A 71,208-nucleotide genomic window follows, 5' to 3' on the forward strand; every position below is an offset into this window, starting at 1 on the left:
ATATGCTTTCTTGCCACTTATGAAGCTCAAAGAGACATCCTAATGGGCTGCAGAGATAGCTGAGTGATTAGCTATTCTCGTTGCTCTTGCCAAAGACGCAAGTTCAGTTCCCAGCAATCACATGGTGGTTCACAAGCATTAGCAATTCTAGACCCAAGGGTTTTGATGTCTTCTTCTGACCTCCATGGGCACCGAACATGCATGTGATACATGTGCATATATGTAAACAAATGAAAAGTGAATTAAATATACATTTATATCTTTATGTACACACGAAAAGTAAAATAAATATATCTTTTAAAAGAGATACCCTGAAGCTGATGAAAGATATGCCACAGGAAAATGAAATAATCAAGCAGTAAAGTGGCTATACCAATCTCACACGCCACTTACATTGTGTAAGGGTTCCAGCAATCCCAAACCTCTACCTTCTCTTGATATTTTTTATTTGCTTTGCTATTGTTAAAATTTTTTCATCATTTCCTTTCCTCTTTTTCATTCTAGTCTTTCTGGGGTGTGTGTGTGTGTGTGTGTGTGTGTGTGTGTGTGTGTGTGTGTAATGATCCTCTGTTGTAATTTTAATCTATGACTCCAAGCTAATATGAAGTTGAACTGGTGTGTGGCTACCCCCTCTTGTAAAGCGTTCATGTCTCTTACGTTGCATTGCATTAGTGACAGAATCTGCCTGCTTAATGACTGAGTCGAAATTCTGGTAATCTTTCAGGTAAAAGCTGCATCCAAAATGCATGCAATCACAGAGCACACATTTCAAAAAGAATGTTTGCCAGGTATAGTGGTGCACACCTTTAACCCCAGCGCTTGGTAGACAGAGGCAAGGCAGATCTCTAAATTCAAGGCCAGCACATTTGAGGATAGCCAGGGCTACACTGAGAAAAGAAACCCTGAGAAGGAGAAGGCAGAGGAGAAGAATCATTTTCCCTCCTTAATTCCAAGCCAACATGCCACTGAAAGGAAATAGAATTTAGACAATGGTATATAGTCATTGTACTATTTGTCTTCCAGAGATGCACTTGGAAAGGAATATGTAGCCCAATGGATCTGGGAAATTACAACACAGTGAAAGAATTTAACTTCCTGGAAATTACTCAATCCCTAGAGCTGAGCTAGATCTTATCCGTCTTGCTTCTGGTGTAAGAGACAACTATCACAGGAAACCTCAGCACCATCACCATGAAGCTCTCACATCCCCATAAATTTCCTGTTCCACAGTCTGTTTATGACATCTGCTTTCCGTTATCACACTTCCTCATCAGTGTGTCAGGGAGAAAACCATCTCCTAAAATGACTGTCGCCCAGATACTCTTCAGGTTTCTTCTGGCTTCCTCAAAAGAACCCTCAACTAGAGACGTACTTTAATGAACTGGTCTCCTAGCCCACCTCTATTCAGTTGTCCTTTGGCTTAATTAGTTATGTATTCTTTGATCTTCACTCCTGATACCAAAGAGCTCACAAGTTCTAAAAGAAAATGTGATAAATCCTTGCAAAATAAGAAAGCACTCTAAAAGCATTTTAATCAGGAATATTTACAAAGGAAAAGGAGTGGAGGTGATGGAGAGTGTCTGCATCACACAGGGAAGTGTTTAGTTCCTGGACTTGAAGATCGTGTCAGCCTCGGGAGTCTCAACTTGGACATGAGCAATCTATCAAGTGAGGGACACTGTCTCAAAAAGTAAGGTGGAGAGCAATCAAGGGAAGAGAAGGCACCCAGTTGCAACCTCCGGCCTCCATACCCATTAGCATGGGCACATGCACCAAAACACACATGCATATACGTTGGAACATAACACATGCCTCTCTCTCAGACACACACAGGAAAAATATAAATAAATAATAGTTAACATGGAAACTTTAAGAACAAAGGGAAATGTGTTTTCCAGTCTCTATGGGATCTCTGAATATGTAATAGATCAAGAAGAAAATATAGACATGATGAAATATCCAAATAAGAAATTGTGTTCATTTTTTCTAAGTTCGACTCCCTCTGAGCCTATTAAGCAAAGATAACCTGGGCTCTGGGTACAGGATCTATGAGGATTCGTGCCCTCCCCTGCCTACATGAGGCGAGTCTCCAAGCCAAACTGCTTGTTTGTACACATCTTCTAGTGTAGCTCTTTATAATAACTCCCAACAGAATTTTCTCCCAAAAGAAAAAGTCTGGCCGCTGAACTTCAATAATCGTGCCCAACAATACTGTCTTTGGTGATTCTTCTATCAGTCCTGGAGCAGAGGGAGTGGCATGCAGGGCAGGCATGCTACAGAGAAGCATGGTAAAGTCATGCAGAAGAGATTCTTGGAGCTTTAAAGAGAGAAGATACTAACCCTCAGGTGCATGTCTTCCTTAAGGAGAAGAAATCCAAGACAAATTACCAAGGTCTAAGGTCAGTTTATACAGCCACTTCTACTTCTCAGGTGGGGAATCAGAGTTTGAGGGTCTTTAATGGGGTGTCAGTATGAAGTTAAGACCTTAAAGAGTATGTTTGTGTGTCTGATCATGTATCTGGGGACATGCATCTGTACACAACCAACTTTAAAATATTGCTGTGGATTATCTAGAAAGGGTTTGCATGTCGGTGATGCATGTCAGAAGGTGTGGGGTGGTAGTTGTTAATTCTAAACACCAGGACAGTGCAGAGAGGAATAATCTATTGCTCGCTTCGACACAGGAAAGCTCAACGTGTTAGAAGATGTGGATGATGGAGTTGGGGGTTTTCCTCAAGTTGGGAACCGTAACACTCAAAAGCCTACTTCATTAGAGTGCATTTTCTCAGGTGTATTGATAACAAAGGACTTGGGATTTCAAGTTTATCTTGACAAAAAAGGAAAACTTCTTCTACCCAGTTTGTTTATTCTGCTCCAATGTGGTACATACATCTCCGGAAGTTCTGATTGACTCTACTGGTTTCCATTTCTTGTTCCTGTCATTGAACATGGAAGGCTATCAGCTTGGTACTTGTCAGTGGGCTGGTGATTTGATCACTTTCAAGGCTGGTTTCTTTACAGAACATCCAGCTGTTGGTCCTGTTACATTTTTGAAGACAGAAAACAAAGCAAAGAGAGCAGTTTGGTTGGGGAGGGGGGGTGCGGTTTCTAGACAGGGTTTCTCTGCATAGCCCTGGCTGTCCCGGAACTAGCTCCATAGACCAGGCAGGCCTCAAATTCAGAGATCCACCTGCCTCTGTCTCCCAAGTGCTGGGATTGAAGGCGTGTACCACCACTGCCCGGCAAGAGAGCGTTTTTTTTTTTTTTAATTTCTCCTCTAGTTCTCTTTCACGCGCACAGCTACACGAGCCCCACCGTCCACGTTTTATCTGCTTCCCAAACCACTGACCTTCCGCAGAGGGAGCCCAAGGCACAGCTAAGGTTTCTTATTTGCAATCCTTCCCTGTTCCAATTCAGCCACCTGAACTGCCCCCAAACACCCAGCACAGAGGTCACAGGGAGGGTTCCAGTCTGAAGACTTCCCATCAAACTTTAATGGAATTTCAAATAATGCAAATTCACAAGATGGTTAACTTTGTGGTGGGGAGGAGGAACCAAGCACATCCCCCCCCCCCTCCTAAGCACCAGTTCCTCATCTGCAAGGGGATTCGGGCTTGGTCTGTGCTCCCTCTCTTGCCTTTGGGTGGCTCTGGCTGTCAATGGGAACTCACAGGTCCCTCCACCCTGTAAGATGCTCTCACTGTGACTTTGATTCTAGTCTCAGAATTGCCTTTCATAAGACCTTATATTTCTGTCATACTATTTCTGTATTGATCTCTTCAGTACCAGCTTATAAGTCTGACCAAGTGAAGAATAAGAGATATAATAGAAATCATAAAAATAAGCTAGTTTTTTTAAATATTTAACTTCTTTATTGACTCTTTAAGAGTTTCTCAACATGCACCCCAATTCTACTCACCTTCTGGTCCCCCGATATCCTCACCTCATCCTGCCGCACCACACACACACAAAAGGAAATAAATCAAAGTAAGCAAGCAAGCAAACAAAAGCCAAAAAAAAAAAAAAAACAGAAAAATCTCTTTGCTTCTCCTTCTTTCCTGCCTCTCCACCATCTCTTCATTCATCCTGGTAGCATTGGGAGGCTTCACTTTGTCCCATCAGTTTTACTAGCGAACGTTCATTGCAATGAGTCACTGGTCTGGCTCAAGTCTCTGGTTTCTGGCACACCGCCATCACTGGGTCCTCACCGGAACTCCTCTGGGATATCCTGGGACTGCCATGCGTCTTGGAATCTTTCAGGTATCAGTCTACAGGACCAGTCTCTTCAACAGCTCCAGTAGGTCCAAGATGGGGTAGATGCTAGGATGGGTCAACCCAAGGCCCAGCTGTGGGCCTGGATGGCAGCCAAGCTGGTCAGTCCAGAGCCCTGGGGCCACCCACCTCAGGAGAAGGGGTGGAGTCAGGTCCCTAGGGTCGGTTCCCCCTGGCCTGTGGTGAGGTGAGTGTCAGCAAGAGGCAAGGTCAGCTTTCCCAGGACCAGTGAAGGGTGGGGCCGGCTCAGCATGGCCCTCCGATTTCATCTCGCATGGTTCCGAAGGCCTCCTGAGGTGACACAGGCCACAGACATCCACACAGACCCTAGGTGTAGCTGGACCACAGACTCAGACATGGCCTTCGGCAGCACCATGAGCCCAGACAACATCCTGACTCCGGACAGAACGAATGGCTACTCAGGAGGGAATGGTTCACTAGACACCACCAAGGGCCTCAGGTTGTAACCCTAACACTAGGCCTCTATGTGACCTTTAGTGGCAACTTAGGACCCAGCCATGGTAGGGGCACGGACCCTAACAACATAGTCCTCGGCAACATCTGGGTCTGGATGTCACCACTGCCCCAGAGGCAGTCATTATAGCCCTGAGACACCAACCTCGCCAGAGAACTCAGGTGTCTGTGCTGCCTTGAATGGTAACAGGTGCATCAGACATAGCTGGGGTTTTGTTTTGTTGGTTTTGTTTTGCTGTTATTATTTTTATGTATAACTCTGTGGTGCTTTAGATACTGCATAAGAATAAATATAGGGAGAGAGCTAGAGAGGCCCTGGGAGCTTAGCTCAGTGGTAGAGTTCTTGCCTAGCATGCTGAAGCCCTGAGATCAATCTGTAATACTGGAGCAGAGGTCTCTTGATAAACACACGTTTTAAAGATTTATTTATTATGTAGACAATGTCACTGTACGCCTGCTAGCCTGAAGAGGGCACCAGAGCTCACTACAGATGGTTGTGAGCCACCATGTGCGCTCTTCACCCCTGAGCCATCTCTCCGGCCACGAATAAACACACATGATTGTGTCAGACTTAATCCTTAACCAATAGCTTTTTCTTGAAAGGACAGTAGAAAATATTCTTTTAGTTTTTCTTTCACTTCTTTTTCTGGTAGTGTTTACGTATCTATGCGTATATATTCAAACAATACTGTTGCATAAGTAATTGTTAGATAATCGAGCAAAGGGGATATGTCCATGGATACACAATATGGAAACCGCCTTCAGTACTAATTTAGCAAAGATTCATTTGTCATCAATTTTGAGGATTTTTTTTCTTCAATTAAATTGCTTATTGCCTCAACACAGCATCTTGTATTTCAGGAATAGAGAAGTAAATCTGTTTCTACCTCAAACACAAGTCTAAGGATTCAACAAAGTTCCTACTCTCTTAGGGAGATAAGGATGGATTCCACCCAGAGAGTGGTTTGCCTACAGAATGTTTTGATCTATTGTGTAAATGCTACTTTTCTTGTTCTAACAACAAAATGTTTACCTAGAAATGTAGCCTTCAACCTTCAATTGGTATGTTCATTTCCTTGTATCATGTTAATGCACTTTTTTTATCTTACTCCTACCTTTTGGGGTCAGGAGTATTTTAAGCAAATAGAAATTAAACCAAACAATTTTAGAACTCACTGGAACTCCCTCCCAGTGCTATCCTGTTTTCTGTTTTATTATTTTCACTCACATCTTTGTGCCTTTACGACTCTTCAAACCCCCATCCTCCACCCTGGTAAGTGGTATTTATGTCAAAGCTGGTCTCTGACACCATCGAACATAATGGCGTGGTGTGGGCATCATTAAAATCCCATTCACTTACAACGAAAGACAGGGATGTAAGGGCTCCAGGGCCCACTCTGCCCTCTACATCTCAAGGAGGGCCTGTGGCTGGGAGAGTGCCCCAGAGGGATGGAGGAAGGCCCAGCCCCAGAGGCTTGGTTAGTAATGGAAAGCAGAAGGAAGGGAGTGAGGTCCAAGAGGACAGACTGGAGCCCACACAAGAGGGCCCCAGAGACCCCTCAGCCTTGAGGATTTTTATAAACAACTAATTCATGCTATAAATAAATTCTATTTTATATAGTTTTATGCAACCTGTTTCTTTCAACTAGTGTGTCATGAAGCCTTCCTCTACCCTCATTTGTAGAGCGACCTGGATCTTTTCGACAGCCTCGTGATACCTGGTTGAATAGACTTTTTCAAGGATGTTTAAGCGGTACCCCATAGCTAGATATTTTCTATCACAGTTATCATATCATAGACGAGAGTGAGAAAAACACCCTTGTGTTTTAAAATTTTTTACTTATTCTCAATGTCTGTCTCTGGGCACCAAGAATTGGAATACTTAAGGCCAGAAGCAGGAAGTTAATTCTTATGAGAAGAAATCAGTGGGCCAGAAACCTCTGGGCCTGAGGAATATTCCCAGGAGGGATTTCAGAGTCTCAGAAATTCTCCTCAGTGAATATGGTTGCTGCTGAGACCCAGTCAAGGCCAGTCAGAAAGAAGACTCTTATTTCAATGCTAACAGCCCCTGACCATGTACACAGACCTAAAGTTAAAGTGTGATTCCAGAACAAGGACCCCTTGACTAGAGACACATTTTCATGGGCTCTTCACCTGGCCCATCTGGATTAAACCATTCTCTTTGTTTATTTAGTCATGCATGTCGGTTGCCTCTCCTCATACCAACATTTCTGTGATATTTGCAATGTTTCATGATAATTGTCCTATTGATATGTCTAGACGGTACTGAAGAGATGGGCTCAGCGGTAGGATGTCTTTATGCCTGAATTCGGCCTACAGCAGCCACCGAAAAACATTCAATATAATGAATCATCACACTTGGCTGCACTTAACCTTTATTTTTATTTCCTCTGTTTTCAGATAGAGAAATCTAGAAACACTGCATGACTGAGAAATGATTAAACAGCTAGAAATCAGCACACTGTTTCATACGTTTCATTCATGAACTGTAATGAAATTTTTGATCTCAGCGGGTTTGGGTTTTTTTTAAACTAATACCAATCAGCCTCAAGTTCCCTGTCAGGAACAAACCCTGGTGGGTTGAGTTTATGACCAATTAAAGGCTAAGTGCTGGTAAATCTTGGACAGAATACTGCCTTGCCTTCTCCCTGGGAAACTGAGGACAACATATTGAAAACAATTCAATTGTAAAGCCCCAAGGCTAGAAGGGCTAGGGCAAGTTCTTTTAATGTTGCTTATGGGCTATAAACACTTTACCTCCCTGTGGTCACTAGTGCACAAATTCCACTGATGAGACACTAAGACTCCAGGGTCCATGCACCTTTAAACATTGGGCCATTGCTCCACATTACTCCTTCAGTCCTCGAGGTGCACATCAAAGCTCGTGTGTCCCAAGCTGTTTATTCTCTATCACAGTTTAAACTTACATGGGAAAAAAAAAAGACCTTTTTATGCACTATCTAAATGGTGCGTGTAGTCCAGTGTCAATAGGTCTTGTAAAGCGTTTATGCTGAAGAAAATACCTGACCATTTTATAAACTAAAAATGTCTGCAAGCAATGAAATTTTCTGAGTTGTTGATAGATTAGCAAATAATTAGGGGTGAAACTAGGGAGTGAGATTTGCATGGTCTCAGCCTTAAAGGAGACTAAAGCAGGAAAACTAGCAAAATAGTTCAGTGCTGATAGGAAGCAGTCCAGTAAAATACAGAGTGTTCAGTGGTTAGAGCGGGGTCAGAGAGCAGCCTCAGGAAGGATGAAGTAGAGGGAGTATAAAAGCACATGAACAATGAAGGGAACCAAACCCAGGGCCGGCGAGGTGGCTCAGTAAGTATAGCACTTACTACTAAATTTGATAATGTAATACCCAGGACCTACACAGTGGAAGAAGAGAATTGACTTACATAGGTGGTCCTCTGACCTCCAGGAGTGGTCTGTGGCGTGCCATGACACACATATACACACCCAGTAAATGTAATAAATGTTTATAACAAAATAACACTCAAAGCACAGTCCACATTTCTTTTGTTTTCTGATGATGTACTTTTCCGTAACAAAATTATTTCCTCCCCAGGTAACAGAAGTAGAGGAAACATGAGCCAATGGAACAGAGGAATTACAGCAGGGTGAAAGAATTTGTTTTTGAAGGACTGACCCAGTCCCAAGATCTGAGTTTGGTCTTGTTTCTTTTCTTGTTCTTGGTGTACACAGCAACTGTGCTGGGCAACCTCCTCATCATGGTCTCTGTGACCTGGGAGTCCCGCCTCCACACCCCTATGTACTTCCTGCTCCGCAACCTCTCCATCTTAGACATCTGCTTCTCCTCCATCACTGCTCCAAAGGTCCTAGTGGACCTTCTCTCAAGAAGGAAGACCATCTCCTTCAATGGCTGCTTCACTCAGATCTTTTTCTTCCACCTGCTTGGTGGGGCAGACATTTTCTCTCTCTCTGTGATGGCATTTGATCGTTACATGGCCATCTCCAAGCCCCTGCACTATGTGACCATCATGAGTAAGGGGCGGTGCACAGCCCTCATCGTGGCCTCTTGGGTGGGGGGCTTTGTCCACTCCATTGTGCAGATTTCTCTCTTGCTCCCACTCCCCTTCTGTGGACCCAATGTTGTTGATGGTTTCTACTGTGATGTCCCACAGGTTCTCAAGCTCGCCTGCACCAACACCTTCACCCTTGAGGTCTTAATGATTTCTAACAATGGTTTGATCTCTACCCTCTGGTTTGTCTTTCTGCTGGTGTCCTACACAGTCATCTTGACAATGCTGAGGTCACACACAGGAGAGGGCAGGAGGAAAGCCATCTCCACCTGCACCTCCCACATCACTGTGGTCACCCTGCACTTTGTGCCCTGCATCTATGTCTATGCCCGACCATTCACTGCCCTCCCCATGGACAGAGCTGTGTCCATCACTTTCACTGTCATCATCCCTGTCCTAAACCCAATGATCTACACCCTGAGGAACCAGGAAATGAAGTCAGCCATGAGAAGACTCAGGAAAAGGCTCCGACGTTCTGAAAAGGAATAGATGCTGTAAGTCTCCAATTAGAAAAATCAGAACTTAAAGACAGAAGACCCTAATCAATAGACCATGGTGAGACTAGTGTTTATCTTTATTGTACAGTGGAGTGGTGTTGGAAGTCCTCCTGTATATGTACTGCTTTTATTGGTTAATGAGGGGGAAAAAAAGCTGCTTTCAGCCAATGGCTTAACAGAATATAGCCAGGCTAGAAAAGATGTAGAGACAGAGAGTAGGTAGAGTCGGAGAAGTCATGGAGCCACCAGAGGAGAAAGAGGCTAGCAGCCAGCCAGAACCTTGCTGGTAGGCCACAAACCTCTGGTAAAATATAAAATAATAGAAATAGGTTAAGATATAAGAGTTAGCCAGAAATACGCTTAAGCTATTGGCCAAACAGTATTGCAAATAATATAGTTTCTGTGTGGTTATTTCAGGGCTGAGCAGCCAGGAACAAAAAAGTGGCCTCCAACTACAGTGGAATCCTCAAAAGCTAGATAGAGACAATTGTCTCTCTAGGTGAGGTTGATGACAACATAGAGCCTTAGACATAATTCTTGTCCATTCTTGAGCTGGAGAGCTGGCTCAGCAGTTGAAAGCCTTGCTGTTCCTGCAGAGGATCTGAGTTCAAGTCCTGGTTCTCATATCAGGTAGCTCACAACACCCACAATTCCAATTCTGACAGAACCAGACATACACATGCACATAGTAACAATAAAATTAGATGTCAACTCTTAGGAACTCAAATGCTTATAAGACTCAGACACCTCATTTTACTGTTAAGAAGGTGGGATCCAAGAGAAAGTTAGGTCTTATTGGGGGCTGGGGAGTTGTTTCGGGGTTACTGTTTTTTGATTGATTGATTTTTTTTTGTAATGCTAAGAATTGAACTTGTGAGATTTTTTTTTCCATATCAGAAGTGGCTAACCCACCAAGGGCCAATATTCTGTAAACCTCCCCATCTGAGAAACCCTTGTGTATCTGTGTGTTCTCATACCATCCCTGAGACTTTCCTATCATATCCTTCCCCTTAAGCTGATCATGAATTAGCCAATCACATCAGATTACGAAGTCACATTTCCACCAATGAGATGAGACACAGCCACCACCATTAGCATAAAAACCAACTGAATTCCCTACCCCAAAGGGACTGCTTGCTCTGTTTGCTTATGGCAAACTTAGGGCTGGAGAAGTGGCTCACTGCAGCTAAAGGTTATGATGCATGCATTTTACAAAAAAGAAATTGCCTTGCTGGGTTACTGTCACTTAGTGTGCGTGTGCGTGTGCGTGTGCGTGTGTGTGTGTGTGTGTGTGATCAAGAATACTCTTTTCCAGCAGACCCATGGCCTCACACATGCTAGACAAGTACTCTGCCACAGAGGTTATCTGCAGCCCATCTCTTGACTCTGAATTGTGGTTACACAATGTATTGTCCAGGCAACAATGAGTAAAAATGACCTCTCATGGTCCCGGAGTAAAGTTAATAAAATGCAGCCACTTCTCATGTGGAACTAGTTTTCCTTTGGAAGATTCCTCTCCATTTTCCTAAGAAAGCTTCCAGACTTCCTCTTCAAAAGACAAATAAGAATTCAGATTTCATCAGAGGCATAGCTAGAACTGAGATAACTGACTCAGAGATGGTACAGATTTTATTATCCCTGCTACCTCAGACACAGGTGTGGAATCTAAAATAAACTCATAAAAAGGGGGGAGGCCGGGTAAGAGAAGTGAAGAGAAAAAGAAAAGAGAAGGAAAGAAGAAAAAGAACTCTTCTCTGTTGCGGTGCCGTCCACGAAAGGCACTCAGTTGCCCTCACCTGACCAGAGAGCGCACACTGTGAGGTGTCTGGTGCCCATAAGTTTCATCACTTTACAGCCATTCGATTCTGACCAGTCTTCCAGGAAGAAAAGAATCCCACCCTGTCCACATCTCCTGAGTGTGCCTGAGGTACCTGTGCACACGACAGAAGACCAGCTTTAAAACCCTCCTCTCTGGAGGCCCTGCTGCTCTGCCGTAGGGCTTGGGTTCAATTCCCAACCCCTACATGGCAGCACAGAACCCTTGCTGACTCTTGATCCACAGTCCACATCGCCAACTCAGCCTATTGTCCATGTTGCTCGTTGTGTCTTTAGCTCCTTCTCCTTCATGTAAAGAGAGAGAGAACAAGATTTAATTCTAATGCCAGGCATGCTGGTTCTTGCCTTCAATCTCAGTACTCAAAGGGCAGAGGCAACTGGATCTCTAATGAATTCCAGGCCAGCCTAGTCTACATAGTGAATTTGAGGCTCGCCAAGACTACATAGTGAGACCTTGTTTCAAAACACACACACAAAAGTAATTCAAGCAACATTATCTGTCAGCTATGTAGCTAATTGGTTTTGTTTTTAGATGGATTAATTTTATTTATATGAGTATTCTGACCACATGTATATGTGTAGCATGTTGTTGTGTTTGGTGCCTTTGGAGGTCAGGACATCAGATCCCCTGGAACTGGAGATAGTTATGTGTAGCACAAATAATAAAACCCCAGAGACAGATACTGGGATTCAAGTTGAAGATCAGAGTGCAAAGCTAGCCACACTAATAAGCCATGCAGGACCGGCAGTGGTGGCACACACCTTTAAACCCAGCAGCCACACTAGTTAGCTATAGAGGCCAGGCAGTGGTGGTGCATACCTTTAATACCAGTAGAATTAATAGGAGAGAGGAATATAAGGTGGGATGAAACAGGAACTCTCTCTCTTTCAATCTGAAGATTCCATAGAGGTAAGAGCTCTTTAGTGACTTGTCTGCTTTGCTTTTCTGATCTTCAGCTTGAACCCCAATACCTGTCTCTGGGTTTTTATTATTCATTCTATAGCTATGAGTCACCCTGTGGGTACTAGGAGTTGAACTCAGACTCTACAAGAGCAATAAGTGCAGCAGGCATGGTAGCCTTTGCTCTCAGCAATCAAGAGACAGAGAGGGAGGCAGATCTCTGTGAGTTCAAGGTCTACAGAGCTAGTTCCAGGACAGCCAGGGCTATTCAGAGAGAGACCTGTCTCAGGAAAAAAAAAAGTGTACTTAACCATCTCCCCAACCCCTCCAAGTCCTTTTGAGAGACATTTAAGAATATGAGTTTTGGGTTATTTTTTAATTATTAAATTAGTTGCTTTTCAACCACTGTGACAAAAATACCACAGCCAAGACAATTTAAAGAAGAAAGAGTTTATTTTAGTCTTATGGTCCCTGAGGAATAAGAGTTGAGAAGCAAGGCAGCCACCAGGCATCTTGGCTGGAACAGCCAAGAGCTCACATCTCAGGCCACAACCAGGAATCAGGCAGAGCAAACTGGGGATGGTGAGACTCCGAAGTTTACTTCTACTGATGTATTTCTCCAGCAAGGCCATGCCTCCTAAACCTCCCCCAAACACTGTCACCCCTGGGGACCAGGCAGCTAAAGGCCCAAGAATTTGGGAAGACATCTCATTCAAACCACCACAATTACTATTCTTTGGCAATTTCATACATGAATATAACATATCTTTATCATAGATGCACCCATTATTATCTCTTACCCCGTCCCACTAACCACTTCTTCACAGAACATTCTCTTCTTACTTGGATATCTCCTCCCCTCCCTCTCTCTTCTTCTCTCTCCCCCTCAATTCAATTAGTGTTGTTTGCATGAACATGGGTAGGGGGTTATTTATATACTGGTGCATGGGTAACCATTGGCTACACCCCTGAAGAAAATTACACGCCCTCTCTAGGTAGCTATTAACTGCCAAAGGGTTCTCAGGGAGGGGTGGGGGTCTCTCAAGCCCCTCCCCTATTGCTATGGTTTAAATGAGAATGGTCCCTATTCATATGCTTGAATACTTGGTTCCCAGTTAGTGGAACTCTTTGGGAAGGATTAGGAGATGTGGCCTTGGAGGAGCTGTGGTACTGGGGGTGGAATTTGAGGTTTCAAAAGATGTGCTCCTTTTTCAGTGTTCTCTCTCTCTCTCTCTCTCTCTCTCTCTCTCCCTCTCTCCCTCCCTCCTTCCTGCTTGAGGATCAAGATGTGAGTTCTCAACTGTTCCTGCCATCATGCCCTTGCTCCACCACCATGGACTCAAATTTAAGCCTTTCTTTTATACATTGCTTTGGTCGTGGTGTCTTGTGGCAGAAAGCAGTTAATGCACCCACTCATAATGGGACGTGGAAGGGGTAGAGAGGAGAAAGAAAACGCCACATTTGAAGTGAGCCATCGACAATTATGACTTCATTCACTGGCACAGTTTTGATGCTTGTCCTGCTCACCAACCTACCTCTGAGCTTTTGGCTCAGGTATGACTTCTCTTGATAAATTGTATATCAAAAGGAATACAAAACTATGCTGGGCAGTGGTGCTTGCCTTTAAACCCAACACTGGGGAGGCAGAAGCAGGCAGATCTCTGTGAGTTTGAGCCAGCTTGGTCTAAAGAGTGAGTTCCAGGACAAGCTCCAAAGCTACACAGAGAAACCCTGTGTCAAAAAAAAAAAATGTAAAAATAGATAACTCTCAAGGTTACAGTTTCTTTAGCAGGGGTAAATGATGCCTTTGATGTTAGTATCTACAGAGGTACAATTTATATACAATAAAATTTACCCTTTGATATGTAAATTCTAAAAGGTATATCATCAAAACATAGACTGGTCCCATCACTTCAACAACTTTCCCCATGCCATCTTTGCAGTGAACACTTTCTCCCTCACCACCCTCCTCACACACAGACCAGATGCTGGAAAACTTTACTAACAACTATGAAGACTAATGTGATCATTGCCGCAGCGGAGCAGACAGGGAAACTCTGAACCAAGTAAACACAGATAGGAGACTGTGGCCAAGGAGCAGAATTGAGGGAGAATATTCATGGGCACAGTTACTGGGAGGGGACATTAAAGGTCAGGGCATTCTGACTGCGATGACTGAGAGGAGTAAAATTGTCAGCGTTGCATAGTCTGGAGTCACCTAGTGGGCAAACCTCCGGGATGTCTGTGAAGGAGTTTCTAGATGCATGGAGAGAATCACCCTAACTGTGGACGTCAGCATTCCGTGAACTGGGATCCCAGAATGAATAAATGGAGAAAGAGTGCTAAGCACCAACAGTCATTGGAAATGGAGCCAACAGCTTGACACTCCTGCCACCCTGATGCCCCTACCATGACAGACCCTTGAACTGTGAACCAAGACAAACTTTTCCTTCCATAAACTACTTTCGTCAGGTGTTTGCTACAGCAACAAAACAAGTAACGAATGAAGTGACTTTACAGGATTGTTGCCAGCGGCAGGTCAGGATGCTCAGATATAAAATGTGGGCAACAAATGTTATGGCTAGTTTTCCCATGACTTGACCATTATCTCAGTGTTCTCAGGTTCCATAAAGATGCTGTCACCCACAGGCAAAAGGAAAAAGTCTAGAGAACACAGTGCCCACATTTCCAAGAGGAGAGATGGGTGATTTTGGTCAATTGGTGGGTTATTAATGTTTGTCATCATTTAGGGGATTGGTTACAAATTGTTACTGATCATGGTCATGGAGAAAGCTAGACAAGGGAGATTAGATTCAAGGGTCTCTTTCTGAAGGGAAAGAGGGGATAATGCATAGAAATGATGGGGTAAAAGAGCAGATTGCTGAGTTTGTTTTTGAACAAGCACTAGTGTCAAAAATTTTACATTGGTATGGATTTTTGTATACTGATACAAATTTAAGGTTATTTTTTGTTATACTATATATGTTTCCATTCTTGTTTAAGGTACTGTGCCTATCACAGCTCATTTAAAATGTGATGTAAAGTTTTAATCCTTGAGAAGGAGAGCAAGGAAAGAGATATCTCGATTGAGGAAACCATTGTGGGGCTAATAAAAATATGGCACTAGAGAAATTTCCAGAAATCCACAAAGATGACCCCAGCTAAGGCTCTAAACAATAGTGGAGAAGGTGCCTGAACTTGCCTTCTGCTGTAATCAGATTGATGACTTTAATTGTCATCATAGAAATTTCATTCAGCAGATACAGAGATCCACAGTTAAGCACTGGGCCAAGCTCCAAGAGTCCAGTCAAACAGAGGGATGAGTGATAATATGAGCAAAGAGATCAAGACCATGATGGGGACACCCACAGAAACACCTGACCTGAGCTAGTGGGAGCTCACTGACTCCAGACTGATAGCAGGAGAACCTGCATAGGACCAAACCAGACTCTCTGAATGTAGGGGACAGTTGTATGTATGGCTGGTACAGTCTGTGCGACCACTGGCAGTGGGACCAGGATTTATCCCTAGTGCTTGAACTGGCTTTTTGGAGCCCATTCCTTTTGGAGGGACACCATGCTCAGCCTAGATATAGTGGGAAGGGCCTAGGTAGTGCCTCAAAGTGATGTGTCAGACTTTGCTGACTCCCTGTGGGAAGCCTTACCCTCTCTTAGAAGTGGATAGGGTTGGGTGAGGAAAAGATGGGGAGAGTCAGAGGAGGGGAGGGAGAGGGAACTGGGATTGATATGTAAAATAAGGAAAAAATGTTTTAAGAAACAAATAAATAAAAACAGAAGAAAGTTGCAAAAAAAAGTTTTAATCCTTCAAAGCCATTTAGGATAATAAAGAAATACAGGTTAATAATCATCTATAACAATCAAACTTACAGTCACATTAGGTATCTTTTCAAAGTCAAACAGAGATATATTTTAGATAGGTTGTCTTCAAACACTTCAGAAACCTACAGAATATGGTATTTAAAATGTTTTAATAACATAAGACTTTTTTATGACAATGAGATACATCTGCTCCTGGCAGCACCACTCTGCTTCATAAAAGGATGATGGGCATCAAAGAACTTCCATATGGAGTTTGATTTCATTTGTGACAAGGTTAGCCACTGGACATAGAAACTGCCCTTGTCTCAACTACTGACAGAATGCTGTCTGAACTGGACAAGCAGGACACAAGACTACTGCTGAACTTTGCCAAGACAACATAGGACAGTCCTTCAAAATCTAGGCTCAGGAAAGATGTCAGAGGACATAGAGAGGAAATAGGAGGTGCAAGATAGAAAAGAGGTAAAAAGCACAAAGCAAAATTAGATTAATATAAATTGGTTAATTTAAGTTATAGAGCTAGTGGGACAAGCTGAAGCTGCAGGACAAGTTTTTATAACTAATAATAAGTCTTCATGCCATTGTTTGTGAGATGGTAGCTCAAAGAAAACTCCACCAACAGCCCATTCTCATTCAAACTACCACTTTATGCTCACCTTGAAGGGTCTAAGGGACAAGAGGGTCTTTTCAGACTCTTCAGTCTCTGAGGGCCCTGGCTACCCCTTAGGTTGTTGTTGAATCTTTGTTTTCCTTCACTTTCTTCTCTTTTCATGGAGTCCTCAAAGGGACAAGAGACTTAACATTTTTTATGTACACAAAGTAAAGTTTTTTTTAATATATAGATCATATTTTTGTGTACTATTTAACAACTTTTTGCCAGACCAATATCCAAGATTTTCCTAATGCCTGGTAGCTTCCAGTTTTACTGAAGGGTTGAAGAATAAGAAAATAAAAATGTAGATTCCAGAAATAGGAATGTAGAAATAAAGAAATAAAGTTGTAAGCCTAGGAGAATGAGAACAGACTGTCAGCAGCTTTATTAACAGCTTGAAGATTAACTATTAACAGTGGGTTATTTCGCTTTACAACCCATAGCTCTATTTACAAGGCCAAAGCATTTCTCTGCAAACTGAGGCTAGCCTACGGATATGAGCTGAGTCAACTTTTAGGAAATAGATACATGACCTCTGGGTTATGCATTATCCCTGCTATGTGAAACTGGCAGCATCAAAGGGGACAACACAGGGCTTCAGTAAACACCACCTGGAAGTACCAAGGAAGACAATAGATTAAATACAAACACTAGTTTAACTGAAAAACTCTGTTAATGGAGATTGTAAAGTAAAGCAATCTGTGTCTGAGTTTTACCTCAAGATTATAAAAATTCCTTTGTTCAGACCTAATCCTTGGTGCCCCTACTATAAAAAGGTGGGTTCAGAAACCGGCCTTGGCCACAGCCTTACAAATCCATCTTTGGCTGTGGTCTCAGCTAGCTGATAAGCTTTTCACGCCTCATGGAGATTTTTTATTTATTTATTTTTTTCTGGATTCTGGTTTCTGAAATAAAGTTTGCTTCTGGTTTATTAGAATTTGGTGGTCTGTCCCCATCTTTGCACAAACCCCCTGGACCCAACATTTTCATCTTTCTCTCTTGCTTTCTTGAAGTTTAAACATAGAAGTCTCTGGTAAGGAATTCTCACATGAATAAATTTGTGCTTTGTTGGAAAACCTTCAAAGACGAGATTCAAAAAGATTCTTTCTTTGTTTGATGAATACAATTGAATTACAAAGGAACTTGAATTAAAGTTACTTCATAAGAATATCAAACTTTTAAAATAACACTACTTAAAAGTATTTGCCTAAGAACACATTTGATTGAAGTACGTGAGTGAGGCCCGGAAACTGCTAGGCTGTTTCTTTGTCTGAACTTCAGTCAGGGTTGTCTAAGCCACTGCTCCCATAGACCTCGAGCCTTGACAACACAAACCAGAATGAGAGCTGGAAGGAAGGTGTGACCCAGCTTAGTGACCCGGGGATGGAAGTCAGGAAAACATTCAGGAGAAGTCAAAGCCACCTTGTCCTGAGTGGGTGATAGGAGACCTTTAAGAATAACATTGGGGGCTGGAGAGAGAGCTCTACCAGTTAAAGACTCTCACTGGCTGCTCTCCCAGAGGAACTAGGTTCAATTAATTCTCAGTGCCCACATGGCTGCTCACACCTGTCTGTAACTCCAGTGCCAGGGCTTCTAACACCCTCACACAGATACACATGTAGGCCAAATACCAACAAACTGTGGAGGCCCAAAAATGTGAGCCTATTGCCACCTTGCCTAATGGTCAGAGAGTTTGGAGGTTGCTCAAAATAGTTGACAAGGGTTGTTGTACATCCATCCACTCAGGATGTGGTTGCTTGGTTCTTTTGACATTAAGATGGCACATAAGGGAAGATCCACTCCACTCTGACAGATGGTCAGGATGTGCAAGCATACTTCTGCTCCTTCTTTTGTAATATGAGGTTACCTGGGGAGGGGCTGCCTCCAGGATGCTTGGTCTAGGGTGGCTTCACTGCGTAAACAACAGAATTCTAATGACTTGATGTCTCAAAGTGTTAAAGCGATTAACTGAGTTGTCCTTTGTATCAAGTTAAAGAAATCTTTTGTTACCTTCTTCCCCCTTTTGAATTGGGTATAAAAGCGCATGGAAAAATAAACAAGGGCATTTTCAGTATTCGCTGGAACCCCCCACCCCCGGCACTCTTATATGGTTTCTGTTTGATTATTTTCATGCACATCTTCACATTCTTTAGTCATATGTCTAAATCCCCGTGCCCTTACCCTGGTAGAGAATGATCCCCAACATACGGCAGCTCAACATGGCACAGTTACCAACAACAAACATAAAATAAAAATAAATTATGCATTTTAAAAAAGAGTGACAATGGGGGTGGAGGAAGCACTAAAGAGATGGATTAGTGGTGAGCCACTGCCAAAGGCAGTTCCCAGAACCCACATGGTGGCCCACAACTATCCGTAATTCCAGTTTCAGATGATCCAGTGACCTCTGCTGACCTCCACAGGCACCAGAAATGCATGTGATACGCATACATATCATAGACAGATGCCATCAAACATTCATACACATGAAATAAGCATAAATTAATTTTTTTTTTTTTGGTTTTGGCTTTGGTTTCTCAAGACAGGGCTTCTCTGTGTAATGATCCTGGTTGTCCTGGAACTTGCTTTGGGTCCAGGCTGACCTTGAACTCAAAATGATCCTTCTATCTCTGGCACCTAAGTGCTGGGATTAAAGGTGTATGCCACCGTGCCTGGTGCAATAAATTTTTTTTTTTTAATAATGACAGTGGGGGTGTAGAGATGGCTCAGCAGTTAAAAAAAATACTTACGCTCTATTATAAGGACTGGAATTCAGATTATAGCAGCCATAACTCCAACTCTAGTAGATCATACACTCTCTTCTGACCTTGTGGGAACGTGCACACACAAGTGCATGCACAACACACACACACACACACACACACACACGAAAAACTTAAAATGAAAATAAATCTTTTTTTAAAATGAAGTTGGAAAAGATCTTTTTAAAAAAAAAAAGAAGAGGAGGAGGACCAACTAACTTACTGATAATTATAGCACCAGGGACCTTAGCCTAGGTATTCACTTTTTTTGCTGGGACAAAATACTTGACAAACACAACTTAAGGAAGGAACAGTTTATTTTGGCTCACAGTTCAAGAGGATAGTCCATGTGGCAGGAAGGTTTGGTGGCAGGAGTTTGGGGAAAGCGGCCACATGGCATCTTCAGTGAGGGTGCCGAGAATCATGGGTACTTAGCTCACTTTCTCCTTTCATTCAGTTCAAGACCCCAGCCATGGAATGATGCCTCCCACATTTTGGGTGTGTCCTTTCCCTGAATTATCCTCCTCTAGAAATTCCCTTGTACAATTGTTTCCATGGTGATTCTAAATCCCAACAAGCTGCATCAATCATCACAGTCCATTCTATGCTATTGTGATGGAATACCTCAGCCTTGGGTAATTTATAGTGAACAGAAATGCATTGGGCTTATGACTGTGCAGGCTGTGATGTCCAAGATCCAGGAGTCCCACCCATCTGGTTACAGGGCTGACAGCATGATATGCTCAGTCGGAGCAAGGCATTGAACTTCTGCTTCAAACCGCTTCCTAATCAACTACTCCATCCATACAGGTCAGTTGCTCATGGCTTAAATATCCTCAGTAAGCTCCATAGTCCCAGGGCTTTTACATTGGCAACCAATTTTTCAACACACAGACTTTAGGGCCATATTCAAACTCCATCCAGGAAAAAAGAGGAAACAAAGCAAGGAACCTGGTGGCCATAGGGACCAAGTGTCAGAGTGCTTTCCGGGGTTGGGAGATGAAGGGCTGTGTGATGTCTACATTTTGAGAAGTTGCTCTGGTTGTTCATCAAGTAGGGCAAGACCAGTGATGGGGGCCCTGCTGGAGTCCCAGGACAAGGCATCAGAAGTCTTCAAGGATAGAGACGTAAATGCAATGAATCTGCTGCTTACAGAAGAGTTTCCAGCTCTGGCCATGGTCTGGGTGATGGGAATGAAGAGAAAGGGATCAGTGTTTTTGTATCCAAGCTATAGAATTTTTCAAGAAGGTAAAAGCAACAGTGGCTCATTTTGGACAGTTTATGCTATGATTAGAATTATGTCCACCCCAAAATCTTACATTGAAATCTCAGCCCCTGATCCCCAAATTATGAATTTGTTAGAAAAGAGGGTCTTTAGAAAGGTGTCCAAGTTACAATGTGGCCACTAGAATGGACTTTGATTGATTATAATTGGGACCCTTATTTAAAAAAAGGTAACAGAGGTACCAAGACACACTTAAGATATAGTGTTGACTGATATTGCCGTTGTTGAGTTATTGGGTAGGCAGCCATATGTTGAGATATCACAACTTTCCTACCATTTCTAGGAAATGCAATCTCACAGCAGACTTACTGTCTCTATTGCTCTTACCAGTTTTCTGTCTTCTTTTTTTTTTTTTTTTTTTGAAGTTCTTTGACCTTCAGGTGCAGGAGCTGTGTTGTAGATAAAGTCACTGTGACTGGACTCCCTCCATTAATCACTGCATTTTGACAAGTTGTGGTTTTCTGTGAAGGTCTTGGTTTGCTTTAGAGCCAAGCATCTTGGATGAGGGTTAGGAACTGAGCGTATCTGTGGCTGTAAGGATGAGTGTGGTTTAGGAAATGTGCAGTTGGGTCTGGTAAAGTGATAGCAGTGGACTCTCCTCTGAGATTCATGAGCTAGCTAGCCCCAGGTAGCAGGAATCTCTTGGGGTCTGTTCTGAGTCAGGGTTTCTACTGCTGTGAAGAGATACCACAACCATGGCAACTCTTAAAAGAAAACCATTCAGTTGGGTGACTTACAGCTTCAGAGGCTTAGTTTGTTATCATCGTGGTGGAACACGGTGGCATACAGGTAGACGTGGTGCTAAAGAAGGAGCTGAGAGTGGAGAAGGAGATACATCTTAATACACAGATAACAGGAAGTAGTCTGAGACAGTGAACATATGCTTGAGCATATGTAACATCTCAAAACCTGTCCCCACAGTGACACACTTCCACCAACAAGGCCATATCTACTCCAACAAAGTCATTAATGTACCACTCTCTATGAGATTATGGGGGCCAATTACATTCAAACAACTACGAGGTCCCACCCATCCCTAGACAAAAAACTACAGGCAACTAAAAACAGGCGAGAAAGGGAGAAATAATCACCCCCATTTGTTTATTCAATACCAAGTGGTCACCCCTGAAATGATATACATTTAAGCAACACTAAACACACTCAGCAGGTTGTATCTATATATTTATGTGGTAAATTTATCTGTGTGTGTGTGTGTGTGTGTTAACAATAACAGTTGCAGAAAAAGAAGCCATCAATTCCAGAGAGAATAAGAGGGCAAAGACGACATGGGAGAGGGTGGAGGAAGAAAACAGAAGGGGAAGTGATGTTATATTTTAACTAAATTTCCACAAAAAGGAAAGAAAGACAGGGTAAGGACCCAGAGAAAAGAGAGGTCAAAGAAATCAGCCCACCAAGCCAAGATGTTCAGCAGTTAGCAGCTCCCAAAAATGTCTATGAGGGAAAGTCCCAGTGCTGTCCTCAAATTGTGCCAAGTGTGCCTGCCAAAATACAACAATTTAAACCCCGTGCTGACTATGTGGAGACTGTCGCTTAACCAAATCCTCTTGTTTTGTCGACAAACAGGCACACAACAGGTAGGCAGAGACACTGTTATGAGCTCTGCCCAAGGCCCTAGTCCAAGGGACGTTGACCAGCCAAGGACTGAGGTAAGTGACTCTGAGCCTTCTTTATGGATCACAAACCTCGCCCCGCAACCCCCAGGTTCAGGGAACAGCTCAGAAGAGGGAGCAGGAAGAACCCAAGAATTGGGCTGCCTTCAGCACGTGACAGCGTCAGAGGCTGGCGACACCCTGCCTGCGCTGCACCACGACGACCCTCCCCACGCCAACCCCAGTCCCAGGCTAGGACAAACTTTGGGAACACATTTCCCAGAATTACCATTTGCCTTTGCACTATACTTCTGATAGTCCCTGCCGATACAGAAATGAAAGGGTTTTACAACGTCAAAGTCGTCGTTTAAAGGCTTTTAATTTTTCCTACTTGGAAAATGTTGCTCTGTTTTAAGATTATGCACTAAAAACTATGCTGTTCGCTGCTGATCAGCATGTAACAAAACACTGTTTAAATGTCTGGTCCACGTGGAATGTCTGCTACCAGGTGCACCATGAGAAGACGCACTTGTGCAGAACTGCAATTGGATACTTCTAGGAGATAACAAAAGAAACTTCCAACAATTAAAAATGAGAGGGAGAATTTTGAATTGCTTCCCTTGTGCCTGATGTTGACTTCTCAATAAGAACTTTTCTATCAGGACGTTCAGTTTGAAGCCAGCGGACCTGCAGTTAGTCGGCACTGATGGTAGCAACTTTTTAACATCTTTAGAGCAAGGATTGTAGGCGTGCTCCACCACGCAATGAAAGCAACTTTTTTTAAACTTTCTTTTTATTTATTCTTGGTGTTTTTCACATTATGCCTCTCGAACCCATTCGTTTCCCCGTTTCCTTGTATCTGCCCTCTGCCTTGGCAACCACCAACACCACCCCCGAAAAAAAAAAAAAGTTTTAAGAGGAAAAAAAAAAAGAAAGAAAAATCTCGTCGTGGAAGCTGTAGTGTGACACAGTGGGTCGGCCCGCGAGAGGACTGCAGGAACATTGCCTCAACACGCCAAGCGGCTGGGCGTATAGCACTGCAAGCAACATTAAAAGTGGCCCAAGGAGAGTCAGACACGCAGAACCCACTATTGGAGGGGCGGTGGGGGGGGGGGCGCTCAGGCGCAGTGGCACTGGAGAAGCTATCCAGCACTTGCAGTTCCCAGAAGAGAACACGAGGGGACAGTGTCACAGGCTCCGGGTGGTGGAGGAAACCTACTGGGAGCAGTATTCACGGAAGAGAATGAGATTAAAACCCCAACATTAATAAGAAAGCATAAAAAAAAAAAACAACACTGGTTCCACTGGGGCTCGAACCCAGGACCTTCTGCGTGTAAAGCAGACGTGATAACCGCTACACTATGGAACCACGTGCTGGCAAAGCCGTTCAGAGATTGGATAATGAAAATATTATACTTTAAATCAGCGTGGTTAAAAACTAAAAAATTGAAGCAACTCTTGAAGAAAAAAGTTTCAAACGGAACCCAGAGTTTTCAGCACGGGTAGAAAAAGGGGAAGCGTTAAGCAGGAGCCTCACAAACACCGTTCAGATGCGTCACAAGCAAAATTCAACAAGCCAAGCTGACTGAAAAAAAAATCGTTCCTGCGAAAAAAAATATCTCACATGACAAACCACATGGTTCCACTGGGGCTCGAACCCAGGACCTTCTGCGTGTAAAGCAGACGTGATAACCACTACACTATGGAACCGTGTGAATGAGCGGAGAGCCAGATAGACTAACTAGACAAAGAGACACTGGAAACGGAACTATGAATCACAATGTTTGTGTATCCCCAGCCGAGAAGCTTCAGGGCGCCGGATTTTCTAGCGCCGATGCTCTGCTCTCTCCCCGCCGCGCACCCTACTGTTGGAGGAGAGAGTGCCGCTCCGAGCCGCCGAGCCGGCTCTGATGTAGGCAGTACCGAGGTGTAGACACACCTGGCTCTGTGGCGCAATGGATAGCGCATTGGACTTCTAGACTAAATGAAGACATTCAAAGGTTGTGGGTTCGAGTCCCACCAGAGTCGCTTTTATTTTTAGTAAGGAAGAATAAAGCAGAGTTAGGAAGAACAAAATGAAACAGTATCTTTGATCTTTAAAATGTCCTGCCTGGCGGCCGCACCCATTAAAACAAAAGAATTTAGCGCAGTCGTTTCCTGTGTCCACTCACTGGGGATCGTCAGGAATCTTGCTGCTACTACTACCAAAGCGTTCTCTCGTATTACACCGCGCTCATTTCTTTATCTCCTCAGACTTTCACCTTCCACGGTCAATCACACTCCCAAAGTCTGAGGAGATAAAGAAATGAGCGCGGTGTGATCACAGTCACCAATCTCCACCCCTGGGGACTTTGTTTTTCAATGTAAAAAAATAACTTTAGGGCTTTTTAGAAATGTTTAAGGCTCGCAATATTGTCCCAGTTGCTTCCAAAGGAAACTCCATGCGTTCAGATACCAGAATGGCCGAGTGGTTAAGGCGTTGGACTTAAGATCCAATGGATTTATATCCGCGTGGGTTCGAACCCCACTTCTGGTAGATGTGATTTTAACTTTTTCGCCAACAACTACGACGTTGGAACTGAGACGTAGAACGAAAGCACAAATTGTCCCAGAAAAACAGTCACTTTATTCAACAGCCAACTCTCCAGACCCAGCTACACACCGGATTCTTTTCTAATGGCTAGATGCAGGGATCGAGAGAGTTTAAAAATAAAACTTATAAGTAAAATATTTTAAAAGGAAAAAATAAAAAGCAAGGTCTGACAGAAAAGGGAAACAGCAGAAAAATAAACAGGAGGTTTTGGTGTGTGGTGAGCACTGTAAGAGAGAAATAGAATTTCTTGTACGTTGAGTTTCCGAGGCCAATTCCGCCGCTTCCCCACTGAAGTCTTCCCTCGCTCCATTCACTCAAGGACAGCTCGGCAGTTAGTCACTCGGGTAGTTTCCGTCCTCAGGTCCTCAGAACAGAACCTAGCTGGAACGGAAGCCAGACCCGGGAAGGCTGCGGTGGGCACAGCGACAGGGTCTCCCCTAGCCTTTCCGGAGCTAACCAACCAGCCCTGCGGGATGTCTGCTAGCTCAGCCAGACTTTCGCAAACCGCAGGAGATTCGAGAGTTGGTGGGGAGAGTTTGGTGGGTTGCAGTTCCGGTTACTGTGTAGCAAGTCTGTGCTACACAGTAACCCTTGATGTCACCAAGAGAGTCACGTGGCCTCGGTGTTCTGGTCTGCGCTGGAGAGAACCGGAACCGATCTGCCCGCTCTGGTTCACTCTGCTTTACTCCCGCCTTCTTGAAGCAAGCTCTCCCAGCCAGACATGGAGGTCGGTCCAGAGGTTAGACGGCCACACGTCCGAGCCTCGGAATTCCGGGGAGGCTGACCCCCAACCATGCAGCGCCCCCCCCCCCCACAGGGTGCAAGGTGTTAGCCTTCTCAACTGATCTTAGGATCCCATACGTTTGTATGAGAGAACTACCAAATTCTATTGTGATTTATCCAATACGAGCAAAAGTCCCTCAAAGCGGGTCTGGGGGCTTCGAGTTGCGGTCAGTCCAACCCCACAATGCACCGACCGAGCCTGGGTCTTAGCAGACCCGAATTAGCAGAGATACTGGAACTCAGCATATGCTCAATAAATATCAAATACAAACCGAACCTCAAATCATGCATCCCTGCTGCTCCCACAAGGCACTCTAGGACGCCTCAGAAAACAAGACTGGAATTAGAAATGTCTCCACCAGCTCCGGAGACCAGACCAGAGGGTCCAAAACTCCCGGGAAGTGTTTTTCGGAGGCGCGCGCACGAGGATTTCTTAGTAATTTTAGTCTTCAAACTGTACACGTGATGAGAGAAAGGGAGAAAGACTTGATTTCATCACAAGCTTGCTCGCCGCAAAAGACTAAGGATTTTCAACTATTTACAAAGAATTTGGACTCTTGGCCTAATTTTGACTGTGGATATGCTAGAAAGAATATACCTGTCAAGAGCCCGGATAGCTCAGTCGGTAGAGCATCAGACTTTTAATCTGAGGGTCCAGGGTTCAAGTCCCTGTTCGGGCGGAACTTGTTTTAGATACTCATGTTCCAGTGTAGCTAAACAAGAGTCTAAAGGCAAGGACCTACCTGCTACTACTACCTACCTACAACTCTGAAGAATGGTTTAAGAAATTGAAATCAGACCTCATTTGCTTGGCTCTTGCTTGAAAAGATGACATTGTGGACAGTTTTTGTGTTCAAGATATCCATAAGTATATAACCAGAAACATCGCACATCTACCCTGCCATCACGAAGAATGAGTTCTGATACCTCTTAATGAAAGGCGAAGCTTGGAAAGCGAGGTACTAAAACTGCATTTCTGATGGAGAAACATAATGTATAGTCTCAAACTAGGAACACTTTCTTAGCCAGATTCCCAGTGCTCTCTGATGGGCCCTGACTTAGGACACTTGGCTGTGGAGGCAAATGCTTTCAAGACTGTCAAGTCTGTCCCTGAAACCTGCAGGCTTAGCAAAGAGACAATATGGGGTGGCGGTTGGGGGACAGACCAAGACGAACAACAGTTGGTACGGCAGACACATGTTCAAGCTATTTTCGGAGCCAAACCGCCATCTCCGTGAATTCAGCTTTACCTACTTGCGAAAGACTATCACAGCTGTTCTCCTAGAAGAGGGGCCCGGGGAGGGGTCGTGGCATCTACACCTGAGTTCCCAGTCACTCCTCCCCACCGGTCATATGCAATTTTAAGCGTAGCCTCAGAGAGGAACTAGAATATACAGCTGGAGGGGATTGGTGAAGGGGACTCCACATACCCAGCCATGGGGAAGCCATCATCCAGGTGGGATTCAAACTGGTGGCTTCTTTGGGGTCACCCACTCTCCTGCCCATAACCCCTCTCCATGATCTGTAAATAACCCTAATAAGCTCATGGGTTTCCCGGGATGAACTATGATGTAATCGATTTTTGTTTTGGCAATGGAAACTGAGAAGGGGAAGTAGACTTTGACAAGGCCGCTTCCCCAGGGCAAACCGTCCATTGACTTCCACCATAAAATAAAAGATCTTGAGCTGTCTATTACTGCCAGAACCTCATCTTCTAACGACTAAAAAGAAACCACAGTCTCTTTGCTTGTTTGTGTCTCACATTCCCAGAGATGATCTTTGTCTTCACAACACTAATACTGACTGTACTGGAATTGGGAAGAAACGCCAGACTCCAGAGACAGAAACACCAACAAAAAGATACTCTTGCTGAAACCCGGGATCGAACCAGGGACCTTTAGATCTTCAGTCTAACGCTCTCCCAACTGAGCTATTTCAGCGGAGGTATGAGGGCTTTTCACCCAGTCCAAGGGAAATTTAGAGGAAAAAAAACAAAAAATTTAGGTTGACCTTACCTCTAAGTTTTCAATCTTTACCTTCACTTTTAGAGGTGTATGGTTTCTAGTCTTTCGTTTTGCGAACAACGAGAAAATTAATTCCTACCAAGGCTTGTTCTGCCGCGTCCCCGGTTACCGTCTCATTTAGTTCACAAGGTTTCTCTAGTCCTAGTCAGGGTCCCAAAAAGATAGGGAGTACCTGGTGTGTAGGGCAAGGCCTGAAGTTCCCATTCAACTCTCACGTCTACCGGCAAGTCTACGCGATCATAACTCTTTTTTTTTTTTTTTTTTTTTTTGGTTTTTCGAGACAGGGTTTCTCTGTGGTTTTGGAGCCTGTCCTGGAACTAGCTTTTGTAGACCAGGCTGGTCTCGAACTCACAGAGATCCACCTGCCTCTGCCTCCCAAGTGCTGGGATTAAAGGCGTGCGCCACCACCGCCCGGCTGCGATAATAACTCTTAACGGAGTAACCAATTTGTCCTCAATCATCCAGATCCGCCCGAGTTCTGAAAGGTCAGGGTCGAGACAACTTCAGTGTTTAGTGTGTCGCCTTTTGGAGAAGGGCGCGTGCAAACCATAGCTGAAAGCAGACAGCAGAAGGGGTAAGAAGGAAGCGGTGCTCTGCACCAGCCCAGCCTGAAAATGATGGGAACAAAGAGCGAAGAGTTCCAATTGCCCAGCGTGGACTAGTTTGCACTTTCCAAGGGTGTCCCTGAGGCAAAGGAGTCTGGGTATTTGCTGCAGGCACCTGCTGTTTCTCTGGGTGCCTTCTCAGCCACGAGATCCACGTTCGGCGATGATGACTTTGTATAGCTTTTGTTGGATATTGCAACTTATACGTATGTGCAACTTACACAACTTCATACATATATGAACTGCGTTCTGATTACTGTAACCCCTTAGCCTGTCTAGCCTCCCTGGCAGCCCTACTATTAATTAGGCTCGTGCCCACATTCATGTCTGTTGTTTGTGTTTTGGTTGGGTTCCGGTTTTTGAGACCTACTGACTTTAACCAAGGCCATCTGTGTGATGTTTAAGAATCCTTCATAGTTTAGTGGGCACCTGGGTGGATACACAACTGAAGACCATGAATGCCCTTCCCTTCCCCAGAATCCACCCTGCTGGCCCCTCTTCTTTGAATGAGCGGCCACTGCTGTTCATTTAACACATAACCTCGCTGCTATGGGCCTATGATTTTAGGTTACTGTGTACATGTTTCTTTGAAACGATCCCTTACCCGTTTCAACATATGTTTTTATTATTATTATTATTTCATCACTAGATTAAAAGCTCTTAGTAATTACCACATACACCTGCTTGCCTTTAGACTCTGAGCCTGTGAGTGCATTCCAATCTCGTTTGATCCTTGCCTTTATACTCTAAGCCTTGAGTGCATTCCGATCTCGTTTGATCACGGGCTTATGAGATGGAAGCCGGGATAATTACTCCTTTACTTCTGAGACGGCTTCTTTTAGTGAGGAAGAGGAGGTCGTTGTGAGGTCGGTGTGGGCCCTGCTGGAAGCATCCCTGTGAGGAGGTGAAGACCTTGCCTCTCACTTAAGCTCCACCTCCATCTTTTTTTTAATTATTTTTTTTTTTATTGAGCTCTACATTTTTCTCTGCTCCCCTCCCTGCCTCTCCTCTCTCCCCTTCAACCCTTCCCCAAAGTCCCCATACTCCCAATACTCAGGAGATCTTGTCTTTTTCTACTTCCCATGTAGGTTAGATCTATATAAAATCTCTCTTAGGGTCCTCATTATTGTCTAAGTTCTCTGGGATTGTGATTTGTAGGCTGGTTTTCTTTGCTTTATGTTTAAAAACCACCTAGGAGTGAGTACATGAGATAATTGTCTTTCTGTGTCTGGGTTACCTCACTCAAAATAATGTTTTCTAGCTCCATCCATTTTTCTGCAAAATTCAAGCTGTCATTTTTTTCTGCTGTGTAATACTTCATTGTGTAACAGAGGAATCTAAAATGGCTGAAAGACACTTAAGGAAATGCTCAACATCCTTAGTCATCAGAGAAATGCAAATCAAAACAACTCTGAGATTCCATCTTACACCTGTAAGAATGACCAAGATCAAAAACACTGATGACATCTTATGCTGGAGAGGTTGTAGGGAAAAGGGACCACACCTTCTTTGCTGGTGGGAATGTAAGCTCGTACAGCCTTTTTCGATGTCAGTGTGGCGATTTGTCAGCAAATTAGGAAACAACCTTCCTCAAGACCCAGTAATACCACTTTTGGGTATATATCCAAAGGATGCCCAATCGTGCCACAAGGACATGTGCTCAACTATGTTCATAGCAGCTTTGTTTGTCATAGCCAGAACCTGGAAACAACCTAAAAGCCCCTCGACAGAAGAATGAATAAAAATGTGGTGCATTTCCACCTCCATCTTTGCACTTCCTAGCTCACCGGGACATTCTAGGCTTTTCGGGGGAGGCTTACTTAACTCCCCATCCAGAGAGGAGGAGGTCGACTTCATTCCGTGTACCACCTGAACCAAGGGAGACTCAATATTTGTTAAGCAAAGGATGGTTTCTCCTCCCAGGGAAAATTGCTTCACCTCGGGGAACTTGCACCCAAACTTTTTGTGTTTACCAGTCAATTTCTTAAAAATCCTGCAAGAATGTGAATGAGAGTGTATGAATTTATCGTAGGTGTGCGCTGGCTTTTCGGATCTGTCCCAGCCCAGAAATGCACTCTCCTTTACGATGACCCCTTTCTTCCACTAACAAACAACTCTACCTCGATTTCAACATCTCGCGGTAAGCATGGGCACACTTCGGGGCAGGGGACGTTTGAGCTGGTGTGAAGAGGAAAGCTGCTCTAGGTGGGGTTTCAGTTTCCAGAGATGCTTCTTTTCCTAAAAGCAGGCTGGGACGATGTAGGCAAACCCGAGACAGCCACCCGTGGGGCCGAGGGACAGTGTCTGTGTCTCCAAAACTTTCTTGTTCCTTCCCATGTAGCCACGAGGCTTGTGGTGTGCTCGCTAGGATTTTTGCATTTTTTTTTTTTTTTTAATGACATGATGTCTGATACCCTAAAATGAGTAATCCTAGTAATTTTTTAAAAGAAAACAGTAACGCCCGAACAGGGACTTGAACCCTGGACCCTCAGATTAAAAGTCTGATGCTCTACCGACTGAGCTATCCGGGCTCACGAGACGTCGTTCTGGCTCAGTATTTGAAGACTCTTACCGCTTCTCTGGAATGTACTCTTACATAAAATTATTTGACTCTTCTTTTGTGTTTAACACAATAGTCGGGCACAGATCACATTAGAGTGAGAGGAAAGCAAAATGGATTATAAAATGTAATGATGCAGTTGCTTACCATCTAAATACAGATTTCTTAAACACGCCCCCTTTCTTTTAGAGCCTTGTTCCTTTAGCCGTGAACCCCGAGTTCTGCAAAAGTATGTGGCGGGAACAAAAGCCGCCCGCTAACAATTGCCACACTACGTGTTTGTTCCCCTAAACCCAGAAAAAAACAGGCTGAAACCAATGGTTACTGCTGTCAGACTGCCCTTTCATCCAACACACGACTTTCAATTCCCCATCCCGAGTGCCCCAACTCAAAAAATACAACCACAAAACACAATAGCCGAAGAAAGCCGCCTTGGCTTGCCAGGAGTCGGAGTAAACCCTCCCAATCTAACCCCCGCCCCCGCCCAGGGCCAGCCTTGCGCACGCGCAACTCCAACCCTCGGTACTCTGCGCCCACCCCCATCTTCTCTGATACCACAATATTTTATTTTTATAGCAGACCCTGCCACAACCTTTCGGCCCTCTAGGCCTTTGCTGGTGGGTGCTCTTCCCTTGCACCTCCCTTTCGGTTCTTTCCTTATCCCCAAGCACCTGGAAAGGAGGAAGAATAATCCCTGTTTTGTGCGTTCTCAGATGACGTTCTTTGAACAAAAGGAAAAAGCAAGAAAAAAATAAGCAAGTGTCAGCCTGGTCTACAGAGCGAGTTCCAGGACAGGCTCCAAAGCCACAGAGAAACCCTGTCTCGAAAAACCAAAAAAAAAAAAAAAAAAAAAAAAAAATAAGCAAGTGTATAAACACGTGCATTTCAGAGACACGAGAGATATACAGACTCGGGATGGGTGATTCTTCAAGTGGCTCAAAGTTCCAGTTTGTATAGCACCTTCAACAAGAAAAAATAATAATGAAATATTTTCGGATGAGTGACAAGATAAAGGAAAAGGACCTTATGTCTCCAGAGCAACACATTGTGAGAAAGCAAATACATAGGAAATTAACAGTAGATAAAGGTAGTTAAGAAAGTCTGTTGTGTAGATTCCTCTGGTGCCATCTGCAAGCTGGTAAGAATTTAAAATCGTCTTTAGTTGACTAATCTTTGTCCTTCAAGATAGAGGGGAGGGGGGAAACCATTTGTGCACGGGTGTCCTGCTAACATGCGATTAAAGAAAAGGTAGAAAGTTTTCCATTGTATTGTCTTCTTAACTTTCTAGGACTCAAATTTTGCGCCAAAGTGGCAAGCTTGGGTATGGTGTGGTCTCCTCCCTAGCACACCCTGGAGTGCCATCTTCTCTGGGGTGCCCCCTGTACCCAGCTGGCAAAGCATCATCCGGTAGAGTGGGTGGATAAAGGCATCTGAACTATGCCTTGCAGTTGAGTGAGGTGACTCAGCTGTCCTCTCTACCCTTCTTGCTTGGGTCCCAAGGGCTTCTCCCAGGTGTCCTCCCTCCCGCGGGGGCAGGGGAGGCACGACTGAAATTTGGACAGGGCAAAAGTATATGCTTCCCATTTTTACTAAAGAGCCCAGCCTCCCCCTTACCTGTGTATAAAAGATGCTGAAGCAAGCTGTCAGGTTGCTCCGGAGAAACAAAACTGAGTGGCTACAGTTAGAGACAGAGATGAAAATAAAAGAGAGAGATATTTTTTAGAACGTAATACAAGTACTTGTGGGAGCTTTAAGTTCAAAACCTGTCGGGGCCCAAACTTCCTCAGTCGCCCTAACTCCTGGTGCTGACAGACCTGGGCTCTGCTGGGCAGGGAGGCGTCTTTTGCAGGGGACAGCGGTCAATGGCGAGATGTGCAACTGGTCACAGAGCTGAGAATAAGAGACTGCGACTGCTCAGCTAAACAGGACGTCTACATCAACCCCACCATCACAAACGCTTAGGGAACCTTGCAAAACAGGAGTCAGAAAGAATGTTAGCGCCACAGGACGAGGAGGCGGGGTTTGGCTGTCTTTAAACCTGACCTGGCTATCAGATTCAGGAATACGCTGCAGCTGTGGCTACCTACTCAAGGCCTGCACAAAATCAAGCCAGCCCAAATCCCTTCACAGATAGATAGATGATCTCCAGGCCCCACACCGTACTGGAGTTATTGGCGGTGGATAGTTGCTGGAGGAGAGAGAAGCGAACTTCACTGAGAATGTGACCACTGGGAGGTTTCCCACACCCATCCACGTAACCCACCAGACTAAGGGGAAAAGAAAAAGACACAAAGAAAAAAAGAAAGAAGTGAGAAGTTGGGATGGGTACGCTGGAGGGCTATGAATGGAGTTGGAAGGAATAAGCGGGGATAGATACGATTATATTTCATGCATGTATATATTCTATTCCCAAAAATTAAAAAAAAAAAAATGCTGGGCAGTGGTGGCGCACTTGGGAGGCAGAGGCAGGCGGATCTCTGTGAGTTCGAGGCCAGCCTGGTCTACAAGCGCTACTTCCAGGGCAGGCTCCAAAGCTACAGAGTAAACCCTGACTAGAAAAATCAAAAAATGAAAAAGAAAAAGAAAATCTATAGGGCAGGGTGACAGACTTAGTATCTGTGAGAGCTTTGATGTGATGAAGCAGTCTCGACTCCAAATGAACACAATGGGCAGCCAGCCAGAGATTCAGGCAGGCAGGGATCTTTCTCATTAGAAGTTCACTTTTGCTCTTAAGGGTTTCAAATGACTGCACGGAGCAAACTACAATATGGAGACTAGTTGGCCTTGCTCAAAGTCTGCTGATTTGCATATTACTTACAGCATTCTTTTTAAATTACATTTATTTATGTATGGGGGGTGGGCAAACCCACATCCCACAGTGCTTGTGGGAAAGCCAGAGAACTATTTTCAGGGATCAGTTTTGTCCTCCCATCAAGGGGATCCTGGGGAATGAATTCAGATCCTGAGGTTTGACCACAAGCACCTTTACCTGCACACGCATGCACGCACGCACACACACAAGCACCTTTACCTGCACACGCACACACACGCACACAAGCACCTTTACCTGCACACGCACACACACGCACACAAGCACCTTTACCTGCACACGCATGCACGCACGCACGCACACACGCACTCACACCACAATAACATCGTCTAGATTGGTGTTTAACCAAATAAACCAATAACACAGCACTGTTTTCCAATTCGGCACCTAAAACTACTCATAGCCCACATGACACCCATCCTTCCAAGCTTGAACTGCGCAGTTTATTAGATGATCATTTTGGTTTGTTCTAGTGTTTGGTCATTCCTGGAGTTTCAAGTCTCTGACCAAAGCACACCCTTCCTCTCAAGAATCTACTGACGTGCTGGATGAAGCCCCGCATCATCTAGCCTCTTGGCGATTAACAAAAGAGCAAGAGTCGGTGTGCAGAAAGTTGCTGGTTTTGCTGTTGTCGTTGTTGGTTTTACCATAGTGTATCTCCTTAGAATGTGAGGCTTGGATCTCAGTGGTGTCCACGCCTGGCTCAGCCTGGCACCTGTCCACATAGAAAACTCTATTGACTCCTCTGAGCTTTGCTCTATTGCCTTCTCCAGCGGCTGACTCATGGGTTTGGTATTAAAATCCATTCCAAAGCCTTCAGAAACTCTTGTTTCCCACCACAGTTCAGAACTGTGCCAGCCTCTAGAGGCCTGGGCAGGTATGGAGTCTGTGGAGAGGGAAATGAAGCGGGGGTGGGGGTGGCTTTGTGACCCAATCAGGTCAAAGATGCAGATATACTTGTAAAAGCTGTGACACTAGTGAGGCTCAGCTAGTTCTTTCTTCCTCTTAAACTCAGTTCATCTTGAGTGCTTGAGGTCTGGGTACAAGGTGAAGTCGGAGGGCGGGAAGCTGTATAATAGAGGTTTTCAATGTAGCAGAAGAAAATATAGTGCATTCAGTTACACAGGAACTCCACGGAAACGACGACATTTGTATTTTCCGTGCAAAATTTGGGACAACGATTATTCTAAAGGGTTATGTCTCTGAAATTCACATTTATTTAGGTGTGCTGTATTTGGCCTGATAACGCTAGTGTGACCTGAACCGGAAAAGGATCCTTTCATTCCCCCGTACTCGATCCACCATCTGTCTGCGCGTTTTGGTTATTGTTATCCCAGCTGGACAAACGCCGTGTGCCACACTCTTCCGAGAAGAGACTTAGTTGAGTAAAAGTCAGGGCACACTAACTCTACACTATACAAAAACGAACACAGGAAGAGACAGCTCAGTTAACTACATACATAGATCTGCTAAACGTGAGTCATAGTCTAGGTGAAGCCTTATAAAATCACTGCCGAAACCCGGGATCGAACCAGGGACCTTTAGATCTTCAGTCTAACGCTCTCCCAACTGAGCTATTTCGGCCAGGGCTGAGAGAGCCTTTTAACCTGTATAACTATGAGAAAATACTGCTTCATAGTCAAAGCAGGTAAGTTCAGCTAAAGGCTGGGTATTCACAAGCCTCATAAAGGCGATGACGCAAAGACTACCTGGGAAGGATTACGTCTAACGCTCTCCCAACTGAGCTATTTCGGCCAGGGCTGAGAGAGCCTTTTAACCTGTATAACTATGAGAAAATACTGCTTCATAGTCAAAGCAGGTAAGTTCAGCTAAAGGCTGGGTATTCACAAGCCTCATAAAGGCGATGACGCAAAGACTACCTGGGAAGGATTACAGCTCAAGTGAGTTGGTTTTTTTTTTTTTTTTTTTTTTAAATTATCCTGCAATTTGCTTCTCTGTATTAAAAATACTAGTGATTGTTCTTGTTTTGAGACAGGATTTTACTGTGGAGCCCTGGCTGGCCTCAAGCTCACTCTTGGTACCAGGCTCACCTCGAACTCAGAGATCCGCCTGCTTAAGGATTTTTTTTTAGTTAAATACAAAGAATGCTTTAATGAGGATTGAACTGGAGCTTCATGCATGCTAGGTGGTGCTCTAACACTGAGCTACAGCCCCAATTCAGCTCATGAATTTTTTTTTTCTTTTCTTTTTTTTTTTTATTTTTATTTTTTTTCAGCTCATGAATTTTTGAGTTTGAAATTCATGGTAGTTACAATTGTGTGCTTTATTAAGGCACAGCATTGACCGGATGGGCACGACACCAGCTCAGTAGATCACCCGTGCCCCAGATGTGATGATGTAGAACATTGCAATGATTATATACACATATACTGGTATTTTGAAGGAAGCAAAGGTCAAGATGTGACCTTATTTTAATTTAGTTTATTTTAAGTTTCAATTACTATGCCTAAGAGAGCCATGAAACAGAAATGCCTCTGGTCTGCAAGCCCCTTGCCCGAGGACAGAGAGTTCCTGAAATGCTGGAGGCTGTTGTTTAGGGGAGATAGCAAACCACATGTTTTCACTTCCCTTAACAAGTTTGTGGGAGCCATCTGCATCAGATGTGCTTGAACACAAGTGGGCAGGAAGTTCTCAGGCAGATTATACATCAGAGGTACGCTTGCCATTAATTGGATGTAGCCTACAGGTACATCAGAATGTATGCTTACCCCTGATGAAAAATACAGTGAATTATGGGTTTTCCTTCTTAAACCGCTGTCAACTGTGATTCTGAGCCATTTCCCAGGAACCTGTGTATGAACCTGACCAGAGTCCACCCACTTGGCCAGTATTTAATTAAAACTTGCTTCAAATTTGGCTTTAAATTGTAGTAGTGGTCTTATTCTCGATCAGGGTGATTAACAATTTCTCTTGTACAGTTTTTGCTCTGTTTTTATAGATGCCGTCAATTTGAGTGTCAGAAATAGTTACAAACTACTGGAAAAAGAAGGCAAGGCCGAGAATGTGAGCTGCCCTGAGTGTGATTCCTAGTGATCACACACACATCCTCAACATTTGCAAAGTCTTCACATGATATAGACTTTGCATGTTACCTCAATAGCAGTTATAGATACTTGAGAAATTGACTTGGCTCTGACCCCCTTTCAAACTCTAAGAATCAGCTATGGATTAAATATATCCCTGATAGGCTGGTTCTATCCCACCCGACACACATTTCATAGCTGTACTTTCCTAGCATGCTTTTAATTTAAAAGTACCATAAGGCTAGTTAGATAATCCAGGGTTTCATACTAAATTCATCATAAGAAGGGGAACAGGGGTTTATTGTAACTTCAAAAGAAAAGATTACCTTGGTTTAGGGTTTGCAAAGACAAATTAGAGAGGGATTCCAGATTGCCTTTTTTCTTTTTTCCAAGATAGGGTTTCTCTGTGTAGCTTTGGAACCTGTCCTGAAACTTTCTCTGTAGACAAGGATGGCTTTGAACTCACAGAGATCCGCCTGCCTCTGCCTCCCGAGTGCTGGGATTAAGGACATTAGCCACCACCACCTACCTAGATTGCCTTTTTCAAGAGAGTGAGAGAAACAGATTCAACACAATGCCCATCAAAATCCCAGCAAAATTCTTCAAAGACCTCGAAAGAACAGTACTCAACTTCATATGGAAAACTCAGGATAGCCAAAACAATCCTGTACAACAAAAGAACTTCTGGAGGCATCACAATCCCTGACTTCAAACTCTACTACAGAGCTACAGTACTGAAAACAGCCTGGTATTGGCATAAGAACAGACAGGAGGACCAATGGAACCGAATAGAAGACCCGGATATCAATCCATATAATCTTCTAACACCTGATCTTTGATAAAGAAGCAAAAAATATCAAATGGAAAAAAGAAAACATATTTAACAAATGGTGCTGGCATAACTGGATATCAACATGTATAAGAATGAAAATAGACCCATATCTATCACCATGCACAAAACTCAAATCCAAATGGATCAAAGACCTCAACATAAAGCCACCCACACTGAAGCTTATAGAAGAGAAAGTGGGAAGTACACTTGAACGCATTGGCACAGGGAACAACTTCCTAAATAGAACCCCAGCAGTACAGACACAGAGAAACAATTAATAAATGGGACCTCCCGAAACTGAAAAGCTTCTGTAAAGCAAAGAACATGGTCAACAAGACATATTGAATTTTTCAGGAAAATGGATGGAGCTAGAAAACATTATTTTGAGTGAGGTAACCCAGACACAGAAAAACAATTATCTCATGTACTCACTTATAGGTGGTTTTTAAACATAAAGCATAGAAAGTCAGCCTACAAACCTCACATCAGACAGAGGTCTGATCTCCAAAATATACCAAGAACTCAAGAAATTGGACACCAAAAGATCACATAATCCAATAAAAAAAAAATGGAGTACAGACCTAAACAGAGAACTCTCAACAGAGGAATTTAAAATGACTGAAAGACACTTAAGGAAATGTTCAACATCCTTAGTCATCAGAGAAATGTAAATCAAAACAACTCTGAGATTCCATTTTACACTTAATCCCAGCACTTGGGAGGCAGAGGCAGGCGGATCTCTGTGAGTTCGAGACCAGCCTGGTCTACAAGAGCTAGTTCCAGGACAGGCTCCAAAACCACAGAGAAACCCTGTATCAAAAAACCAAAAAAAAAAAAGAATGACCAAGATCAAAAACACTGATGACAACTTATGCTAGAAAGATTGTGGGGAAAAGGGACCACACCTGCATTGCTGGTGGGAATGCAAGATAGTACAATCCCTTTGGATGTCAGTGTGGTGATTTCCCAGCAAATTAGGAAACAACCTTCCTCAAGACCCAGTAATACCACTTTTGGGTATATATCCAAAGGATACTCAATCATGCCACAAGGACATGTGCTCAACTATGTTCATAGCAGCTTTGTTTGTCATAGCCAGAACCTGGAAACAACCTAAATGCCCCTCGATCGAACAATGGATAAGGAAAATGTGATACATTTACACAATGGAGTACTACATAGCAGAAAAAAATAACAACAGTTTGAATTTTGCAGGAAAATGGATGGAGCTAGAAAACATTATTTTTTTTTATTAAAATTTATTTATTATACATATTCTGTCTGCGTGTATGTCTGCAGGCCAGAAGAGGGCACCAGACCTCATTACAGATTGTTGTGAGCCACCATGTGGTTGCTGGGAATTGAACTCAGGACCTTTGGAAGAGCAGGCAATGCTCTTAACCGCTGAGCCATCTCTCCAGCCCTAGAAAACATTATTTTGAGTGAGGTAACCCAGACACAGAAAGACAATTATCACATGTACTCACTCATAGGTGGTTTTTAAACATAAAGCAAAGAAAGCTAGCCTACAAATCACAATCCCAGAGAACTTAGACAGCAATGCGGACACTAAGAGAGACTTACATAGATCTAACCTACATGGGAAGTAGAAAAAGACAAGATCTCCTGAGTAAATTGGGAGCATGGGGACCTTGGGGGAGGGTTGAAGGTTGGAGGGGAGAGGCAGGGAGGGGAGCAGAGAAAACTGTAGAGCTCAATAAATATCAATAAAAAAACAAAACAAAACAAAACAAAAAACAACCTTCTATATATACACTAAAAAGAAGTTTGCCTCCCTTGTGAGAGAAAAAAAGGGGGAGAGAAGAGCACATCTGAGTTCTGGGGCTGCCACGCCTCAACTAGATGTTGTCAAGGTTTTAACAGACCCAACAGTCTTGTTTAAACATCTCTATTTTGATTTTTCTAGGTAGCTGTGATGGGAAAATCCTGAATAATGCCCACCTAACCAACCCTCCAAATACCACGCCACAAGCAAAACAAACTACATAACCAATGGGACCGTTAATACGATAGGGTTTGCCTGTTATGGTTACGTTAGCCTACACAGCACATCTGACTGTAAAATATGCAATTGCCTATTAGTCATAGAGGGCTCTGGGATGCTTATCTTGATGGTCAGATTGCTTCCATTGAAAGATGCCTTCAGGGTTAGTAAGCACCCTTCTGAGGAAGTCCATGAGGTTGTTTCTAGAAGGGATGAGATTGTGGGGACTTTGACCTAATCACTGGTTTAAGCAATTGAAAGATTCAATATTGAAACGGGTCGTTAGGTAGTGGAAGTTATGGAAGTTGTGCCTAGGTGGAAGAAATGGATCTCTTGGGGTAGGGGATTAGGGGCATTTCTTAGCCCTGGTCCTTCCTGTTTTCCTGGTTACCTAGTTTCATCGTATTCCTTTAGCAATGATGGTCTGGCTTGCATCTGGCCCAAAGCCAAGGAACCAGTGACCCATGGACTGAAACCATGGAGTAAAAGAAACCCTTCTCTGCCTTACTGTTTCTCTCTGGTGTTTGTCGTAGCAACAGGGTATCTGCCATAGCAACAGGGAGTCTGCCCAACACAGGGTCGTTCATGGAAGAGACTCAAGTAAAACAAGCAAGAAGGGTGTAAAGTTCCCTGGCTTGAAGCTGGAGTCCACCTGGTAAGGAATGCAGATAGGCCCCGGGATGAGACTGGCTCCTAGTTGACAGTCAACGAGGAGGGTGGTTCTTTGCTGCAACAAGAAACTCAAGGATGCTAGCAAGGATGCCAGTCTGGAAGGATCTTCCGTGACACGCCTCCAGACAAGAGCTCAACACGGCTTCTTTCCATCTCATGAGACCCTAAACAAAGAATCCAGCTCTAGCCGGGCGGTGGTGGTGCACGCCTTTAATCCCAGCACTCGGGAGGCAGAGGCAGGCGGATCTCTGTGAGTTCGAGACCAGCCTGGTCTACAAGAGCTAGTTCCAGGACAGGCTCCAAAGCCACAGAGAAATTCTGTCTCGAAAAAAACCAAAAAAAAAAAAAAAAAAAAAAATCAGGTGTGCGGCAATGGAGAGCCACCATCGGCCGTATAGACTTGACATATGCAAGACCAAAAGTGACTTAAATCACTGGCCAAGTGATTATCTGGCATTCAGAGCAAACCAGTTTCTTCGTAGTCATATTTTAGATATAATGACACTAATTATATCATACAATCATTACATATATATTAGCCTAACCCAATTTCTCAGGTGAATCCAAATCTCTGCCGAATATATATATATATATATATATATATATATATATATATATATATATATGGCTTGTTTGTTTTTAGAATTGGCCAAATGATTTAATCTGTGGGTTTTTTTTTTTTAGTCTCCCTTTCTCAGTTCTTAGATTACATAGAAGAACCATATTTAAAATCATTTCTCCAACCAGGTCACCAGGGTACATGCCTGTCTGTAATCCTAGCATTTGGAAGGTGGAGGAGGAAAGATCAGGAACTCAAGGTTATCCTTAACTATATGGTGAAGGTAACCAGGGCTATGTAGAAAATTGGAGGCTAGTCTAGGCCACAGTAGACCTTTTCTCAAAAAAAAAAAAAATATGTTTTTTGCTATCTCCACAGGTACCTCCAACAAAGCATACCCCAAAATGAATTGTTTCTCTTTCAAAGTCCTTTCCTTTTTTTCAAATTTTTCTCTTCTGTGTATTGGTGCTTTGCCTCTATGTATGTCTGTATGAGGGTGCCAGATCCGCCGGAACTGGAGTTACAGGCAGCCATGAGTTGTCATGTAGGTGTTGGGAACAGAACCCCGGTTCCCTGGAAGAGCAGCAAGTGTTCTTAACTGCTAAGCCACTCTTCAGTCCCACTTTCTTTCATTTTATTTTGGAGTTCAAACTGGCCTGGAACTCATTCCATATAGACCTGGCTGGCTTTAAACTCACGTGTAGTCAAGAATGACCTTGAACTTCTGATCTTCCTATGTTTGCCTTCCTAGTGCTAAGACTAAAGGTGTGAGTTGCAATGACACAAATTATTATTTTTTTATGTATACATGTTTATAGCGCAGTGTGGGTGTGTCTATGCTGGGACAGGTGCCTCTAGAGGTCAGAGAGCATCATATTCACTGAGCTGGAGTCTAGGCAGGGATGAGCTAGGGATAGAATTCAAGTCCTCTGCAAGAGCAGTGCAGACTCATAAGCACGGAGCCATTTCTCTAGTCTTGAAATTCATATTAGCATCTGTCTCAGCTGGGGTTTCTCTCTCTGGGATGAGACATCATGACTAAAGCAAGTTGAGGAGGAAAAGGTTTATCTGGCTTATACTTCAACACTGTACTCCACCACTGAAGGAAGCTGGACAGGAACTCAAACAGGGAAGGAACTTGGAGGCAGGAGCTGATGAAGGAGTACTGCTTACTGGCTTGCTCCTCATGACTTGCTCAACCTGCTTTCTTATAGAACCCAGGACCACCAGCCCAGGGATGGCACCACCCACCATGGGCTTGGTCCTACCCTATCAATCACTAATTAAGAAAATGCCTTACAACAGGACCAAATGGAGGCATTTTCTCAACTGAGGTTCCCTCCTTTCAGATGACCCTAGTTTGGGTCAAGTTGACTTAAGACTAGCCAGGACACCTGATCTTCCATCTAACTGTCCCAGGTCAGGGAACTGCAAACCCTTTCCCCCTTGGCTCTCTAGTCACCCGCCATTCCACAGGCTGTGCACCCACTTAGAATTCCTCTCCAGCCTCTTAACTGGTCTTAGTCATAAATGGGTTTCTACCTGAAACTCAATATCCTGCTTTTCATTAGTTAACAAACAAAATCACTGGGTGGTGCAAACATTCAATCCCAACACTCGGAAGGCAGGCGGATCTTTGTGAGTTCAAGACCAGCCTGGTCTACAGAGAAACCCTGCCTGGAACAAAAACCAAAAAAAAAAAAAAAAAAAAAAAAAAAAAAAGCCAAGGCTTCTTCTAACAGCGCATGAAGCATTTTGGGCTAGGAGGGCATAATCTCCAGCGCCTTGTTTAGTTTTCTTTTTTCTTTTCTTTTTTTTTTCTTTTTTTAAACTTGAGGACAATTTCACTAGAGCTTAAGAGAAAAACAGTACAATTTAGGTGAGAATACCAGGAGAGGAAACGGGAAAAGTTAGGCCTGGAAGGCAGGGTGTGGTGGCACACGCCTTTAGCCCCAGCACTCAGGAGGCAGGAGCAGAAGGATATCTGTGAGTTTGAGGTCAGGATAGTCAGGGCTACACAAGGAAACCCTTTCTCAAAAAGCAAACAAACAGGAGGTGATAGCACGGTGTTTAATTAATTCCAGCACTCAGAAGGCGGAGGCAGGTAGATCACAGCGAGTTTGAGGCCAGCCGGGTCTACCAAGTGGAGTTCTGGTACAGCTAGGGCTGTTAAACAAAAAACTTTGGAAAAAACAAACAAAAGCAAAACAAAAGCTAGACAAAGTATAGAAATAGAGACAGCTTATTAGAAAAAAAAAAGAAAAAATATTCTCAGGAATGGAAGCTAGTGAGCTGAGCAAAGAGCCCCAAAGGCTAGTAAATTTCTTGACCGTAAACTAACAATGCATATAGCCAATGCCAGCGTGCTTGTTTGGACCTTGCTCTTGCTCTTCCTCTTTGTCTATGCAACACATTTACACAACCCTTTCCCTAATGCCTACTTAACTTTGCAACTCACGGCTCAAGTTCTTCTGGTTCTAGAAGCCTTCTCTGACAGGCCTCAATTCACTTTCTCCCAACTCCCTACAGGCTACAGTGCCTCGTACCACTGGCCAAACTTGATTGCAATTGGCTGTTTACCTAATCTCTTTTTTGCTATTTGTATTCCCAATCGGTTAGATAACAGACTGGGGTAAACGTACCGAGAATGAGGGTGAGTGAATGAATGGCTGAGAACATTCCTAGCCATCTCCTAAAATGAACTTGTTTTTTAGTAACCTCCAAAATCACCTGGTCAAGCTCAGAGGCCGTGACCTCTACAGGTTGGTTATCTATGGAAGATTCTGAGTAATTGACCGTGGTGCGGGGATCAAACCCCAGGTCTTGATATACTCAGTGGCACTCTAGAACGACACCCACAGCCTTGATATACTCAGTGGCACTCTAGAACGACACCCATAGCCCTCGAGCTCTTTAGGTTCTCTGCTTTAAAGGCCCCTCGTTTGGCCACTCAGCTCCTTTCCTGAAGGAACAAAGACCCAGAGCAGTTTGAAAGGGTAGTGGGACTACGGCTATGATAGGTGCACCGGAAACCACACAAGGCTCCAGACGGTTCCAGTGGGTAAGGAAGAGTGAGGACAAGCTGTGTGCTTCATTGTTTACTTATTTGCCGGGCTCTCATGTTGTTAAGAATGTAATGGAGCTATCCTCCTCCCTCCATGTCCAACGGCTAGGATTCACAGGTGTGTGCCACCATACCTGGAAGTCTGAATTTAGGAATTTAGATGTTCATAAAATGTACTTGTTTGTTTGTTTGTTTTTTCGAGACAGGGTTTTGCTTTGGAGCCTGTCCTGGAACTAGCTCTTGTAGACCAGGCTGGTCACAAACTCACAGAGATCCGCCTGTCTCTGCCTCCCGAGTGCTGGGATTAAAAGCGTGCAGCACCACCAACTGGCTGAAGTATACATCTTTTTTTTTTTTTTTTTTTTTTTTTTTTAATTTTTCGAGACAGGGTTTCTCCGTAGCTTTTGGTTCCTGTCCTGGAACTAGCTCTTGTAGACCAGGCTGGCCTTGAACTCACAGAGATCCGCCTGCCTCTGCCTCCCTAGTGCTGGGTGAAGTATACATCTTTAATGAACAAAATCCAAAGATTTTCTGTACCGCTTTTTAAAAATTTATTTTACTGACCCTGTCCAGGAAATTCTTGATGCATATGGATTGAACAAGTTTGTGGGACTTTGTGTGTGTGTGTGTGTGTGTGTGAATGCAATGACTTTTTATAAAAAAGGGAAGAGAAGCGCCTAGGTCATCATGTCAAGGCTGTTTTCTCTACCACTGGCTGTAGGAATGAGCCTCCTTTGAGATCTGGTTAATAGGGGAGTGAGGACCTTGACCTTGGCACAGGATATTGGAGTAAAGTTCAGCAGTATTCTGGTGTAAGTCATTTTCTAGTCCTCTCATTATCGCTACACAGCAGTTCCAGAGCTTGAGAGTCTCCAGCCATCGCTCCTAATTCCTTCAGTGTGGGGGTGGGGAACAGTGGTTGTCTTTCTCCTCAGTGTCCTCTCTTCTCTTCCCACACGATGGATTTCCTCTGCTGCTTTTCAACTGTATAGAAATGAAGGCTGGGGAAGACGGATATGATAAACGCCAAAGTCATTCTTACTTACCTAAAACAGCATGGTGAACCATCTCTGTGACGAAAAGTCTGTATTCCTCTAAATTTGGGGGACTTTAAAGGTCCGTGAGTGCAATGGTTTTAATTTTTGCTGAGTCATATGTTGAATCATGTTGGATAGACTATGACCCTCAGATCCATATCCCATCACATTAGTAGATCAAAGAGGGATCCTTACAGCTATGGCTGTTTGATTGCCCCTAATGTTGGAATTAAATTATGTAACAGTGCTCTAGATCTCAGCACAGGATTGTTATACTTCGTAACTACTGCAGGGGTTTTCACCTTGCCAGAAAACAAAATAACAAACCTTTACAGCAATTTAACCTTCAATCTTGTAACAGTAATCAGGCAAATTGAACAGGCTAAGTGGTTTCTCTAAGAACCTGTTACAAAACAATTGCTGACAACACAGCTAGTTTTGTTGACATGAATCTGAAAAATCCAGAATCCTGGAGGCTGAATTTCTAGGATGTTCCTTGGGGCAGAGCCTTAAAAGAAATGGCACTAGCCCTATGAGCCTGCACAGACAGCAGAGCACTTCAGCAGCAGCCTGTGACACAGGCAGAAGAGGTCACAAGGAGAGTCGAATCATTTCCAAGCCAGTTATCCCCCTAGGCAAAGGGTAGTTACGAGAGGTCATAGCCACACCCAGATTTGAATTCCAACCCTAACTAACCAATCAGCTCTCCGTGCCTGAACAAATTGTTTTCAGGGTCCTTTTTTTTTTTTTTTTTTAATCCATCAGAACAATCCTCTTGAAAGTTATGTGACCAAGGAATGAGTTCCTCTCAGCTCTCAGTACTCTAGACTCGGGGCTCCTCATGGCTTTGTTGCATTCTCTGACATGGCTTTCTAGGCCCATATCCTACTATGCCTGTCCTCTTCCAGAGCCTGGATTTTGCAAAGGAAAAAGTAAAATGTTGTCATCGCTTGTAAAAGGTCTTTTTGCTTTTGAGGCAGGACCTATGTCTCTGGTTGGTCTGAAGTTTGCAATCTTCCTGTCTCCCATGTGATTGCCTACACCAGCATTCCTGGCCTTTTATTTGTTTGAAACTTGAGTTCCTGGGCTCAGGAAATCAGCCCCAGCCTCCTGACTGCTGGAAGACAGGTGTGCCCCTTCATTTTGAAGGTCTTTAAAACAAAGTATAGGGGCTGGAGAGACGGCTCAGTGGTTAAGAGCATTGTGTGCTCTTCCAAAAGGACCCGAGTTCGATTCCCAGCAACCACATGGTGGCTCACAATGATCTGTAATGAGGTTTGGTGTCCTCTTCTGGCCTACAGACATATATGCAAACAGAATAGTGTGTCCACAATAAATAAATAAATATTTAAAAAAATAAAACAAAGTACAACTGCGTATGGTCCCAAAGGCTGGGTTTGAACCCATACAGCAAAAAGCTAAGAATTTCGAGAATTCAACTTTTACTAGATTCCCTTGCCCCCCAGGCAGGGCTGGGATTACATTCAGGCCAGGCAGGACCATGCTAAGTAAACCCTCTCCCCCTCAGCTATAGCCTCATCCCTACATTTCTGAGGGGAGAAGGCCCAGAATAAAAATATTAGTTCTGTTTCCCTATGCTAAGACAGTGGCAAAGGTCACACTACAAGGTGTTAAGGTTCTGCTCATGAGCCTAGACTGACACTCAAGAATTGAAATCTAGGAACCTGAGAGACGGCTCCTTGCAAGAGGCCCTCAGTTTGGTTGCCATACCCTACATGGTGGTCCACCACCTTTCCATACATTCTTCTGGCTTCTGTGGTCACCAGAAATGCACATATCACACACACACACACACACACACACACACACACACACACACACACACTCACTCATCCACATACCATTTCCAAACAGAATACGTCACCACTGGCCAGGTCTCCCTCTCTTCACCACTATTTCCTACCTAGTAGGAGTAGAAGCAAATCAGACAATATAGCTTTTTAAAAATTATTTAATTTAGTAGGTTTTTTTTTGAAAAAAAGCAATAAGGCAAAAAAACTGAAAATATATTTTCTTGTTTTGCTTTCATGTGACTTTATTCCATCTTCAGGACTTCTAGGCTTCTTCCGTTAGCAGGGGTCTGGGAATCAAGCTAGAAATGTAGTGCAGATATAGAGGAAGGGGATAAAGCAACAAGGTCCTGGGAAATTTCCATTCTATTCAAAGGCTCCAGAGATGGTGCCCATTTTATGGACCTCCCTTGGAGTAACCCCTTGTGCTGGGAAAAGCCTTCTTAGGAGGAAATTCCCCAGTGCTCAATCTTTGATCATATTTGACCTAGGGAGGGAGAGCATGGATGCAGGGGATGACTAAAAATACTAATTTACCCAGTAAAATCCAATTTCCTGAAGGGATAGCTTCCTCTGGAATGGTATTTTCCCCACGGACCCACAATGGCTGAGGCTCAATAGTTAAGGAACAAAAACAAAAATATTAACAAAAAGTACATAAGGAAGGCACCTCAATTTATGACCCTCAACCAAGGGTGGGTTGCACAAGGGATTTATGTTTCTGAACAGGAAACTAAAATTAAAACAGAAAAAATTAAAGGAAGCAAGCCAGGGCCCGGCAGGCAGTTCCCAAAGGGCACAAGGGCTCTTAGCTCACATCCTTGGAAGAAAACTCTTTTGGGATTTAGCCTGAGCTGGCTGGGACATAAGGAAGGTGGAAATCACCTTCCTGACTTTCTACCCATACTCCTACGGAAGGAAACTGAGGCAGGAAAAAGACTAGGACTTCCTTTCCAAGAGCCAGGTGGTCAGGGAAGCAGAGCTGAGGCAGCAGTGGATCACCATGGCACGAACCCTCCTCCTCGTCCCTGTTCAGTAAGCGCCACATGTTTGGGGTTGCAGTGCCCCTCAAAGGTGGAAAGCAGAGGAGCATCGGCCCATATTAATACATGTCCAAGAGAGTCCCAGGGAGACAGGTGGTATATATATAAAAAAAAAAAAAATCAAGATTCTTCACGGGAAAAGAGGAAAACAAAAAATTAGATTTTTCTCTACATACACACACACACACACACACACACACACACATATATATATAATATACAGATGATTTAACACATTATTCCAGAGGTGGTTCCATTCCATGGGACTTTCAAGATGATGAAAACGTTTGTTGCAGAGAAACTTCTCTCAAATTCTGAAGTGTACAGAATGGGTCAGGCAATGTTTAGCTCCAGAGTGTGGCACAAACTCAAACTGGTACTGTGCCAGGAGAAAAGCCAGAAAGGCAATGAAAGACGGGATGAGGAGGGGCTGGGAAGGTACAAATGGCTAGCAGTCTTCTTCCACCCTGCCTGTGTTCTCAGAGGTTCTCCACCTGAGGAAGACCATAAAACCCCTTCATAAAAATTGTGTGGCCCTCTTATCAACTACCAAAAGAGGCCTCTGGTTGTTGTCAAAGTAGAAGAAAACAGCAGAGGGGTGTTGTATATGCAAGTGAAGACAAAATCTCCAAGAACGTAACTCAATATTCCAGCCCTGGAGAACAATCTCTCCTGCAGATGCTCCCAAACCTTAGTTATTTACACACGCTGCTACATTAAACCAAGCCCATGTGTGAACACACTTCCTAACATGAGACCTGTGCAAGATGCCTCGGCTGATTAAGTCTTAATGTGTTTCTTTTTACAGAACTTTAAAATCAGTTCTTGCTCTGAACAGCACCAAAATGCTCATGAATCACAATCTTATGCAGATCTTGGCTGAGCAGGACACTACAAGGGAAGGGTAAATGACGTCATCTTATATTGGGTCAGAGGGAGAAGACCACGGACACTTACTTGCCTTTACAGATGTAGAGTAACACTAACTTTCAGCCACTAAACCGCTCCCTTACAAACATGAGTATCTACTACGTCGATTTCAGCGTCAATCAGCTAAGGCAACCAGCCAATCACCACCATGGGTGTCTGCTTCTGGTGATTGATTTGGAAAAAGTGATTGGTTAAGACAGACAAATTTGAGGAAAGCACTTGGTAAGAGTCCCAACTGCCAGCCTTCCTGCACATCCTCTGCCGTCTTCTCCGATCGACCCTCTTCCTTTGAGTTACAGCCACTTCAGAAAATGTCTGGGCAAGAACCCCAGTCCTGCTTTTCCTTACATTCCCAGTATTCACCCCTATAAATATGAGTTAGCTCCTTGGTGACAGGGTCCTTCTTCCGCTCAAACCACAGTGCCTTATAGGGGTCATATGGTGTGCCTAAAAGGGAAGAAAATGAAAAGCAAGTTTAGAGCTGGCACTTGCCATGTACAAGAAATCAGAGCAGGGGACAGGGTTGTTACCATCTTCCGTGGCTTTCACAGCTTCTGCTTCTCTCTTTTTCCTGGAGAGTCTCTGTTTTTCCTCTAGGCGCTGCTTCTCAGCATTTGCTTCATCCCAGCGCCCATTTTCCATCAGTCTCTGGTCAGGCCTCAACCGGCTGTCTGTGGGCGCAGTGCCACCTTCCCAGGCATTGAGAGTGAGGGCGAGCTCTGAGAAGTAGTACATGTTTTCTGCATTCTTCCTAAGAACAAACAAGACAAAGGAAAGGCAGCTCTAGAGCCTCAATTCAATCCAAGGAGCAACAGCTTGGAACACTGCCTGTATCTAAGTGTCCCACACATGGAAAAACTCCAAACTCTTATCAGGTAACTCCAAATAAGAGAGCCAAACTATACCGCTCCCACCCTTCCCAAGCATTACTTCATCCAACAGTTACTGCAGCATCTGCACTCAGAATTATCTATATTTATCAGGAAGAATAAAATCTTCAAAATTGCCTCATTTCTATTTCCTTTGCTTCCCTTCAGACCTCTTTCTGGGATGATCTGGCTATTTCTGTAGACATAATATATGATGATAACAAGAGACAAATGGCCTGCATTTGTCTCCAAAGCTCTGTGTGTTAGCTCCTGGGGTCTGTGGGGAAACTGTTAACAGGCAGAAAGCACCTTTCTTCCCTGGCTGCTCTGAATTGCTGTGAGAATGCAGGGCATGGTGGTGAAAGCCTGTAACTCAGCTCTTGGGAGGTAGAGGACCAGATCAGGACTTCAAAGAGCCTGAGCTATACAGTGAGACTAGACATTGTCTCAAAAACAGAATACTAAATTATAAAGAGATTGTTTTGAGTGGACCTTAAGAAAGAAGAACTACAATTTGGTATATGTTTGGTGAGGTAGATTCTTGGAAGAAATCATGCTTCAACTCCTATCATGTGTACAATCTCTAGTAATCTCTGCACAGGTTCTGATCTCCCTGGACAGTTCCACAGACAACCACAAAGAAAGCAGGCAGAATACCTTTATACTGCCCCAGAATTATAGGCAAAGCCCCCAGGAGGCTTGCATGCAATACTCACGGTAAAGGATTCCTTTTCCACAGCATAACCCTACTTTCTTCTGCTTCATGGCCTCTCTGTCGACCATCACCCCCATTTTCCCCAGAGGCTGGCTGAACTTTGAAACAATCCATTTTCTCATCCCATGTCCCCAGGAGGGCAAAGTGAACTTTTCCTGATGGGTCTGTCACTTCTCCTGTCACCTACAAGAAAAAGTCTTAGGGTAAGTCCTAGCTAAATCCAATTATTATAACACAGCCATGAATTCTTATTACACAGGAATTTCTGATGTAAGAAGGAAAAGTACCTGACAAAGTTACTCTAGAAATTACACAGATCCACAAACCCATTTGAATCCTCAACTAGTCTTCACTTTTCCCCCATTTTTTAAACAGTTTCTTTGTGTAATCCTGGCTGTCCTGGAACTCACTCTGTAGACCAGGCTGTCTTCTGCTTCCCAAGTGCTGGGATTAAAGGCATGCACCACCCCCCTGGTTAGTCTTTATTCCCACGTGACACTCCGGATCTTGTAGATCAGGCTGGCCTTAAACTCACAGAGATCTGCCTGCCTCTGCCTCCCGAGTGCTGGGATTAAAGGTGTGCACCACCACCTAGCTTCTTTACATCTTCTTTATGCCTACTTTTCTGACATCCATATATAGGATACATGTCTTTCTACCTACCTACCTCAATACAAATGCACACTCACCAGGCCTTCTAAGGGATACACACTAAATGAAAAATATTTACATTTCAGCCTCTCTTACCTTTCTTGCTACATCCCGAGAGAAGTAGCTATAAGGAACAAATTTAAGATTACACTTGTCTCCTGTCTTGTGATTTACGATGTCAATCTCACCAGACTATAAAGAGAAAAGAATCATGAGTTAGTTTTATGAAGACTGATGTAAATTTTACATGTCAGTGCTCCCTTGTTTAAAGACCTGGGGCATTGTGGAAGGCCTCTGTAATCATTGTATTTCAGGTTGAAATTAAGGTCAAACTGTTTGTGTGTCACATGTTGGTAACATGACTTGGCCTTCAGTACACAAACTGAAATGCACAGGTAGTAATCCACCCTTCTGAATAAGTCCCTCACGAGGACTCTTCTACAATTCCTTTGCTTAACATAAATGACAATTTCAAAACTCTACAGATCTTCCTATAGACTCCATTTGTTTGATTTTTTCACATTTTTTCTAGCCCTCAGATACTCAGCTTAATTCCACATCAATCATAAACCCTCCTCAGAAGATAATATAGCCTCTTTTCTGGCCGAGCTAGAACAGTCTTACCCCAAAGCTAACACTTAACTAGACAGACTCTTAGCATGTCTCCTGTATTAGGCAATTCTATTATACTTGCAGCCTATACATGCCATATTTCTTCAACGACATACTAATTCCTGCAGGGCCTTCTCTGACTTTCTAACGCTAGTGCCTAGGACAGTGCAAATTCATTAAGAGCCGGGGCTATGTAACTCTGTCTTGCATTCCTTTATATTGCCCAACAGAGTCCCAGGAGTCACTGATGGAATGTATAATTTGGTCATTCATAAATAATAATTTGTAGATAGAATTTTACAGAGGTAGGACTACTGCCTGAGAGAATATCCTTTAAGAGATCCAGTAAAAAACAGTCTGGGACTAGCTACTGGATCCTAAATACAACAAAGATTACCTGAAGAGGAACTCTGAAGTTCAGAGACACTTTGGGTACCTTTGCTCACCTGATCTATCCACAACTTGCCCACAATAATGTTGTGTACTGTTGTGGTAACTTTTTTCCAGGTGTAATGGTGCCCAGTTGCATGGAAAATACAATGGATGGTACCTAGAAGCAAAAGTGTACAGCCAGGTATCAGAAAAACAGCACCATGCACACTAGAAATGAAGATTAGGGGGCTGGAGAGATGGCTCAATGGTTAAGAGCATTGCCTGCTCTTCCAAAGGTCCTGAGTTCAATTCCCGGCAACCACATGGTGGTTCACAACCATCTGGAATGAGGTCTGGTGCCCTCTTCTGGCCTGCAGACATACGTACAGACAGAATATTGTATACATAATAAATAAATAAATAAATTTTAAAAAAAAAAGAGAAATGAAGATTAATTTCCTTTTAACATTTCTTACTTTAAAAAGAAAACAGCAAGTAAATAAGGAAAGAAAGAAAAGCATAACTTTCTCAAATGTTGGACTGGTTTACTTTTGTTTATTTGATTTTAAGTATAGGAATAAAATGATTAGGTGATGTCAGATAACAATTGGGTGCACTTTAGCTAGGGAGTTGTATAATACAAATTTCAAAATTCACAGAGAAAAGGCAAACGTGTCCCATCATGGGGGGAAAACAAACACTGAAAGGAACAAGTATGGGCAGTCAGGGTTAGTAATCAGTTGGGGACCTTAAGCAAGCCACTTATCTATGGGTCTTAATATTAAGAGTGGAGAAACAGAGAGAGGCGAGCTTCAGAATTGGAACTGGACTTGGTCCTGGTTTTTCACTCACTAGCTATGCAACCCTATGCTACATAATAATTTGTCGAGGTTTGCTCTGGTACTAGGAGAATCTTTTGACTGTTGTCATTTCTCAAGAGAGATTATTTTAGGTGGGTTTGATACTTCATGCTGCTGAGGTAACTCGGTGGATCACTGACAGCTAATGTTAATGAAATAATTCAGGATGAGAGCAAGACAGGTCAGAAAGTCAACCGTGTGGTGGCCCAAGTTGGGGCTTTGAGTAACCCATTATCATCATACTTACTAACCTTCAAGAAGGAAAGACAGATGTTGAATTAAATCTTACGGATTTCAATTAATTAAGTTTACATTATGAACCCCGCCCAAAACCAAAACACCCTCTGGAGTCCAAAATTCAAGAATAACACATCCTGATTCCTTTGGGGTCATGGAAGTGCTGTATGCAGAACCCTCCTTGCTTTAGCTTCCAAGTCTCTTTCATTCAACTAACACTGATTTGTAGACAGAATGACATCACTATATGTGCACCACTTTCCTGAGTTCCACAAGTCATTCCAGTAAGTTTTCAAAACTAATGACGCCGGAGAGATGGCTCAGTGGTTAAGAGCACTTTTGCCTTTGCAGAGGACACAGTTTGGTTCCCAAAAGCTACATAATGACTTACAACCATCCATAACTCTAATTCTAGAGGATCTGTCTTTGACATTCTCTTCTGATCTCTGAGGATACCAGGCACACACACAGTACACAAACACATGTGCAGGCAACACACACACACAAATAAAATAAATAAATCTAGAAAATTGTTTTTTCTGTTGTCAAACCTGAGGAAACTTGGGTATCCCATAAATTTATAGCTTGTTGGTCCAAAGTATGGAAAATTTTGCACACCAAAATTTGTGGCTTATATCAGAAGCAAGGACATTTTGGGGACTGTGCTCTTAATGTACTGAGACTGTAAATACTGTGGGTAGTTAAATGTCAGAACTGCACTTATAATAAATATTTTAACTTCTTTTGGCTGGTTTTATTATCTACAGACTTGGGAAAGCACATCCTGGTCAGCAGTAAACATTTTATTTGCTCACCAAGGTGCTTGTAATGTAACAAGTACTTAGCAGGTATAGCTTCCCAAATGATACTAAATTAAAATCCGTAGCAGGAGCAGAGGTATCTGAAAACTCAAAATGTGTGTGTGTGTGTGTGTGTGTGTGTATGTGTGTGTGTGTGTGTGTGTGTGTGTGTGTGTTTGTATGTAGTTAAGAGCACTTTCTGTTCTTGCAAAGGACCTGAGTTCTGTTCCCAGCACTCATGTCAGGTTCTCACAACTGCCTTCTGGTCTCCAGAGGCATCTGAACACTCAAGGCATACACATACACAGATATACATATATACACATAATAAAAAGATATTTTAAAGAAACAAGATTTTACATTGAATTACAAGGGAATTTAATCAGCTAAAACAATTTTGAAAATAAACAAAACTGGAAGATTCACACTTTCTGATTTCAAGCTTATTACAAAACCATAGTAAACCGGGCAACGGTGGCGCACACCTTTAATCACAGCACTCAGGAGGCAGAGGCAGGTGGATCTCAGAGTTCAAGACCGGCCTGGTCTACAGAGTGAGTTCCAGGAAAGCCAGGACTGTTACATAGAGAATCCCTGTCTCAAAAAACTAAACCAAACCAAAATAAAAAACAAAACAAAAAAATCGCAAACAAACAAATGCATACTAACAAAAACAATGTAGTACTGGCATAAAGACAAACAAGTTATGATCAGAAAGCCCACAGATAAAACCTTACATACACTCTCAAATGATTTCTGACAAGGGTGCCAAGATCATTAAATAGGAAAAGGACAGTCTTTTATTTACATGCAAAATGAAGCTGGACCTTTGCAAAATAGTATACACAAACATACACAAACATTAATCCCAAACATCGATTTTTTTTCCAAATGTCAAATATTACACCTCAAACTATATAAAACTCAAAAGAGGTCAGGCAGTGGTGGCCCAAGCCTTTAATCCCAGCAGGCAGGAGGCAGAGGCAGGTAAATCTCTGAGTTAAAGGCCAGCCTGGTCTACAGAGTAAGTTCCAAGACAGTCGGGACTACACAGAGAAACCCTGTCTTGGGTGGTAAGTGGGGTAGGCTGGAGTGAGGAAATAGGGACACTCGAAATCGAAGGCAAAAGTTTCAAGACGTTAGTTTAATAATGACTTTTTTCTTCTTCTTTGGTTTTTCAAGACAGAGTTTCTCTGTGTAGACCTAGCTGTCTTGGAACTCAGAACTTCTGCCTCTGCCTCCCTAGTGCTGGGACTAAAGGTAAGTGCCACCATCACCAAGCAGTAATGACATTTGGGATGAGACACCAAAAATATAAGCAACTACAAAAACAAACACAAAAAGAAAATAGAGAAAATGGTCTTTTTTTGAAAATTAAAAATTTTGTACATCAAAGGGCAATACAATACAAAGGAGTAAAAAGGCAACTTACAAATGGAAGAAAACATTTGTAAATCCTATTTTTTGTTTGTTTGTTTTCTTTTCATTTTGATACAGGGTTTCTTTGTGTAGAACAGGATGGTCTTGAATTCAGAAATCTGCATGCACCTTCTGAGTGCTGGGATTAAAAAAATCATGCACCACCACTGCCTGATTTGTAAATCCAATTTTTTTTTGATAAGGGAATGATATCCAGACCACATATAAAACTCCTAACACTCAACAAAACTCAGTTTTAAAATCTGGCAAGGAGTGTGGTGGCACACAATTTTAATTCCAGCACTCAGAAGACAGAGGCAGGGAGGTCTCTGAGTTCCATACCAATAAGACCTTGTCTCAAAAAACAAAATAACAACAACTGCCAAAAAGGCCCAGGTATGATGGTGCACACCACTGATCCCAGCACTCCAGAGGCAGTGCATCTCAGTAAGTTCGAGGCCAGCCCAACTGACATTTTGAGATTCAGACAGCCACAGCTACAAAATCTCAAACAACAACAAAAATCCTAAAAACAACTGGGAAAGGACTTACATAAACTACTCTAAAGTAAACACACAAATCATTGAAAAGCACACGAGGAATGAAGGACGTGAGGTAACTACAGCCTTGGCACACTGTCTGGAGTGATATACAATGGTAGAGTCACATAAAATGATGGAAACTGTGGAATTTCTCAAAACATTAAAAAGAATTACCATGTGATCCAGCAATTCCACTACTGCTATATACTCAAAAGAATAGAAAGCAACGACTCTAAGAGATATTTATACTCAACTTCACAGAATTTATATGCAATAGTTAAAACATGACATGAAAGCAACCTATAACCATCAACAGGTGGACAGATTTAAAAAAATGTGTGTACATGTGCAATGTAATAGGAATAGTTAGCATAAAAAGAGAAATCCTAACATTGAACATAGAAGAAAAAGACCCTGAGATGAAATAAACCTGTCAAAAAAGACAAATCTCGAAAATCAAAAAAAAAAAAAAAAAGACATACTTTTAAATCACAGATCTGTGAAAATTGTACAGACAAAAAGTAGAGCAGTGGTTTTCTGAGTCTGGAGGAAGGCCAAATGAGCGGTCTGGGTGCAGTTTCAGCTGAACAAAATAAAGTGTCTTGGAGTCAGATCATTAACAGTGTTCATATACCATCATGGATGTAGTAAATAGCACTTAACTACACACTTAACATGTATGAAATGCTTATATATGTGTGTGTATACACACACGCACACACACACACACACATATAAAGTATATAATTACAATGAAATATTTGAGGGGGGGAAAAGCATACAAAAGCCAAAAAAACAGTAGAATAACAAAGTCAAGATGTTGAGAAGACTATCAAAGGAAGAATTCTATATCCAGTAAAACTATCCTACATAAGCAAGAATTCAAGAATCATTCCCAGATCAATAAAACTGAAATAATCGGTCTTCTAAAAATTATGAAAGGACACACTAGTCAATAGCTTTACTCCACATTAAGAAACTAAGAGAGTCAGGCGGTGGTATCGCACACCTTTAATCCCAGCACTTGGGAGGTAGAGGCAGGCAGGTCTCAGTGAATTCAATCCTGGTCTACAAAGTGAGCTCCAGGACAACCAAAACTGTTACACAGAGAAACCTTGTCTTAAAAAGCAAAACAAACAAAAAAAGAAACTAAGACCAGTAAATCCAGCTATATATTAAAGACAGTATATAACTTTTTCTTATAAAATATCTGTATAAGTAAACAAAATAAAATTATGTGATGAGATTATGAAGTATAAAAGAACACTTTGCAGGGGGTGGAGAAATGGCTCTGTGGTTAAATGTTCTTGCAGAGGAGCCAAGGTACAAACATCTGGTGGTACACAACTGTAACACCAGTTCCAAGACATCTGATTACTCTGGCTTCTGTGGGAACTACACTGAACACAAATGTACACATTCACACGCAAACTCTCACACACTCACACACACACACACACACACACACACACTAAAACTAGCAAAAATAAATCTTAAAAGGGTTTCTCTGTGTAATAGCCCTGGTTTACCTAGAACTTGCTTTGTGGACCAAACTGGCCTTGAACTCAGAGAGATTCACCTAATTCTGCCTCCTTTTGGGATTAAAAGCATGAACCACCGGGGCTGGAGAGATCGCTCAGTGGTTAAGAGCACTGACTGCTCTTCCAGAGGACCCGGGTTCAATTCCCAGCACCCACATGGCAGCTCACAACTGTCTGAAGATCCAGTTGCAGGGGATATGACACCTTCACACCAATGCACATAAAATAAAGTTAAATAAACTGTAAAAAATATTTAAAAAAAAAAGCATGTACCACCATGCCCAGAAAAAAAAACCTTAAAAGACTTCTCTCTCTGTCTCTCTGTCTCTGTCTGTCTCGCTCACACACACACAGAAGAAAATCAGTGCGGAATGAGGAATGGCAGCAGCTGTAAAGTTCTGGTGTGCTTCCAACTCTACAGGTCAGGACTCCTACTCCCTCCCAGGCTTCATCTTTTTGATCCCAACACAAAAAATAGCTTGTAATTCAATAAAATAAAGTTTCATTTTATCCAGGATTCAATCATTACATAAATGACACCTAATCCATCAAGCAGAGGAGTAAAGACTGTGAGAGAGAAACCTAATCTCATAATCCTAACTGTTCTATATACAGACAGAACTAGAGTAATGGGAAAACACCATTGAAATGATGTCTTTTTTTTTTTTTTTTGGTTTTTCGAGACAGGGTTTCTCTGTGGCTTTGGAGCCTGTCCTGGAACTAGCTCTGTAGACCAGGCTGGTCTCGAACTCACAGAGATCCGCCTGCCTCTGCCTCCCGAGTGCTGGGATTAAAGGCGTGCGCCACCACTGCCCGGCTTGAAATGATGTCTTAAAGGCATGCTAGAATCCATATTCGAAAGTAGTGCTTAGAAACAAAAAGTAAATAAACTAAAGAGGCAAAGATATGGCAGGATGGGTCTTAAAAGGGTGCCTGGCCTCCTTACGCATTTGAAAGCTGGGGAGTTAAATGGTAACTAGCTAGTGATGCTGGTGCCTGAATTAGAGTTCCATTTCTTGATGCCTGAAACAGTAGCCTCCTCCATCATGCCAGAACACCTTTCACCAGAACAAACATGGTGGCCTTACCAAGGGGCATAATGGAGAGGTATTTGCCTCGAAACTTGCTGGTGATTTTGATTTCCTGACGCAATGTCCAGCCATTTTTGGATTCAGCATGGTGTGCAGCAGCAGGGGGATGATGACTCACCTTGGAGAAATCAGGTTTGAATTAAGAAAAGACTGGAGAAGAGAAAGACATGGCTCATTAATTGGCAATAAACACTCAAGAGTCTCCCTTTATATTTTTACATTCACAACAGTGGTGAACGACAGGCCTAGTGTGTTGAATCCTAATGAAAAAGAAGACAGAATGGGCTGACTGAGACTGGCTTCTCAAAACCTACCCAGTCATAAGAAAGGAAAAGTGTTACAGATCTGGGCTCTTTACCTGCTCACAGAGGGATCGATAACCATTCTCCTCTAGTCGGTCCAGTTCGAAGGTCTCCCCAAGGAGAGGGTTGAATGGCTTGCTGGTTCGGAAGACAGTAGTGGAATAGGAGGAAACGGTGAAGGCTGCAACATAGCAGAGCTGTTCTAGAGAGTTCTCACATTTTGCAGCTCGGTCTAATAGCTCATGGTATTCCAGATCTTCAGTAAGGCGCTGAAGCATGGACAAGGGCTCATTAAAGTTTACCTGTAAGGAAGAGAACAGATTTAAAGCCTTTTCCCTGCCATTCACAGGAGACAGCTGGAGATGCTGAGATGCTGTGGTGATAAAGCAACAGGAAGACAAAAGAAGTTGCAGCTCTCCGATTAGACTCCAGGTGACCCACTCTCCTCTGTTAACATCTATGTCGGGGAGTGGCAGGAGTCACTGCCCTCTGAGATGGAAACCATGCTGCTTCTAGGCAGCACTGCAGACTCGACAACAGCCATAAATTACTGACCACAGGAGACCCCATCAGACAGTAAATGAGGGAATTAATTGAGTGATTAAAGGAACAAAAATTTCAGAAGTGTACCTAGAGAGTAAGTTAGCTATGGAACAATCTGGGGGAGAAGCAAAGGGGAGCTAAGATTATAAAAGTACAGGAGCCTTGACCACAGAAATGATTGCACTGCCGAAGTCAGCTTCTCCCCTGGACTAGACGCTGGACTTCTGAGGCTGGACAGTGCTCTAGACATGGACTGTTGCTGCTGGAGTGGAGAGGAAGCAGGACATGCTCTCACTCTTCAAATCTGACAGCCAACTTATAGCAGTCAATCGCTAGATGATTCATTTCAGCTAGGGGAAATGTGCGCCTATCCATTAGACAATATTATCCGAGTGCCATGTGTGCCAGAGCCTGTGCATCCCACATGGTGGAGAAGTGAACAACAGACACTGCTCACACTGCTTCTCCCTCAAGAAAATAAGTTAATTTCTAAGGTAACTTTGAAATTTTAAATAATTTTGCTAATTTAAAATTTGTTGAAAGACCAGGCATGGTGGCACATGCCTTTTACCCAGCCATGTGCGTGAAAGAAAAGACAGCAGGTGAATCTCTGTGAGCCTGAGGCCAGTCTGGCCTACATAAAGAGTTCCAGAACAGCCAGAACTACATAACACAGACCCATGTATCAAAAAACAAAAACAAACAAACAAGTATATTTTGCTTTAGGGGCTGAGCTTAGCGGGTAGGAGCTCTTACTCTGCCAGCATGAGGACCTGAGTTCAAATCTCTACTACCTACTACTACCTACATTTAAAAAAAAAAGCCAGGCATCATGGCTGCATGAGCTTGTAACCCCAGCACTGGGGGTAGGGGGAGCCCACATGTAGAGACTGGTACCTCCCAAGAGTTCAGTGGCTATTCAGTCTAGCTGAAATGGGGAGCTTCAAGCCCAGTGAGAGACCATCTCAGTATGACATTGCCAGATGAGGTTCTCTTCTGCCCCCCATGCACAGCCCACACAAAATATAAATAATTTAGAGGGGGGGGGAGAGGGGAGGGGAGGGAATAGAAAAATGGCTCAGTGATTTCTTTTCTTTTTTGGTTTTTTGAGACAGGATTTCCCAGTAGCTATGGAGCCTGTCCTGGAACTCTGTAGACCAGGCTGGCCTCCAACTCAGAGATCCACCTGCCTCTGCCTCCCGAGTGCACGACCACCGCCCAGCAGAGGCTCAGTGATTAACAGCACTTGCTGCTCCTCCAGAGGACTGGACTTCCATTAGTAGCATTCATATCAGCTGGCTCACAAGCACCTTTAACTCCCGCTCCAGGCAATCAGATGACTCTGTCCTCCAGCCACTTGAACTCACATGCACATACCCACACACATATGTAATAAGCCCACACTACGAAAATGCTTGAATGTGGCACAGTGTCCAACTGGTAACAGTAAGGCCCGAATCCTTAATGGAGCAGAATCTCTTAGTGACAACAATTCAGGCAGAATAAAGAAAATTTTTCACATATTCAGAGGAAAATCATGAAAAGCTGTGTCCTGGGATAGCAGACATAGAAGAGAACCTGGACCAGAGAGAGCCCACACATCACTAGTCCGTCACTATTTTTCATCTACATATAACCCACCTTCTAATAAATGTTCCAAGAACCCTGGTCACACTCAGAGGCCAAACGCAAACAAATGAGTTTGAGTATTTTAAGGAGAAGGAAGCAAGGACCTTACTCGCTGCTAATGAGAGTTAGTTAGCCACAAAAGACAACCAGTGATTAGCAAAACCAGCCAGCCATGAGCTGGGGACATGAAGAAGGGACATCACTGTAACTCAGAGGGTGAAGGGATATGCAGAAGCTTAACACCTTGAGGAGCTCAGGAAAGACTGTTTAGTGAAACCTAGAGTCACACAGATGTTGTCAGAAAAATGCCTAAGAGGAAGCCATGACTGTTATGGTTTTGGTCCCTTTAAGAGACAAGCCACACCCATTCCCCTCCCCATCCGCTGAGGCAGGCTGATTTTCAGCTTCAGGCCTGAGCTCGCTCTTTTTTCCATCTTCCTCTCAGAGAGGCAGCTTCTCCCCACTTCTCTGCTCCCCCCCTTCTCTGTCTCTTTCTCCTCTTCTCTTCTCTCTCTCTCTCTGTCCCCTCCTTCACCCTTCCTCCTCCATAACCCCCTGAATAAACATTCAACCTCACCCTGCATGTCGTGTCTATCCCTGTTTCTGTCTTCTGCCCCGCCCGCCATGTGTCTCCCTGCCTGGGACCAGCCATTGCTCGGGGACCAGCAGCCGTCTTTGCCTGGGGCCCACTGCCTGCTGCCACATGGCCCACCACCACTGCTCTGGGACCAGCAGCTGTCTCTGCCTGGGACTGGCTGCTCCCATGGCCCGCTGTCTGCTGCCACATGGCCCACCGCCACCCCTTGGGCCGCCACTCTGGGACCGGCAGCCATTTCTGCCTGAGACTGGCTGCTCCCAGAGCCCGCTGCCAGCCACCACATGACCTGCCGCCATCATTTGGAACCTACAGCATTTCTGCTGCCTACTGCCACCGGGGATCTTGCAGCATTTTTTAAAAAAAGAATAACAATGACCTCCTACTGCTGACTTATACTGGCAGTGCCCAGTCAGATGCCAACAGGAACAGAACCGGCTGACCCCAGCTCTCTTGTGATAGAATGCTGTCTGAAAAGATGACTTGTCTGGAGAATACAGGATTGCACATTCCTAATGGCGATATCAATAAGGAAAGAAGATACAGGTCACCTACACCAGAAGCTCTTTAGAAATAGAATCTACATCCCGAGAATGACGGCCTGCCTTTCCAGTCCACCTGCCTACTAATTCCTATAAGGTGCTCAATGCTCAAGCAAATGGTCCTCCTTTATTTAGGTTTCCCAAACACCAGTGTTTTGGAGGTTTCTCTACTATAAGCTCATTAAGATCCTTTTCTTAGCTGGGTGGTGGTGGCGGTGATGCATGCCTTTAATCCCAGCACTTGGGAGGCAGAGGTAGGTGGATCTCTGTGAGTTCGAGGCCAGCCTGGTCTACAAGAGCTAGTTCCAGGATAGGCTCCAAAGCTACAGAGAAACCCTGTCTCAGAAAAAAAAATAAATAAATAAATAAAATCCTTTTCTTCTAAGTCAACTTTCATTTTATTTTACTACCACTATTTTTTTCCTTTCCGTTCCTTTTCTTTTCTCTTTCTTTCTTTCCTTCTTTTTTTTTTTTTTTTTTGAGACAGAGTCTCTGTGTAACAGCTCTGGCTATCTTGGAACTTCCTTTGTAGTCCAGGCTGCCCTCAAACTCACAGAGATCCACCTGCCTCTGCTTCCTGAACTGCGATTAAAGGCATTTGCCACCACTGCCTGACTATTATTACCGTTATTACTATACCATCATCATCAATATTATTATTGTGTAGTACTAGAGATGGAATGTAGGGCCTTAAACACCCTAGGCAAGCAATCTTATCAATGAACTACATTCTCACCTTCGGATTTAGTCTTTTAAAGACTAAACCTTACACACGTGTATAAAAATCTATTTATTTTTTGAGGCTCAATTAATTACTTTAGTATTTGCTGAATGTCAATGTCAGGCAGTATGCTGAGCATCAAGGACATACATAGCAACAATATAGTTCCTAGTTATGAGAAACAAACAGTCTATGAAGATGTGGTGCCTATGTACCAAGAGGCTGAGGAAGTATTTTATTTCTGCTTCTAAGTACCAGGTTATGGACAGAACATGCAGCTCCCACACCCTAAGTCTTTATTTCTAGACTTTTCTCTAGGTAGCTATGGTCAGATAAGTAAGTTGTAGCCACAGAGATTCAAGAGATTAATGGATTGTGCAATTTCCAGGAAGTACCTTTAAAAGGCACAGCCTGCTCTTACTTTTCCATCCTCTAGCTGACTGCAAAGTATCCTCCGACGGCTCAAGGAGCCATTACTGATCTATGAATTACAGCACTTAATCATTAGAGAGCCACAAAACAGAAAGAAACTTGGTACTGACAGTGGTGATATCAGCTCTGGACAACCTACTTTTGGATTTCAAAATAAGAATGTTAAGCTAAATTTGTTTAAGGCAGGTGCCTGTTTTCTGTTTGCTTTGTTTTTGTTTCCTCTGTAAAGAGCTACATAGTAAACATTTAAGCCTTCAGGACCAGGTGGTCTCTGTCACATCACTCAACACTGCTGCGACAGCAAGACAGCAGGAACAACAGAAAGGAATGAACGAGTATCTCCGTCCCACAGAGCTTGATTTGTGGACAGTAGCCTCATGAATTATTACATTCCTTTAGATTTCTTCCCCAACCACTTAATGAAAAAATAAAAATAATTCTTGGCTTATGGCTGTTTAGATGGCAGCGAAATTTGGCCACAGGGCCTTAGTTTGCTGACTCCTGATTCAAATTAACGTAGCTTGGGATTTCTTTCTATAAGCCAAACATCTGCCTAAGACGCACACTCGCACTGCATAGGGCAAATTAGAGATACTCAGAAAATACTTGTAGAATGAATAAGCAAGCAGAACACTGCCAGACACAAACTATGGAGCTTCCTGGAGTACAGGGGATCAATATTTTACCCTGATAGATACTCTAGAGGTTTATTAAAGAGTCACTATAGCAAAATCCTCAACAAAGAGCCGTAGTCACAGAAAAGTGCCATAGGCTGGTGGACAAATAAACATAGTTCAAGCATAAAGAGCAGTGTGTGTAAATGCCTGAAGGGAAGAGGCAAAATGCCTGATACTTGAGGTCTATCCTGACTCTAATCTTCCTGACAGAGATCTGCCCATCAGGAGAAAGCACACAGCCCACTAAGGAACCAGATTATAGTCAAGGCAGCGATGACCCACTAAAGGACGGTAAGTTGAGAACTGACATGACCACACTTCCAGTTTTCCCTTTGACAAGAACATGGATAGACAGGAGAAGTGTAGTTAGAGGAAGGGAGGTCAGTTCAAATCCCATCTCTTTGCTTATTTTTAAGACAAGGTCTCAAGTAGCTCAGGCTGGCATTGAACTCCATCTGTAGTGAAAGCTGACCCTCAACTCCTGATCTTACTGCCTCTATGTCCCAAGTGTTGAGATCATAGGAGAGTACTACCATGCCCAGCCCCAATATCCATCTTCATCATGGAGATGGTCCTTATCTTCTAGGTTTAATTAACTACTTTTATTTCTTTGTTTCCTTTGTATAGGGCTTCCCATAGCACTAAAAGAGGAAAAATACCATCCACCTATTTCCTTGACTATCTCTTTTAATCTATGTGTATTTTGTTTTTCTGTGCATGTCTGTAAGAGTGAGATAAGGTCTCACTCTTTAACCAGGTTGGCAGGGAACTATGTAGCCTAAGCTAGTCTCAAACTCTTGTCATTCCTCCCAGTGCTGGTATTAACAGGCATGAATTGTCACACCCTATTCACAGCTACTATTCTGTTATTTTAACCCGGGGGGAGGGGGGATAGTTGTGTGTAATGAGTGCATGTACATACCAAGGCAGACACCAATGTCACCATGCCTGACTTTTTATGTTCTTGTGCTTACATGGTAGAACCTTTACTGACCAAGTCATCTTTTTTTTTTTTTTTTTTTTTTAAATATTTATTTATTTATTTATTATACAATATTCTGTCTGTATGCCTGCAGGCCAGAAGAGGGCGCCAGACCTCTTTACAGATGGTTGTAAGCCACCATGTGGATGCTGGGAATTGAACTCAGGACCTTTGGAAGTGCAGGCAATGCTCTTAACCACTGAGCCATCTCTCCAGCCCTGACCAAGTCATCTTAATCTCACTATATGCTTCTTCAAGACAGTATCAGTGCTGTGTTATCTGTGCATGCCTCACGCCTGCCTGACTGCCTGCCTGCCTGCCTACCATGGAATTGTTCATAAATGTTATCAAAAATAAGCAACTGATTCTAGATGATCTGGAAAGATACTAGATCCTTAGCCAGTATTACACAATCTGACTTAAAAGGATGGTTTATGACTAGCAAGGAAATAAAGACCATGCTTAAAGCTGCTACAGTGTAACCAGAGTGCCACTGAGGCAGAAAGGACACCAGTCTGAGTATTCGAGGACCTCACCGGCATCGGGATCTTAGAGAGCTCTTTTCCAATGCAGTTCTTCATGATGCTCCACAAGTTGAGGCTGTAGTTTGGCTTATATGGTATTCTGGTTCTCTTTTCCTTCTTGGTCTCCTCCAGCTGATGCTTGTACTAGAAGCAAAAACAAAGCCATTCAATCAGCCACAAAGAACAAAAAATCTGCTATCTATAACCTTCCCTTCCCCCATGCTTAACAAACAATAACAGAAGTTTCTATTTATCTTAGCACTTCACAGACAAGTTCTTGGGAATTAAAACTAAAGTCCCTCAACGCTGACAACTTCCGAATAAGAGTTACCTGTTCATCAAGGCTGATGTCACTGCTGGCTCCACTGATATTGCTGCCAGTACGTCTTCATGGATGAAAAACAGAGGAGAATTAGAACAAAGACCAGAATTTAAGTTTGGTCCTCATCAGTTCTTTATGAAGCACAATGCCAAATATACTGCACACACTTAGAATGGGTATGAATTTAGGAGTCTCTGGAGAATTCAGTGTGTAAGTGCTAACAGTTTTCCCACATCTTAGCAACTGTCACCAGCTCAGACTCTCACGGGAAACAGTCTTAATCATAAAAATACACGTTCATTTTCTTAAACAGTCAAGGACAACTTACTTGTGGCCCAAATTTTCAGGCATGGTGATAATCTCTGGTGCATCAAAAAATTCATTCTCATCATCTTCATCACTCATGTCCCCTTTGCCAGAACAGCACTGGTCTACAAAGAAAAAAAAGCCTCATTTGTTTTCTGTGGTTACATTTACCAATGCCTGGCACAGTGGGTTCTTTTAAATACTAATAACAAACATGGCAACAATGGTTGAAAGCAGTGGGAAAGCCAAAAGAAATCAATAGCTCTAAATGCATTTCACATGAGCCACCAATTGAGAATTTCTTCCGTCAGCTGCAGAAACCACCCAGATTGTATCAGACCAGCTATGTAAAGAGCTCGGTTTCTCACCTTTACCAGAGCCAGCACTGCCCGGAGTGTTTGCCGGCAGCACCGTGGCTCCCCTGAAGGCTCTCTCCAGGTGATTGTGCTGCTTTGCCAGCTGCTCAAGAGTCTCTTCCAGTCGGATACGCTGGTCTCTTTCATACTGTAGAGACTTCTGCCACTTTTTACTATGTGTTTGGGCTAACATGAGGAAATCTCTGCAAGCCTGTACAGAGAAAGTGTTGGTTATGTCACCTCAACTAGTCAGAGTCTCCACCAAGTAACCTTATTCTGGGAACATGAGAAGGCATATGACAATTAAATACTTCCTGCTATTTCACAGTATCGGGGACAGCCAGCTCTGTGCTGCAATCAAGGTCAGACTGGGGAAAGAGCGAACACGGTTGTCATAGTTCTCCTATTTTCCTGGTCACGAGGACCAAGCAAATACCAAGTGAGCAGCAAAGCCAGACAAAGCATTAGTGGCAGCAGCATAAAGGGCGGGCATGTGAACTGCACCCGAGATCTTCTGAATAAAAGATAAAGTGTATGAAAACTGCTTTCAATAAATCAGCTACACTCACAAAACCCAAAGCTGAGGACTGAAACAGAGAACAGATCCGCACTGACTCACACTAGAGATGGGGTAACTTGGCCTTGCTTTTATTTCAGTCATTTCGGAAACAACTGAACTTAAAAATTAGAATACTACTTGGTGAATTAAAGATGGGAGGTAGAGAAAAACAAACAACCCCCCCTCCCCAATCTGATTATCTCCATACCTTTACTGACTCCTCAAGGCTAGGAGTTACAATACAACAGCCCTCACACAACTACTCTCCCAGCCGCTGTTACCTCTGTACTCTACAGCCACACTGAACTCACCATTTCTAGGGCACACAGCTCCTTCCAGTCCAACTACTTAGGTATACGCTACTCATTCTGCCTGTACCTTTCTTCCCTTGCCACCTTCTCTAAGAAAGGAGAGGACCTATAAGAGAAATGGAATTTCTGTGACACCCCCACTCCTAAGCAGCCAGTTGCTTCTTCTATGTCCTTACCAGTTTCAGCATACTTCTGCCTATCACACGCACAGCTGTATCATGACTGGGTTTCTATCTCTCCAGAGGGATCACCAGCAACTTTAGAATACATTTTACAGCTTATTCATCTACAGGTCTTCAGCTCCTAACACACAGCAGGAGCCACATAAAGTTTGCTTAATAAATGAAGGAAGGAACCAATGTAAGCTTGAAAGTGTATTCCCTGTTACAGAGAAACTAAAAGGTTCTATTAGAATGTCTGCTCCCATGGTTTCAACAATTGCCTACAGGTCCACCAATGGCTACTAAATCAGTGATTCCAAATTGGACTCTCTGAGATTCAGACCAGAATATCCAAGTGCCTATTCAACAGTTCAAAGTACTTCAAAATCAGTGGCTCTCACGCTTGATTCACCACATTCTCTTGCTGCCTGTTTTCTCCTTTGAATTTCTCCATCACAAAGCGGTTCCAAAGCCTCCAAGCTGTCCAAGCCTATGGGTGTCTCTCTTTCAGAGGTGCTTCCTTCTTTACATCCAAATACTAAGTCCTAGTGACTCTCCTTTAATTTGCTGGAGTCTGTAATCTCTTTCCAGCACTCCACTGCAGAAGTAGTGGAGCACAGATCTAGAATTGGGCTGGCTAGCCTCAAGTCACAGCTCTTTCCTGCCATCTGGTTAGTTACAGAAGTCCTCTGTGCCTCACAGTCATTGTCTATAAACACAGACTAACACAGAGACCACCTCAGAGTTGTCACTGTTCACATATAGCACTTAGGACCACACTGGGCTCACAGGAAGCATTCAGTAAGGCAGTAACCAGCTTGCCTGCCTCAAGACTGGCCTCAGCCTCTTCTAGTGGGCTACCCGCAGCCCGCTCATCCGCACCTGCACTGCCCTAACCTCCACTCAAGCTTCACCTCTAGCTACTTCCTCACCTAATAGTCACCAGCAGTTCCCAGACTGAGGAGAACGGGTCCACAAACACCACATCACTGCCTCCACCAATTCTCCCATTCTCTTCTTGTAATACTTACGGATAATAATTAAAATTTAGCAAGAAGCACCAGGCATGGTGGTACCTGCCTTTAATTTCAGCACTAGGGAGGCAGAGGCAAACAGATTTCTGTGATTTTGAGGCCAGCCTGGTCTACATCATAAGTTCCAGGACAGCTAGAGCTACACAGAGAGACCCTGTCTCAAAAATTAAAATAAAATTGCCTTCTTTTTAGGAAGATTTCATTCTCCCTCAGCATTTGGATGCTGTGCTAGCTTCTTTAACTTTCCAAGTACAGGCGGAACACCTCCAATGTGCTGCCTATGATGTCTACTCTGTCACAGCACATAGCTGCTCAGATTGCCTTTGCACTCTGTTCCTCCTGCCTAAGCCTCCAGAGTACTGAGATTAACAGGCACATGTCACCACACGCACTGTATTTAGAGCCTTGCTATTATCACCTGAAAGATAAACAGATAACAACGCAGGATAAAAAGTGAATTTTAGATAACCACTAGATGATAACAGGGACACAGGCAGTGGACAGGAAAGCAAACAGGGAAAGAACAGCTTTCTTCCACCAAGCTGTTGGCTGACTCAGTGTTGTCCTGAGGACTGAACCCATGGCCTGGAGCATGCAAGCAAGTATTCTCCCACAAAGCTACATTCCCCTCCTGAAAGCTTGGTTCTGACTTCTAAGATCATTCCAACATAACCTAGAACTTGAGGATGAATAAGTCCCCAAAGAATACATAAGAACAATTTACAAGAGAAAAGGCTAAGGCAAGGCTTTGGTTTTATAAAGCAGGGCTGCTTTATTTAGGGAAAAAAAATCATATTAGAATAAGGAAAAAAAAGAAGAAGACTGTCAAATAGTTGAGTATTTACCTGATGTTGATAACTATTAGCCATCCTTCTTAGGTGACTGTGATGTTTGGAGCAGATTTTTTTTTTTTTAAAGGATACATATTTGGGACTGGGAAGGCTCTAGCAGAGGACCTGAGTTAGTTTCGCAGCACATGGTGGCTTGTGGCCACCAGTAACTCCAATCCCAGGAGTTACTTCTAGCCCCATAGGCACACAAGAGGTATACAGACATACATACAGGGCAAACACCCATAAACACAAAATGTAAGTCTACAGATTTACCATGGATATCTGCTTGTGCGATTACGAGGCTTCCTGGTCACTCAACACCTGCATCAACACTGACCTGCTGAATGCTCCTAGGAGGTGGCTAACCTTCCTGAAATTCCTAAAAAGAAAATCTAACTCGTCTTCTTTCTGGCTGGGGTAAATCAGAGCCATGAAGGTGTTCAACATTTAAAATAAAAGCTAACACAACTGCCATAAAGTAACAAAAAAAAAAAAAGAGAGAAAATGGAATTTCCTCTTCCTCACAGGAAAAGGTCTTTGATCTTCAGGCACCACAGGAATTAAACTAGATCTTCTCACGATCATTCCCTAAACAAGGGAAATCTGGCACTCGAGAGGTAACTTTACCCATTTAATTAGATGGGGAGAGAAGCTCTGCAAAACCGTTTCTCACAGAATACTCGTCTCACTTATGAAATGTCCTTGAGCATTTTTATGTGCACAGGAGCTAAAACAACCTGTCAGGTGAGAATCAGTTACCAGGAGAGGAAAAACAGCATCGTCAAACCTGGTGTTCTTTCATACCTAGCAATACATCGGTAAGGCCAAAGATGATTTGTATTTACCCACAGTCTTCTAATGCCTAAGTGGAGTTTTCTGGAGTCAAAGGCTAACACTGAACTAACTAGTATTACGAGTTCTCAGCAGTGCTTGAGGCAGGCCCTGCTCAGCATTCCACATGCAGGATGCCTTACCATGCAGACTCCAAGGAAGAAGGAAGCAAAAGAACACAACAGAGTAAAGCATTCAAAAGGCTCTTTCAGCTCTGACAGATAAGCTTAGAAAAAAGAGCAAAGAGGCAAAACCAAAAACAGAAGTTTAGGCACCAAGCTAATATGTAATAGCACCTCAGATGCCCTGCCACTCAGAGAAAGGAGGTTGCACCACCGGGCTCCTTACTGCCTCCCAGGCTGATGCAATGTCCATCTAACCACTTGAGCAGAGCATCTTCACCTGGGCAGCCAATCCTGTTTCATGCAACAGGTAAGGAAACCTAAAGCACCTAATCTTCGAAGCAAGGCCTAGGACAGTCACTGCTCTACCAGTTAGTTCCAAGCACTGTGAAAGCATGACATTTCAGAGGGGAAGTGTCAAAAAGTCAGAGGTACACCATCTTTACTCACATTGATCATGGCATTGGAAGTTATCCTAAAGAGGGTAGCTCGTTCATTGACTTGTTTGATTTTCTCGTTGCTCTCAGCAGGCAGCTTCAGGGACTCCAGCTCACTGAGGGAACGCTGCAGGGCAGTGCCATGCTTAGCTATCAAGTCGTTGCACGTGCTCAGGTCCTCCACTTTGCTGGAGAGTGTCCGGAGCGTGTTCTGAAGCTCAGTCTTGTCAGTTTGTGAGACAGACTCTTCATCCCCAGATTCATCTGCAGGGATGCCAAGGTTAAGTTCTGCCTCTAGGATCAGGACCAAGAGTTGGAGCCCTACCTACTCTGCTCCAAGTAAACCACCATGCTTCACTATGTACATTCTGAGCAACTGAGGGCTGGCAATTCCAGAGGATTCCTCTACAGTGTGGCCCATGGCCTACAGCATACAGACTCGAGGCACTTCATAAAGGAGCACAGTCTCAGGTTGCAGTCCTAGATACTTAGATTCAGATGGTGGGAGGCAAGGCCTGGACCTGCATTTCTCTTTTAAAATTACATGCATTTCTAATTATATTTATGGGGCCAGGGTACATGTGTCATATGCATATATGGAGAGGTCAGAGAACAACATAGTGGGGGTGAGTTCTCTCCCTCCACTATGCAGGGCTCAGAAGTGGAATTCAGTCATCAGGCTTGTTAGCAAG

The 71,208-nt window shown here is 43.4% G+C and overlaps 2 protein-coding genes and 8 non-coding genes across 10 annotated transcripts in view; 4 read left to right on the plus strand and 6 right to left on the minus strand.

The window, feature by feature from the left end:
* Window positions 1–8,367: 8,367 nt before the first annotated feature.
* On the plus strand, window positions 8,368–9,303 carry LOC121454482 (olfactory receptor 4D9-like). Its single transcript, XM_041661857.1, has one exon. It carries the CDS (start codon window positions 8,368–8,370, stop codon window positions 9,301–9,303), a length of 936 nt encoding a protein of 311 aa, XP_041517791.1.
* Window positions 9,304–23,492: 14,189 nt separating this feature from the next.
* On the minus strand, window positions 23,493–23,565 carry Trnav-uac. Its single transcript has one exon. It is a non-coding gene; the product is annotated as a tRNA-Val (tRNA).
* A 268-nt stretch (window positions 23,566–23,833) lies between these two features.
* On the minus strand, window positions 23,834–23,906 carry Trnav-uac. Its single transcript has one exon. It is a non-coding gene; the product is annotated as a tRNA-Val (tRNA).
* A 231-nt stretch (window positions 23,907–24,137) lies between these two features.
* On the plus strand, window positions 24,138–24,224 carry Trnar-ucu. Its single transcript is given in 2 exon segments — window positions 24,138–24,174; window positions 24,189–24,224. It is a non-coding gene; the product is annotated as a tRNA-Arg (tRNA).
* A 425-nt stretch (window positions 24,225–24,649) lies between these two features.
* On the plus strand, window positions 24,650–24,732 carry Trnal-uaa. Its single transcript has one exon. It is a non-coding gene; the product is annotated as a tRNA-Leu (tRNA).
* A 1,447-nt stretch (window positions 24,733–26,179) lies between these two features.
* Window positions 26,180–26,252, plus strand: Trnak-uuu. The gene has a single exon. It is a non-coding gene; the product is annotated as a tRNA-Lys (tRNA).
* A 1,187-nt stretch (window positions 26,253–27,439) lies between these two features.
* On the minus strand, window positions 27,440–27,512 carry Trnaf-gaa. Its single transcript has one exon. It is a non-coding gene; the product is annotated as a tRNA-Phe (tRNA).
* Window positions 27,513–30,659: 3,147 nt separating this feature from the next.
* Window positions 30,660–30,732, minus strand: Trnak-uuu. Its single transcript has one exon. It is a non-coding gene; the product is annotated as a tRNA-Lys (tRNA).
* A 4,370-nt stretch (window positions 30,733–35,102) lies between these two features.
* Window positions 35,103–35,175, minus strand: Trnaf-gaa. The gene has a single exon. It is a non-coding gene; the product is annotated as a tRNA-Phe (tRNA).
* An 11,583-nt stretch (window positions 35,176–46,758) lies between these two features.
* Window positions 46,759–71,208, minus strand: part of LOC121453927 (oxysterol binding protein) — a 32,117-nt gene continuing 7,667 nt past the window's right edge. The window contains exons 3-14 of the mRNA XM_041660979.1: window positions 70,530–70,780; window positions 66,241–66,439; window positions 65,895–65,997; window positions 65,576–65,630; window positions 65,257–65,388; window positions 58,656–58,901; window positions 58,295–58,415; window positions 51,882–51,985; window positions 50,920–51,015; window positions 50,174–50,355; window positions 49,119–49,339; window positions 46,759–49,035 (exon numbers count right to left, since the gene is read on the minus strand). Of these exons, the coding sequence (XP_041516913.1) occupies window positions 48,893–49,035; window positions 49,119–49,339; window positions 50,174–50,355; window positions 50,920–51,015; window positions 51,882–51,985; window positions 58,295–58,415; window positions 58,656–58,901; window positions 65,257–65,388; window positions 65,576–65,630; window positions 65,895–65,997; window positions 66,241–66,439; window positions 70,530–70,780 (1,853 nt within the window). The 3' untranslated portion in view covers window positions 46,759–48,892. The remainder of the gene's footprint in view (window positions 49,036–49,118; window positions 49,340–50,173; window positions 50,356–50,919; window positions 51,016–51,881; window positions 51,986–58,294; window positions 58,416–58,655; window positions 58,902–65,256; window positions 65,389–65,575; window positions 65,631–65,894; window positions 65,998–66,240; window positions 66,440–70,529; window positions 70,781–71,208) is intronic.

Source organism: Microtus oregoni, unplaced genomic scaffold, assembly GCF_018167655.1.
Source record: "Microtus oregoni isolate MIOR12 unplaced genomic scaffold, Mior012 000012F_ref0000307, whole genome shotgun sequence".
Classification (NCBI taxonomy): Eukaryota; Metazoa; Chordata; class Mammalia; order Rodentia; family Cricetidae; genus Microtus; species Microtus oregoni.

Coding starts and splice junctions, on each gene's coding strand:
- LOC121454482 (XM_041661857.1), top strand. CDS start 8,368: ATGGAACAGAGGAATTACAGCAGGGTGAAAGAATTTGTTTTTGAAGGA.